The sequence below is a fragment of the Pempheris klunzingeri genome, chromosome 16 (genome assembly GCF_042242105.1).
Source record: "Pempheris klunzingeri isolate RE-2024b chromosome 16, fPemKlu1.hap1, whole genome shotgun sequence".
NCBI classification, from domain to species: Eukaryota; Metazoa; Chordata; class Actinopteri; order Acropomatiformes; family Pempheridae; genus Pempheris; species Pempheris klunzingeri.
Window position 1 is genome coordinate 17,953,442 of NC_092027.1, and position 72,089 is coordinate 18,025,530.

Sequence of the window (72,089 nt, forward strand, 5' to 3'; positions counted from 1 at the left end):
AACATTATTTTCAAACATATTGTGTATATCTTTGAATATGAAGTTATTGTAGGCTTTGATGTTTTGTAGACCATAAAGAGCTGAGAGTTTTAATAGGCTAACATAAAATAGGCTAAGTTATTTGTAATGCATGGTGCTTCACTGAATGCAGTGTTTTCTGTCTGTTATTCTGAACATTTTGCATAACCCTAACATTTGAATGCTACAATGTGCACTCAAGCACGTCAAAATCAACATAGTCTATGGTAATTCTTTTTGCCCTTTGAAACTAAGTTGCAAAGTAGTGGATATGTTTTTTTGGTTGCTCTGGTAAAAGAGCTGCTTTTACAATGGCTGCAGAAACTGGACTGGTCAGACAATACAGACGCTTTAATCAAAAGGGGAAACAGCAGACTGTTCCTACTCAGGAAGCTGAGGTCCTTTGGAGTGCAGGGCCCTCTCCTCAGGACCGTCTATGACTCTGTGGTGGCTTCTGCCATCTTTTATGGAATAGTCTGCTGGGCCAGCAGTGTCACATCCAGGGACAGAAAGAGACTGGATAGACTGGTGAGGAGGGCCAGCACTGTCCTAGGATGCCTGCTGGTTTATATCAATATCTTCTCCTCATTCAAGTCTGTGCAGTACTGTTTTTCTGACTGGTGCAATAATTCATCACTTCATCCATTCTATTACAGTGCAATCTCTTTGTTATATACACTGTTGCCCATAAAGTTGGAATAAAATGTTTTTTACCTCTTCTCATGAAATGATTGTGACAATGTGATTTATTCTTGATAAATAAAGTTTATATCTTCTCAACTTTACTCATCCAAACATATCACAGTGAAACGTAAACCACAATTAACCTTTGCAAACTGAGTATTCAGGCTATAACGAAAATGGGGGTGTTGAACAATTATTTTATGGACAACAGTGTATATTTGTATATACTGCATAGCTTTTTTATTCTATTCTATATTATATTCTACTGCTATAGGCACCTGTTGTTTAACTTATCTTTGCACTGTTGTTCGTGTTCTTTGCTGCTGCAAATTTGCAAATTTCCCCAATGTGGGACAAGTAAAGGTTTATCTTATCTTATCTTATCTTATCTTATTTACATAAGACATGAGAATTGGTAACTGCTGGCACTTTCTGTATTTTGTTGTCAGCATTAACCTCTCAGTAAATTGGCAAGCCATGACAGCGACAATCTATGATAACATGATGAATAGAATATTAATTTTGTATTTAGGCTGTTTCATGTTGTCTATATTCTAGGCTAGATGAATTTCAATTTCATAGTTAAAATCCAAATGAATTCTGATTCAGTTTTTCTGCTTGAGCTTGAGCCACTGAACTTCATAAACACAAAACAGAAATACGCAAAGCATGATTTCACTGAATAAAAGGGAGAAGAGGACAACATAAAACACAATTAAAATATATGAACTCCTTGAAGATAAGTTCAACCAAGCCTAATATTTCACAAATTATATACCCTTAAATGCACATATAAACATACTCATGTTGTCGTATACACCCAGTATGCACCCACAATACTATACTAATAGCTCCTCAGGTGAGGCTTCAGGTGAGCTTAGACAAACACATAGAGAAGGTTGAATTATGCAAACTTACATTTTAGTAGCACTAAATAACAATATATTTTATTGTATGTGAAAAGTAATGAGAAATGTTTCTTAAATAGCCAGTGTATGGTGCTATCTGATCCAACTCCTGCCCAGTCATGATTTTCACCACATTCCAAAAAAAAATGCATCTTTATCCCCTCTGAGTTTATACATTAAGTACAAAGACTTGGTTCTTTTGACATCTGGACTTTGGTGTAATGTATAGCAGATGTAATATCTTGTATTACATCTTCTAAGTTTTGTATTGTGTTATAATGTATGGAAACTAATGTCTGAAAACGAACTGAGAACAATGGTTTGAAATGTGATCAGTAATGTAAATGCAGTTAGCCACCACATGCGGATTACACTGATGTGTTAGAGTGGTGCAGGAGTGCCCTCTGCTGGCGTAATGCTGCAGCATCACATGTGTTATTGACCCAAAAACTTGATGCAGCCAATGTAACCCGCTGGAGGTTAAATCCAGTCAAAGGACAAAGAAGCCAATACTCAAACATGTTCTCTTTAGAATGACACTATGAGTGGAAGCAGAATCTTCTTTCTTTCACTTTTTCCACTTTTTTTTCTTTCTTTATTGAACAGGGACAAATGCATTATACATTTCATACAAAACAGATGTCATGCATACAAGTTTCTAGCCAAGGTTAATTTGCAACCCCTGTCCCATTCTAATATCCTAGACTGCATTACTTGTGAGGAGACACGCCCACATCCACTACCGACATGCACACACTAATACTGACTTAAACACACTTAATCATATCTATTGTCATATCTATAACACACAATTATTTTGAACTACAAATACACCAGCAGCAGTATTGTTACCTGGAAAAGAATCGTATCAATCTACTGGAGGTCATATGAAGAGAAGACCTGAAGGCTTGTGGTTCCGGAGCACAGCTGTCCAACATGCTGAAGGATCACTTTGCCTGGTCTCCGTCTATCTGATTAACTATTCAACTGGATCTATGTGTTTTTTTAATCGCTTACATATGCTCAGTCCATCCACTCCAGTGAAATCAGACAACAGCACAGCAGATCATGACTTTTTCCACACCCAAATCTCATGTCCACGTTACACATTAAGGTCACTCACTTCATCTGTGATATGTCATCACAGATGAAGTGAGTGTGACTGCAGACATGCCAAGGCTGGATATGTCACACTAATCTTTGTAAGCAGAAATCTGCATAGAAATGCACTCTGCTTTCAGACCTCAGACAGGTCAGTGTTATAAAGCCACATGTGTTTCCTTTGTACATATAAAAAACTGTGTAGCTGCTCTAGATGGCATTACTCTGGCCTCCAGCTCCACTGTGAGGAATCTGGGAGTTATCTTTGATCAGGATTTGTCCTGTAACTCCCACATAAAACAGAATTCCAGAACTGCCTTTTTCCATCTACATAATATTACTAAAATCAGGCCTATCATATCCATAGATGATGCAGAAAAATTAGTCCATGCATTTATCACCTCCAGGTTGGATTATTTCTGTTCCTTATTATCAGGCTGCCCCAATAAGTCCTTAAAGACTCTCCAGCTGGTCCAGAACGATGCTGCTTGTGTTCTGATGAGAACTAAGAGAAGAGATCATATTTCTCCTGTACTGGCTTCTCTTCATTGGCTTTCAGTAAAATCTAGAATAGAGTTTAAAATCCTTCTCCTCACCTACAAGGTTCTTAATGGCCAGGCTCCATCATATCTTAAAGACCTCATAGTACCGTACTACCCCACTAGAGCACTGCGCTCCCAGACTGCAGGCCTACTGGTGGTTCCTAAAGTCCTCTAAAGTAGTGATGGAGCCAGAGCTTTCAGCTATCAGGCTCCTCTCCTGTGGAATCTCCTTCCAGTTTGGGTTCGGGGGGCAGACGCCCTCTCTACATTTAAGAGTAGACTAAAAACCTTCCTTTGTGATAAAGCCTATAGTTTAGGGCTGGCTCAGGCCTTAGACCAGCCCCTAGTTATGCTGCTATAGGCCTAGACTGCTGGGGGACTCCCATGATGCACTAGGCTCCTCTCTCCTCCTCTTCCTCTCCATCCTTCTGCTTCATGTCTCTTTAAAGTCTGTTACTAACTTGGTATCTTCCCCGGAGCCTTTCTGTGCTTTTCTCATCTCTCTGGTTCCTGTGGATCCTGGTCCTGGTTCTCCTGCTGTGGTTCTCTGGTTCCTGTGGATCCTGGTCCTGGTTCTCTGGCTTCATGAATCACTGCTCTCACACTCGTCATGTTTTTCAGTGCTACCATAGTGATAATTTATTAGTCACATTCCTATTGTCAGTGCCATAGTTGCTGTTAGTATGTTGGTTGCTGTGTATTTTTTCTCTCACTCTCTCTCCAACCTCCACCCAGCACGGACCCCGAGCCTGATTCTGTTCCAGGTGTTCTTCCTGCCACTGTTTCCTAATATAATATCTGATGCTGCTCATGTGGGGATTGTTGAATCCTTAATGTTGAATTCCTGAATCGTTGAGTCTCTCTCTTATTAAAGTTTGGTCTAGACCTGCTCTTTGTTACCTGCACTGTTGTGAATTGGTGCTATATAAATAAAAACTGATTGGTTGGTTGGTTGATTGATTGCATAGAACAGCAAATACTTACTTACTTACTGAAGGGTTACTGGTGTCCTACGGTGCTATGGGTGCACAGTGCTCCTGTGCTACTTTTCTAAGGCTTATTAACTGCATGGTCTCTGGTCTGTTTGGCTGTGCTGTCTATTTGGAAAGTGTTGACATCTTTAGTGACAAAAAGGAAGAAAATTTTGTTTGAGAAGTTGTTTGAGAAGTTCATGTTGGCTACAGTCTGTTTATCTACCAAAATGTGAAATTGCCAAACCAACCATTGTGGACTACCTTGTGGATCACTTTTTAATGCTTTCTAAACAGAGTCTAAACAGTTACCACATCTCACTCAAACCACCAAAACCCTATTTTGCAAATTTACTGTCAAAACTGTTAAACATCGCAAAACACAAACTAAAAGCAAAAATGCATTCTATTCATTAATTACTTTTATGAAAGACTTTTGCCAGGTAAAGAAAGGGGGCAGGTGAGTGGAAATCCAGAGGGTTTGTAATTGTATGGGATGGTGTGGTGTGTCACCACCTCTCCAACAGTAATAGACTGGTTAACAGCCAGTTTTCTTTCCTCTCCATTCCTCAGTCCCAAAAAGAAATTCTTTTCCTCGTGGAGGTAGAAGTTTATGAACACCGGCCACATGATTGAACAAGCCTCTTGGGCTCAATGAATGCTCGGTGTTTGGACATTACCAAGGCTGGATCAGACAAGCTGAAAGAGGTATGGTGCAAAAGAGGACATAAGGTGTGAACTTATGGCCAAACACAAAAGACAGGGTTGACAGGCACTGTTGTATTTCTTTATCTGTGGCTCTCTGATCAAATATTTTTAGTGAATATTTACAATGTTGTGCTGCATTACAGGAATGACCTCAATTGCACACTGAATTATTCTGTAAAGGTAACAAACAAAAACCCTAATGAAGCATGTTGCAACATTTCTGATTCATCTCTGGGACTTTTACTGCAGTACAGAACTAATCTTAGTTTTTGTTGTAATAGATTCTTGGACCGTCTTACAAAGACTACAAAGAATAGTGTCACTGATTGTAATAATACCTTTTTTTTTTTATCATCAACACGATGAAAGTGTTTCTGTTGGCAAGCAAACTTTGCCAGTTTTCTGATAGACAAGATGGTCTGAGATATTTATTACGCGCTTTGGCTGCATTAGTGAAGTCAGGATTTAAAATAAACTGTTGAACTCAGATCGAAGATGCTAAAGAGAACTATGTGAAGAGTCTGGGGAAAGTAAACTCCTGTAGAACAACCTGACCTAGCAATTGCAAAAAAAAAAACCCTGTAAACTCCTTATTGACACAATCAATGCTGAGCAGAACCTGCTACAGGAGTAGTTTCTTAGATTTTACTCCAAAATATTTGAGAACTATTCTGTGATTGAAACCGAGGCCAGTGCCTTCATTGGGCTCCTCCACAGTTTGAAGTGTATGTGAACACTAGCACTCAGTCTATACAGATCACAATCCTCTAACATTTTTACTTACCGAACCAGCTTTAGATGGACATCAGCCACGCACCGCTGTCTAGAAACTCGAGTCCTGCTGGCTCACGTGGCTCTTCAGCACAGCTGGGGAGAAAGTTGGACACAAAGGAAGCAGTATCAAACACCCCATCCCGGCTGAGCTGGTGCTAAACTAAGGCTAAGCCAGTGTAAAGTGCAACAGGTTCACCCCTTCCCAGGAACCACAGACGCTCCTCAACAATCAGTTTATTTCTCTCATAGGTTTCAAATGCAGCAGATGCGTCTTAATGGCGAGTTCACAATTCATCAGTGCTTCCCCTAAAAACAGTGACAGGGGTCTCCAGACAGTCCACTTCAACTCCCCCCTGAAACATCCAAACAATAATACTCAGTAATCCACCCCCCTTTACAGTCCGAAGTCCCCAATCTGTCCCCGTCCACTGCAGCCTCGGTGCCGCCGAGCAGTCCGCGTCCAGCCACCGTGCACTCCCCCCCGCCAGCTCGGCACTTCCTTATGACGCCACTTGCAGCGCGCCCCCCTCCCCTCTGTACACACTTACACTAGCAGGAGGAGGAAACACTATCCGGCTTTAATACACATCCAGCACCGTGGAGGATGTCCACTCTGTCTAAGTGTGACGAGCTGGCGGCACAAGCAGGTGAGTGCAGTCTGACGTGGCTGATGACAGCAAACATCCGGCTTCCGAGCGGCACGAGCCCACATAGACGACAAAAAGGGAGTGGGTGCTGATTTAGATTGAGAACAACAGACGGTAAAACCCTGGTCACATCATTGTAAACGAGAAGCTCTGCTGTCAGGATGCTGAACTGTTGGCTGTCGGTCTCAAATGTACTCTGTACCCAGGAAGTCCTCCCACATCGTCACCATTCTTGTTTACATTCAACCACGGGCCGGGCCTGGGGCCGCGTGTGACGTCATCCACAATGCTGTTGCTAGGATACAGACCCAGCACCCTGATACATTCATCGGTATCAGGAGAGTTTAATCATGTCAGCCTGACTTCCCATCTACCTGTTGGCAGATCAGATCACAACCTGGCATTTCTTAGGTCCTCTTCTTCTTAAGTCTTCCCTACTGAGGCAGCCTGCAATTACCTGCACATTCAGGAAGTGGACACCAGAGGCCAGAGAGCCTGCTCTGAGTGCACGGTTTGGGATGTACTGCTGGGATCACATGAAAATAAAAATAACTCAGACACTGACATTGACAGGATGGTTGACTGCACCACGATCTACATTAATTTCTGTGAGTTATACCAGCAAGGACTGTACAGTGTTTTCCAAATAATAAACCCTGGATGACCAGTGACACTAAAACACTCCTCAGCCAGAAAAAGGAGGCCTTTAGAGTTGGATCCTCTCTCCACTCAGCGTCTTGCCTGTGTCCTAGTGGTATCCTGATGGGGAGTCTGACTGCTGTTACCACACTTTGTGTTTACCTCTGTTATATCCTAAAGTGAAGTGACTATGATATCAATAATGAGAACAATTGTTGGTTGGACTACCAGAAAGTTACATTACATTACATTTATTTAGCAGATGTTTTAGTACAGCGTGAGTTACAATAAATGCATTCAAACCACATGGGAGCAAGAGCTTATCCCTAACAAATAACTAAAAACATGTTCAGTGCTACCGTACAAGTGTGTATAGATGTGGGTTTTTTTAAGAAACAAGACATGAGTGAACGCTCACAAAGATTGTTGAATTGTATTCTGAAAGGGGGAGAGGGCCAAGACAGCATAGTCACGACAGGATATGCAGTGACTGTGCTGTCTTGACATCAGTGGGGAGTTAATTCTACCACTATGCAGCCAGAACAGAGAACAGTCTAACTGAGATGAGTGACTACAGGCTTCACTGAGTGATGGGGCTGTTATTCATCCAAGCTGACAATGGCGAAGGACAGCTTTTGGTAAAGGGACCCTCTCCAATGGAGCAACTCAAGCTCAGTCTTGTCCAGGTTGAACTTTAGATTCAATTGATATCAATTTCAAGCAATCCACCTGAAGGTCAAATAGGGGAAATGACAAAAATAGCTGGGTATTATCTGCATAACAGTGGTGTGCAGGGTTGGATACTGAATATGGTACGTTTAAGGCTACTGACTGGTAAGTATTTTGGTAAGACAACAGTCAAGTGATCTGCCCCAGCGACTATCACGCGAACCAACAGAATAAAGTACGTCCATAACTAGTCATGGGTAACATCAAACCCTGTCTCCCTACCTTACTTGACCCCCTTCAGTTTGCATATCAGCCCAACAGGTCCACAGGTGATGCCATTTTTTCTGCCCTCCACCTGTCACACATAGATAACAAATACACCCACAAGGGGATACTGTTTATTGACCGTAGTTCACCATTCACAAAGTAATTTCTGAGAAATCAGGCACCTACCTTGGGCCCTTCTGTGTGGAGTTTGCATGTTCCCGTGCTTGTGTGGGTTTTCTCCAGGTACTTGTGCATCTTCCCACAGTCCAAAGACATGCAGCTTAATTGGTGGCTATACATTTCCCGTGAGCGTGGGTGGTTGTCTTAGTGTTGGTCCTATGATTGCCTGGCGACCAGTCCAGGGTGTCCTCTTCTCATCAATGGATCCTGTGTGATGCAAGTCTTTTGGTGTGCACATTACTAATGACTGTAGCTGACCATGCAACTGCACCTATCTGACCAAGAAGGTACGGTAGGTTCTTCACTACAAGAAGAGAGAGAGCCCTCCCACACCCATCGTGTCCACATTCTACACAAGAACTGCAGGGAGTGTCCTGACCAGCTGCATCACTGTTTAGTATGGGAACTGCAACAATTCAAACCACAAGTTTCTACAGACAACAGTGAAGCCAGCCGAGACCGTCATCAGGACCTCTCCCTTCCATCCACGATATTTTCACAAAATGCTGCACAGATAGGGCCTCCAGCATTATAAAAGACCCCTCCCAGCCCTCTAACAGACTCTTCACCTTGCTCCCGTCTGGAAAAAGGTACCAGAGCATCTGGACAAGATCCTCAGACTCAGCAACAGCTTCTTCCCCCAGGCAGGCAGGCTTCTCAACTCCTTGCTGTCCCCATGCTTAACATAATGAACAAAGACCTACAGACACCCCATCAGCTTTCTATACACACACACACACACACACACTGAAATAGTCACTTCATACCCTTTTCATACTTGCCTATCTATTTAGACATCTATTTAGATTATTTTTTACAGCTTTTGTACAGTTATCCTGTTAATAGTTGTCCTGTTAATACACCACTTGTTGGAACCTTGTTTTTGTATCTTGCACTCTTCACCTTATGTGGAGTGTGAATGTTTGGTTCACTACATTTAATATTGTACCATTCTTTTTTATTTTGCACAGTAAAAAAATTTAAAAGTTACTGTACAGGCAGGATATTAAGTGTATACTGTGGCTTACACAAGCACTGCACACTATAAATACACCGTACACAGAGACTATACTCAAGGATCACTTCAGTTCAGTTGATCAATAGCCTCCTTTAAAGGGTTTCTTCTGGGCAGATGGTAAATGGTCTGTATTTGTATAGCTCCTTTCTAGTTATTTCAGCTACTCAAAGCATCCTCACATCCTCATTCACCCATTCACACATCATTCATACAGAAGGAATCTAAGCTGGAGGAGACTATTCTTTCATACTCATTCACACACTGAAGCTGCTTCAGGAGCAAGTTGGGGTTCAGTGTCTTGCCCAAGGACACTTCGACATGTTGACCCATAGGAGCTGGGGATCGAACCCCTGACCTCTACCACTGAGCCACAGCCGCCCTGGGCCTGCATGTATAGTATCTATAGAAACATCAAGGCAATTGTAGGCAGTGTAGGCAGTAGTAACAGCAACATCACTAATATTATCACTATACCATATTCTATACAGTATGTTAGGAAGCTCTGTGTGGCCCTGCTGATGTGGTTCTCTGGTTCCTGTGGGTCCTGGTCCCAGTCCCGCTGATGTGGTTCTCTGGTTCCTGTGGATCCTGGTCCTGGTTCTGCTGATGTGGTTCCCTGGTTCCTATGGATCCTGGTCCTGGTCCTGCTGATGTGGTTCTCCATCAGCCAATGGATCTGCGTCTGTCCAAGGCTACAGCCTGTCCGTCCTTGGGAGCTGGATCTCTCCTTCACTGTGGTGCTCCCGGAGGTTTCTCTTTTCCCACTGGGTTTTTTGAGTTTTTCCTTCCCGAAGAAGGAGGGTCATAAAGGGCAGGTGATGCCTCGGACTGATCCACCGGACTGATCCATTGGCCTCATCGACTGCTGGACTCTTTATTAGATTGTTTGTTCGCTTACACTTGTTTATTTCAGTGAACTTTGTAAAGCACTGTGAGACACTCTGCAATAGAGGTTGACTGGGATTTCAGCTTTCAGCCAACCTGCCTCTGATGATGGTTTGACAGCAAAACCATAATCTTCAAGCAGCAAATATCCATGTGACCCTTTAAAAGATACCTTCAGACTAATTGGTTATACTGTTTGAAATGTCCCTGGAGAGGTCTACAGTGGAACGAACTCTGCAGGTTTTCAGATCTGATACTTGATCAACTGACTGTGTAGACAGTTAACGCTGTTTGGTATTATTTAGTTTTTCTTAACACTTTTGCCTCGGACTGTCATTATGGTAAAATAAAATAAGAACTAAATTGAAATTAACTTACTAGAAAATAGTACAGCATGGGTCAGAGGAAATCAATAAAGGTAACATAAAATGAACATTATAACAAAATACATGAACAATAGGCACACAATCATAGACCTTTCTTGCAAGTGAAGTTAAAAGCTGTGAAGCCACTAGAGGGCTCAGTCTAACAAACAGCTGGAAGCAGCAACATCTAACTTCATTCACAGTTTACTGTGTAACCTCCACTGTCCAGTGTGGATTAAAACTCAGCCTAGATGTGCCTCCACATGACAACGTCCATGTACAGAAATGATAAGAAATGATCAAATCATATCCACAGTCTCTCCTGTGTGTGGGGAGCTTGACTACCAACAGTTGGTGTCACAAAATGAGGAGTAAAAAATATCCTTTGTTAGATGATAAATAATTAAGTTTTTCAGAATGCAAAGTAGGTCAAGTCCTCCAGCACCGGACTTGTGCTGGCTCTTTATTGTCCCTTAACAGGAGGCAATACATGTGAAAACCGATCAGTCAGTTGTTACAGCCGGGTTGTTTACATCGTTCCGACCGTGTGCACTGAACACGACAGCCGAATCCGTGAGCTCCAGTGAAACCATGTTCCTCTGGACTGAGGCTGCAGGCGGAGCTTCCTTTGTCAGAGCAGCCGACAGAGGGAGGAACGCTTCCGGTCTGCCGTCCGTGACAGCTCCGTTTGTCCCGTTCTACATCTTTGTCACGCACATGCGCATAACAAATGTGGTTTCTTCAGGAGAAACGGAGCATCCAGGTGTTTCCTTTTCTCCAGCTGCAGTCAAGTGAAGCCGACAGTTAGAGGTTAAAGGTTCCGTGAAGAACGCATCACCGAGCCGGTCGTTTTAATGAATGTTAACGAACACATTGTTTGTGAAGACCCCTTAGAGTTAACATGGCTCTCCATCCAACAACAGACAACAACACTGCTGCTGACCAATCACATCTCTAACTATATCCGCCGCGGAAATCCAGAACCAATTGGCTGTCTGCGTGCTTCTAGGGATGAATGCCGGAGCACCAATCAGCTGTCTGTCTGGGTCTAGTGGGGAAAGGAACAGCCAATCAGCTGTCTGTCTGGGCTTCACGGAGAGGCTGCCTGACCAATGAACTGTCTCTGTGGCTGCATCGAGGATTGAGAGCGTGTCGAGGTCCAATCAGAGGCTCAGTGCTGTCTGCCGGTGCCGGGAACTGGTGGTGAGGAGCTGCTGCAACGCGTCAGCATCGGACTGTGAGCCCGGAGACGGAACACACCGAGGCGTCAGGAGACACAGGTGAGTCCGAGGATGGGCGCGAGGCCTGGCTCCGACGGGGGGGGTTTGAAATGGCAGCGGCGGGACTCGTGTCGCGGCTCGGCGGCCAGCCGCTGTCTGCTTTCCCTCCCGGTGGATGTGCTGATAGACAATAGAGCGGCTTTGCTTCGGTATATATTGATGCAGGCTGACATGTTGGCGACCAGCAGCCGTCGCCTCGAACTGTTCATTTCCATTTAAAGGTCTGGAGTCGCAGCAGTAACATGAACGGATCCGTGAATACTAACCGACTGCTTGTGTTGGGAGAAAAATCGAAGTGCTAACGGAGATGTTGTGATTTCATTGTGATGGAAACGTTGTGCGGAATGCCTGTAATCCGTCTCATTGTTTGGTCCAGGGTCTCTAGGGGTTAACTCAGACTGGAGGAAAAGCCTGGGCTCTCCAAGTACTTGTTAATGCTCATTTAAAGAGCAGCAGGCTGAGATGAAACGTTCGAACGCGTTTATTGGTGTCAAACTGGAAGAAGTGGCGGATTAAAAGCGCAAGGAGGAGCCCGGCGCTTCTGGTGCCTTCAGCAATTAGGAAGAAAAATTCGAAATGCATCAGCCATTTACGTCGAGACTCAGCTGGCTCCATATGCACCTAAATGGCTGCCTGGCGCCTGATAGCACAAGCAACATTGTATTGTAAGGGCAAGGCTTTATGCAGGCCGAGCCGCTGGCGGCGGATTAACGGAGGTAGCTGTCCAGATGACGTGAGACCAAACGGGGATCAATATTTAATGTGTGCTGCCTATTATTCTGCAGTGGACAGGAGCTCATTTCGTGTCCGCTGACCACAGTCGGTCTCCTCTCTGCTGCTGCACTGCTCCTCAACACTTCCATGAGTCACATGCAGATGGATTTCCATATGTCTGCTGTAGTTGTCTTTGTGGCTGTGCTGTGAGCTCCCTAATTAGATTCCAAGTCTTTTAGAGGGAGACTACGTGAATGGGATGAAGAGAGAAAACGTGTAGTCAAATGCTGTTAATGTTCTCATCCACCATTTCAAAAGATCACTAAACATTTGCACGGATCGGCTGCTTTAAGGTCCTGCTGAGAGAGATTCTAGTGTTGTCATTTTGACCACCTTTGGATAAGGAAACCTTCTCCAATAAAAACTCAAGTGTGTGCTGAAATGAGAAGCTGACAGAACGCAGGAAAGCAGTTGTCATTTCTTCGTCACTTTTCTCTACAAAACCTGCACCCCGTTCACTTTCCTAAGCAGTGTATCACTTTCAACTAGCTGTGTGTCCTGTATCCTCATCCTCACTTCACATTTTCATCTGACTGTGGAAGCTAAGCAGCTCCACTGCCTTTGGTTCTCAGATAGAAGTTGGCAGACCTTGATACATTCAGCCCTCTACTCACATAGTGATAGTGGGTCTGTATGAATGAATGGTCCCTCCTGTGGAGGAATGTGAATGAACTGTAGTATTCTCAATGATGGAGTTCTCCCTCTTCCTATTTCCAGCTCAGAGTCCCCAGGTAGCAGTAGCATACAGATGAAGACTACCATGCTGTTATGAGAGATTACAATACTTTATATAGTTAGTTATTATAGTGTACTTTATGATCAATATGTATGTAAACCATCATTTAGCTGGCCCTTATTAATGCAGATTATAATTAATTAGTGGAAGAACATCAGAATGGCTTATGATGGGATTTCAAGCTGTTTGCTCCTTGTAATTTCTACAAAGGCACATAAGATCCATCTATTGGAGAGAGATTAGGGAGGGAGTGGGATGCACCCAGGAGGAGGCTATGATGGCTGTCTTATCTTCCATCTTCCAATGTGGACATTCAGAAAACTTTTCACACATGTCTGAACTGCTAATTTTCAGATCCAGTGCTGACCTAAGTGGCTGCAGCCCAATAGACAGCCCTTATTGAGCCAACATCTCATTGGCTGGGCTGGTGTATGATGTTGTCTCAAAGTAAATGGTGGTGAATGAAAATGAGTCATAAAGTGCCTTTTTTTTAAAAAAACTATCGATATACAGGAAATGACTCAATGACAGCCACTCAGCTTGATCATCCTGTCTGAATTTATTTTGCCAATACCAATTGGCGGTTGCCTGGTAACCTTATCCCATATATAGCATACTATTAATTTACACAAACTTCTTGTGCTGGGTCCAAAAGCACATTCCGAAACAAAAGCTCAATGTCTTGTTTCCCCTGTGGCTCCTATAACCCCACAATGTATGTATACTGGCTCTCACAAACACTTTACATCCACTAGGTGTTCAATAGCTAACAGAGCTTTGCTCTAGTGTCTTTAGCTGCTCCATATCTTCACCACCTAGTCTCTAACAGTGTCTATCTATATATTTAATCAACATTGCGTCTGTTATGCTGCCATGTAAATATAAGGGGTAAAACTCAGCAGGGGTGTCCGTGACACACTCCAGCTATGCGGTGCGTCCCAGAAGCAGCTTGGCTTACTAAAGATACGCGCTAGTTCTATTCGCCAAGTAGCACAGAGCAGATGAGGCAGGCAGGAAGTCAGACAAAGAAACTGCAAAGAGTTTGAATCTGGTCAGTTTTCAAAATAAAAGATCACATGCAGATTTTCAATTGTATATTCCACCACCACCTCAATATTATTTTATAATCGGTGGCACCAGGCCAGACATTTACCGCTCAGAGGGTTTTTCAACACCATATTCGACAAGATTCGTCTTGAATGTGGAAAACTCACTTTAGCTGCTGTCTGTAGGCTACAGGCCAACAAAGCAGTAAATACACACAATAAACACATTAAAAACAAACAAAATATGAAACGTAGCTTGTTTGGATACGCTAGAAGCAGGAAAATGACCAAATCAACAAAATCTGAGCAAGTCAACTAATCAGCCAGGAAAAACGCTGGCTGATATGCTTCTGAAATGCTCCCGGTGGGTTTTACAACCACACAGAGGACGAAACAAAACCGGGCTGCTGCTGGAAGGCGACACAGACGTCCCTGATGGCTTTAAGGGGTAAGTATGTGAACAGTTTTACAGGATTCAGATCAGGATCAAGGCCTTTTTTTGTCTTTATGTCCATGACAGTGGTAATTTTCCAACAGTGGTGCTGAAGTGAGCAAGTTTTGTTTTGCACAGCTGGGAAGATATTGGTGTGAGGAACAGGTTGATCCCAACCCAGGGGTGGAGTGGGTCTGGGTCATCTTACAGGATAACATCATGGGTTTGGTCAGATGGCAAAAAAGTTGCAATGCAGTTGGTTACTAATATCTTAAAGGAACATTGCGTGCAGTTGTCCACCTTCCACCCTCTCTTTCCCTCTGTCTGTCACTCGCAGCAGTCGCAACACACACGCAGAACAGCTTTTTTTTCCTAAATGGTATCTTATATAATGGCAGGATAATGGATTTGTGGTCGCATTGGGTTCGGGTGGTTACTTAACATGTATTTTGTGGGTTGAGCTGTGCAGATTGGCTCTTGTAACAGGATAGGTCGTTGGTGGTATTTTAAAAAAGAAAAAAGCCCTGACCCGTGCAACACTAGCGTACACACGAAGGTATGAAGATCAATAGAGGATACGTTGCAAATTTCTATATAAATTGTAAAATCTGTATAACTTGATGTTAGATACTTAAAGTTACATTTTTTCTTGTTCTCTAGTAAGGTAATCCTCTGCCCTATTGGCACTCTGACTCAGTAGTGTACTGCTGTTGTGCTGTTTATTTCATTGTCATGACTTTACGGGTAGAGGACCATTCATCGTAGTTCAGTGGAGTGGATTACGCCAAAGTAATTGTGACTTCGCGACATTTTATAAAATTCTGAGGCATTGGCATTAATTTAGATAACGATGACACTGACATAGGTTGGCAGTTAATGCCTGGTGCACTAGATTTTCAAATTTTAATTGATTTTAAAAACATGGGAAACCACAGACATAATGACCGATTTAGCCAATTTTTAATGTTGTAATTGTAAGAACACACACACCAGATGACTCAGTCAAGACGCAGGACTGCATGCACTTGGCACTTGTACTGAATAATTTCACAGTGTCGATTCTAGGGACTTAGGAACTGTCAGAAATGGATAAAATGTCATCTCTAAAAGAGTAAACATGGAGGGGGACTGTTGTTGTCAGCTGGCTGCAGTAGTGTTTGTTTAAACTTACAGTTTTTGTAGCTTGTGTCTTTTGTTTTGCTTGTTGCAACATCCACTGGGTGATGGCTCCTGCTTAGCTTGCTGTCATCGACTATTGTGGGTTTCTGCTAAATATTCCATCGCTGTTCCTTTGACACTGCAGGATTTCAAGTCATTAATATTGAACATGTTTGATATTTTGGATTCTAAATCGGGGAGACTCTTACCCAGTCTGTAACATTAAGATTATGTCTTTAAACCCCTCACACTACAGGATCATTTGGGCAGATAACGTGTTCAGACCAGCTTCAAATTGAGAGCACCCCCACAATGGTCATGAGGGGTAAATTACCCTTTAGTGTTGGGCCAGCATTACACACTTTGCAATTGAATGTTTGTAATTGAATTTTGTCAGTTTCATTGACTAATTGCTGTCCTATATACAGTATATAGTATGTTCTATCTCTCTGACTATGCAGTTAGCTAAATACTAGACTTTCCATAAAAGCAAAGAGAGTACCTCCTTTGTGTATGCATGTGAGTATGCAAGTAAAAATTTCATACAGTCACAGTCATGCGAGTGGTTGATAGTCTGCCGACTCTTGGTGTCACCCAAACAGGGCTTGATGAACGTTGTGGTGAACAGCATGTGATGCAGGTGTGCATCATGGTGTAGAACTACAAAACAATCCATTTAACTGTTAACAGGTTCCAAAAACAAAGCATACAGCTGATTATTTTAAAAAGCAAAATGAGCAGAGAGACAATGAACATGTTGGGGAGGGAGAGACAATGACAGGATCAGACTCCGACACCACAGATGATGAGAGTGCCGGTGGGGAGTGACTGAGCCAGCGAAGAATTTATACATATTTTATATATATTACTTTACACACTGCCGGGTAGCTTGTGAATTTCCACCTGGGAGCCTTACTGATAGAACAAAATAATGGATTTATTCATTGTATTTTGTATAATAAGTAGAGCGGGTCATCAATCAATTGGAAAATCAGTGGTTTGATCTCAGGCTCTTCCAGTCCGCATGTCCTTGGACAAGACACTGAACCACAACTTGCTCCTGAAGCGAAGCTTTGTTTTGTGAATGTATGTAAAAGAAAAGTCACTTCCAACTTAGATTCCTCCTACTATATGAATAATGTGGATGCAGTGTAAAAAGCACTTTCAGTGGTCAAAGTGACTAGACTAGAAAACTGACAGACAAATGTAGTGGATTAAAAGAGACAATGTTTAGCCTCTGAGATTTAGTGTAAGTATAAGGTCACGGACCAGAAAATAGAAATACTCAAGTCAGGTACAAGTACCTCAAATTTTGTATTTAAGTACAGTACTTAAGGAAATGTACTTCTATCTCAGTGCCCGTGGTTGCTGTTAGGGATGGGCCATGATTTTTGAATATTTGTTCAATTCTAAAAAAAAATCATTTTTTTTGTTTTAAAAAGTAGATTTTCCTCTGTTTTTACTGGCTCCTGGTAATACACCTGTCAGGAGCAGTGGATCGATAAGAGGCTTTGAGATAAAGCCAGGTCTGTATAAAGATGTGGGCACAAATAGTCTCAGATTTTTTTGATGTTTGGGCAGCCTGAGCCCAATTTCATCCAGCTGTGTTAGCTTAGCTCTGATCCCGGCTCTCTCTCCTCTCCTCTAGGGGCGATCACCCTCTTGGTCTGGGTGGACGGAGGATGTTGTGGACAGTGATCGACTTAACGCCTGCTTTAATCCAAACTAATTCAAATGTGTGATTCTGCCACAAGTAATAAGTGTTTCGGCAATAAAGGTGAAAAAATTGGCTGATAGTTAAAACGTGTGTGTGTGTGTGTGTGTGTGTGTGTGTGTATGTGTGTGTGTGTGACTGCGACTATCGAAACAGTGTTTTTGCACATCCCTAGTTGCTGTTTTCTTTTGTAATTATTAAAAGATTTATGCTGGTCATTGCAGGGAAACTGTCTATTCAATCTTTGTGTCACTACAAAATTAAGTTATTAAAATGAGGAATTCATCAGCATGCACGGCCAATGCCAATGTATTGAAAGCGTGTGACCAAATCATGTGCTGTCCGTGCTACCAGTGGAAAGGCTAGCGTGGAGCCCTGGGTAGGTAGTGAGACTGGCAGCAGAGCCTTTGTTGCTTTTTGGACGACCACTAACCAATAACAGGCTGCTAAATGGTGGCAGTGTCCAGGGGTGTACTATTTATAGTCCTTGCTGAATGAAGTAAAGATGGCTAATTAATTGCAGTTGGGGAGATTTTTATATAGCAACTGTGCTAATCAGTTAGCAGTGGTGCTGTGCCACTGTTAAATGCATATTAGGGATGCGCTGCATTATGATAAATATATTGGGTGTTAAGATTCACAGATACAATTCGGAAATCGATTTTAACTATAAAGATACGACTAAATCGTTGGCAGATCGATGGCAGACCTCTGAATCCATGTAAACGTACCGTTAACCGGTCGATGCTGTACTGGTTCTAAAGTAACAAACCAGCTGACTTGGACTTTGCTACTAAATATGACCGCTCCAATCTCGCAAGACTACCATGTTGATGTTTACGAGACTAATGTAAGCGCCATGTCATTTCGGAGCTGGCAAAAACAACATAAAGTTTACAGTGCACCAGTCGTGTTTAAGTCATGAGTCCTGTTTTCATGTGGAACTAATCTGAAGACATGTCTTGTCACAATAAAGCTGGATTGGCTTTCCAGGAGCTCAGAAGAGTCTGTAGGCATCATTTTGTATTTCAGAATACAGAAATATGCATAGTCAGCTCATAGTTAGAAAAAAATCATTTTGGAGTGGACCCATATTGCCTGTAACTTGGTACTAATTGATTTGTGTAATTTTAATAAATGTGTGTAAAGCAAACTGTAATAAAATGAAAGGGGAGTTCAGAAATTACCCTTTCATCTGTCTCAGTGGTGAGACCTGGCTTAGCAGTCAGTGGTAGTGCAGCTGTGACTAATCCAGCCGCTGAATAAGCAGTGTGCAGATCATTGCTGCATTGCTGTGCTGCATTTAGCCAGGTGCTGTACAAGGTCATCCCAGTCAACTTGTCTGAATGCAGTCGAATGCTCCTGCTAGCTGGGTTGAAATACGGGCCGTTTCTGCAGTAGAATCTTTGCATATCATTTCCTGACCAAACATGGATTATCTATTTATGAAAAGTGTTCTGCACATTTTGATTAGTGTTTTAATAGCACAGGGCAGCACAGTGGTGCCGTGGTTCGCACTGTTGCCTCAAAACAAGAAGGTTCCAAGTTCGAATCTGCTAGCTGGCAAAAAAATGCAGTATGCACAAATGTTTGCACACTGAAAGAAGTTGTAGCACCAAGAGCTGAAAGATTCATCATTTTTGGAGCTTGAGTCATGGATAAAATACAGACTACAGCAAATTATATAGAAGTGTTTGCAACGCTGTTCTTATGCAATGACATGTTATTTTAGTCCTGTCCATGTGTGGTGTTAATGTGCTGTTTATACACATAAAAGTAAGGTGTTGTTGCTGTAGTAGCAGCAGTAGCTTTGAAATAGTTATAGATGTGTTTAGAACTACTTAAAAAATGGTGGACCCATTATGTGTCATCACAAAAGAAGAAATGAATAACTTGTGCATACCAATGAATTCATTCAATGACTGAGGATGCCTAAAGACACTGAATTCATTCCTTTGTATTCATATTGTTTTATTCATATTGTCACTTGTCATATTATTGCATTTGGAGTTACTAATTTTTGTACCAATTACGAATGCTGCATTGAAGATATATAGATTCTTATGAATGCCTTTTAAACAATGCTTACGTTACGATTTGCACTGGGTGATAAGCCTCATGCTTTAGTCACACTGGCCATAATGTTTCCATAGTACAAAGTAGTGAAAAACGAAGTGGCATCTATTGTCTGGTCAGACTCTTCATTTTGTTAACTTGTTCTTTTTAATTAAATGTTCTCATAAACATCCACAATTTTAGACAATTTTAGGACTGCACCTAGCAATTATTTTAAAAAGCAATAAATCTCCAGGTTGTTTCCTAGATTGGTTGTTTTGTCTGTGAAATGTCATATTCTAAAGAGACTGCAACCAGAGAGCATTTGTCTTGATTTAACTTAATGATTTAAAGTTCATTCTTGACCTTGGAAACAGAAGGTAACAAAATGATCTTAGCACAGCATCAGTTTAGAAGCCGTCCTGGAGTTTTCGATCATATTATCATATTGCTGCTCCTCAGCCGATGGAGTTGACCACATGTCTCATCTCAAGTTCTGTGATTGATTGATCGATCATTGAAGTTGTTGTCAATTTTCTGTCAGTGAACTCATCAATTAATGAATGAATTATTTCCACACTAACCTGCACTAATATTAAGACATTGCAGTTGTGATACGGCTCAGCCTGCTGCACGGGGGAGAACAGTATTTTTTGTATGTTAATAGTCCATCTGTTTTGTTTGTCCTGTTTGCTGCTTGTTGTTTTTATCGTCATGCCCTTTTTTTCACCCTCGGTGTGGTAGGAGGTGGGTATAGTACTCAAACTCTGTATTCAAGTAAAGGTACCGTCATTTTGACGACCACATTCAATTCTACTACTTGTTTTTACAAAGTAACTACTTCACTGAGAGTGGATAAGAATACACTGAGAAAAATTACTTGGCAACTAACAGGACAGCTTTGTTTTTTTCCACCGCGTTTAATTTAATGTGGACTGAGATAATTTCAACATTCACAATTATGTCAGAAAGTATAGTAAATAATACAACTTAGATAGATAGCACTGTTGCCTCACAGCAAGAAGGTTCCAGGTTTGAACCTGCTGGCCAGCAAAATGTGGTTTGCAGTTTGAACCTGGGGCCTTTCAGTGTGGAGTTTGCATGTTCTCCCTGTGCTTGCGTGGGTTCTCTCCGGGTGCTCTAGCTCCCTCCCACAGTCCAAAGACATGCAGGTTAGGTGAAGTGGTGACTGTAAATTCCCCTTAGGTTTGAATGTGAGTGGTTGTCTGTCTCTGTGGTGGCCCTGTGGTTGGCTGGTGACCCCGCCTCTTGCCCAGTGACAGTGGGGATTGGCTCCAGGCCCCCGGGACCCTTAAGGATAAGCTGTATAGATGATGGATGGATGGATGGATGGATGGATATTTACTTCTTCGCTTTTACCTGAGGAAGACATCTGTGGTTGAAATGTTTGAGTCACCTCCACAGAAAATTTTAAATTTCCTGAAAAAAGTTACTTAAGCACGTCATGTACTTAGTAAATGTAACCCATTAGTGGGCAGTAATGTCCATTTTATTGTTCAATTTTCATTTTTCTGTCACAAATCCTCTGCACTGCGGAGTTATGTACCTTAAAATGGCATCTGTAACATTTGCTCCATATGTGAACAAACAGCAGCAGCAGTAATGATGCGTTCGCTCCTGAAATACTCAGAATGCAGGGTGATGTGATGGTGGATTTGAGCCCTGCTCTGGCTTTGTTTAATTCACTTGTGTTGACTGTCAAGGATTAGTGTAGCTAATGTCATTCTGATAGTTGTTGTATGTCGCCATGCCATGTCTGTTCCTCTAATTTGGAAAGTGTAGTATTTCTCTAGCTGCTGTGTATTGAATCTCCTCCTGGCTGCGACATTCAGGCCCATTTAGGATGTCTGTCCTACCTCTATGTTCCCCTGCTTTGACTAAATGTCTCATGTTCCTGCTGCTTTTTTTTCTTTCTCCTTTTTCTCTCGTTTGGCTGGTGAGACAGTGTCGGCCCCACCCTGTGGTCTGAAGTTCTGCACTCAGTCTTTTCATGTCAAAGTGCCAGCTCTTAAAGGAAGAGATTTTCCTTTTTCTGCTCTGAAAACACGGGGATGCTCCTCCTCCTGCTCCTCCTCACCGCCCACCCTGGCTCTTTCTCTCTTTCTCTGACTTTCATACTGTGTGACGTCTTGACCACTAACAGCTACATATTAAGAGATAATTTCATAACCTGAGGTTCCAAACCAGCTCAAACTGGCTCAGTGCCTTTTGACTGCGCTGGCTTCCCTGGGCAAAAATAAATACATAAACAAAAAAACAGAAAATTACGTCTGTGCCCTTTTTAAAGGAACATGAGGCTAATTTGCAGGAGAGGTGCCACAGCAACAAGAAACGCACACCTCTGTTGTCTGACAATAAGGAGAAATTAGTGACATTTTTCTGTAAATAGATTGTCTGGTTGACCTCAAGGAACAAAGTAACACCATTTACACTTCCAATAGGTAGTTTTTCTATAACTGGCCTTTCACAAAGGGATCGCTCTAAAAGATTCTCTTATTAACACAAGGGACTGCTTTCTGATCAACAGTTCATGTTTTTTATGATTATTTTCTTTTTAAGCACAAATATCTATTGATTCCACAAGTGACCAAAGTATACATCACTCGTTTTTGCGTTAGCTGCCATTTTGTATATGTTGTAATGTCAGTTAGCAGTTTTTTAAGGTACGCAGACCAAAAACAAATGCAGTCAGCTGATCCATTTGTGGCAAATATCTCATTTCTATTTTTCTCGCAAATATTGTTATTCCAGGTAACGCTTGTGTTAGGGGTCTGCATTGTATTAAACAAGCTCAGGTTGTATCGAACATGATCAAATCCTTTCATTAAACCAGTCAGTCAGTTGGAAAATAAGTCAGCGACGAAGCCCTTCAGGAGCATACATCACCAGTGGCTTTGACAGCACTCCACATCTTCAAACATGATTATGGCATTCAACTGCTGTCTGAGCATCATGTGATACCATCGCCCTAGACTGTTTGTTTAGATGAGAGTCACAATATGTTTCTTTATGGTGTCTAAATGTAAATGGCATACACACATGCATGCAGAGAGCATATTAACAAGACAACAGCCAAGAGTTTCATGTTTAAAATTTTGGTAAAGATTTACCAAATAGAATCCATGTCTGTCCCTCTTTCTTAGCCTCCAACAGACACTCCCATTATGAACACTTGATCTTTTCTCTGTTACAACCATTAAACCAAAGTTTCCACTTGCACACGCGCTTGTAACGAACCTGTAATGTGTAAAGAAGATTTTTTTATCAGCTTTATTTTAGCCAACACTGGTCCTTTTTAGAAGATGCCTGTACTTTAAGAAAAAATTATGTACTTTAAGACTTTTATTTTTTGAGTACATTCTTTGTCTATAGAATATGAAAAATAAGACAAATGCCATAACAAGTTCTCTGACCTTGAAGTGATATATCATTGAGCTTGTTTAGTCTGACCAACAGTCCAAAATAATGAACAGTTATTATATACTAACTAAATAGTTCAAATAGATTAACCACTTATTGAAATGGTGACAAGAGATCCCTCTGTGGCTGAGTGATACCAGTGGTCCTTCCATGGAAGCACAGAGATGATCACAGTAGATGAAGAATTCAAAGATTCAAGCTTCAAGATTCCTTTTGTTGTCATAGCCTTATATATACATATTAAAGGTGTATATTCTCAACACTGTTTCTTTCTCTCACTTCTTTTGCTATGTTCTTTGTCTCCCACTGCACGCTCACCCCTCCTCCCCTCCCCTTTGCCCCCTGCCACTGCCCCCCCATCCCCACTCATCAGTACCCTCCACCCTCACATGCACATGCACACCCCCACCCCTCAGGCGACAGCAGAACAGGAATTGATTAGTGGCATGACTTAAAAATAGATGACTGGTTGTCATAGCAACACCCACAATGAGCTGTTGTCTAGTTTAATAAAGAGCAGCATTTTGTGTCTGAGTGCTAGGTGGATGGTGTGTGTATTGCCTTGCGTGCTGTATATCCACAGTCAGCAGATGAAAGTGTGTGTAATTATCTCACAGCGGTCCTGCTGAATGTGACTTCTGCAGAGTGCCAACACACCAATCAATTCAACCAACAACAAAACACCACCAGTGTCCATCTCTCAACTCCCATTGGCTCTAGGTCTGCATCCCACAACCATCAACTCCTGGGCTGATCCACACAACCAATTACAACTCTGTTGCTATGGGCTCCATTCTGATTGGTCTCATTCGTGTCAAAAACTGGTCATATGCAAATTTTGGTCATATTCCCAGCAGCCCTGTCATCAACATCCTTTACAGCCTGACTGCCACTATGTGATTGTGTGTGTCTGTGCGCACGTGTGTGTTGAGATGCTGCTCCAGTGTGTCAGCTGGACCAGTAAACTGAACTGTTGGCACGGGGGGGGGGGGGTTACTTGTTCCCGGACATCTCTCCATCTTTTCTAGCATTGGCTAAAGAAGCCAGATGGTAGCTGCCTCTGATAGTTTCCTGAAGGACTGTTGGTATGATTAGCCCCAAGGAGGTTCCACCGCATACAGCAACTTCTGTCAGACAGGCAGAGCACAGCTGTGGGCATTTCTGCTGTTCATAAAGGTGGAGCAACATCAGTGACACAGAAATACAAATGGAAGTGTCCATGTGCTTCAGTGAGTCATGTGTTGTACTTCTTTAAGAGTTATGTGACAAGTTCCCTGGATACCAAAAGTTAATAACCACATGGTTCTGAGTGAATTACTGGACAGCTTATAGTATGGATATTTACCCACGATTAAACCAGTTATAGTTGGGAGTAATCTTGACGTTGGTTCATTGTCTGAGTGCTGTTCTTATCCTCCACCTGTTGTCTATCGAACCAGCTGTTCTGTCTGGGTTATTTTCTCACCCGCACTGGTGCTTCACCAGTTGCAGTGGTTTGTATTTTTTCTCCTCACCAAGGGTGTGAGGTTTTTAGTCTTGCAAGTAAAAATTTTGGTGGGAATCTGTATACACATACTGAAGCAAGAATTTCCTAACATTACAAGATGGTGCATTCTTTTGCATTTCTCATGAACTACCGCATATAATCAAATAAAAAATGTGGTCCATGTATTGTATGGCTGTGACTGCACTCACTGCACCACATACATTTTACAGAGCAACATCACAACCTGTTAATTTGAGCTTGTTGTAGTAATTATTTTACATTTGACACTGTGCAGATTTAATTAGGAAGAGGTTTCTGTTTCAGAGTTTAATGTCAAGCTTCCAGTTACTTTTACTAATGACTGGAGATTTCTGATTCAGAGGTATCCAGTGGTGTACTGACCAATAGAAATCAAACACGTTTTTACCAGTCATCAGAGGTGTGTATGAGAGAGCATGCCATATGTGTGTTCCAGGACCTAATAACCCCCTCCACCAACTTTATGTCTATGGCATAGCTTATATAATACATCTAATGACAAGTCACCCATAGGTTTCTTCAAAGCAAAAGTTAAGCTCATGGGGCAGCTTCATGGACGTCGACATCTTGGCTGTGCCTATTTTTTGATTAGCTGGGAGGAGGCAAAGAGGTGGAGCTGAGGAGGGCCCAATTAAGTGTAAGGTTAAGAAGCAGGCGATGTGCTACTCTGTGTTGACACGCCTCGTTTCTGTCTGTCTCCTACAACTCATCGATGTATAAAGAGAACATATTACAGTATTGGAGGCGGAGTTCCATTCATTCCTATGAAAGTTGGTCAGTGGCTCATGAAGTTTGACTTCCTGGGTATAAAACTATCTTCCACATTGTTGGGCACGTGGAGCATGCGCACTAGCGTCTCAGGTCTGCCAAGCTGGCTAACTTCCTGTTAGCCCTCCTCTATAATGAATGGGAATAAAATGATTTAGCTCTGCAGCTCTTCTATATTTCCCAAATGTTATTAGATAGAATGGACCAAATTTTGATGGTAAAACAAGTTAATTTGTGGGTTTTGTGACTCAAAAATTTTATCCGCTGATTTACAAGCGACTCCTTCACAATGTAAGTCAATAGAAAAAAAGAATTTTTTGGCACAATGGCATCATGTGACAGATGGCACTGTTGTAATTACACGCTTTGGCCACTATGGGCCTTTCTCAGTCTGCTTTCTTCTGTGGTCCATTTGTCAAGATAGACCCTACTTGAATTCAATTTTTTTCTTTTTTAAATGTTAGTGTGGTTTTTAAATTGGAAACAAACGGGGCAGAGTTGTGTTTAATATTATATTTCGTTTTATTGTAAATGTATATTTTAATGATAATGATAACCGACGTAGATTCAAGAAAGGCCTCTAATGTAAAGTTGGCCTGACGCACTTCCTCAGGGCTTCTTCCGACTTCGGAAAATTCAATCCCCATAGATTCCCAAGCAAAAATGCTGACTTTACAGCAGAGATTAACATGGCTACAGCCTGGTACGAAAAAATGGGTTTGGTCTCTATAACAAATTTTTCCGTTCATGACAATTATACGTGGGTTGAATTTTTATATTACTCACCCATTTAAATTATATTAAGGCTTAAAGTTATGCATGAGTAAGGACCTGGCCACATTGAGTGATTGGTGCGTTCTTTGACGGGTGGTTAGTGGATAGTTGCTAGCCGTTTGCTAGGCTTCACATAGCGAGTTATTCCAAGCTAGACTGCCGGGGAAAAGGCAATAAATTAAAATAATAAACATTATTGAAATAATTCTATTGTAAATCATTCATGCATTATGCTCAGAGTAATCACAGTCCGCAGCTATTCTGCTCACAGCTCCTCTGCACTGTGAGCAGGCAGACAGCCGGTGTGGAGCTGCAGTCAGGAGCTGAGTGATATCTCAACTCCACATTACACTATTTAAAATCTGTTCATTGTCTAATACGGTTCACTGACACTGCTTACTGTTGCTGTAGTGTTACATCACATTAGACTTGATGATAAGTTTAATTTTACCCGATCTTGGTGTTAGCTAAGGGGCTAGCCCACAGCTTTGCTGTTAGCTCACACAAGTAACGCAGTGTACACCATTTAGCATTTTTCACCGCAGTTAACCCAATGTCAATGACCGGCCTTACGATGGTGTTTGTTGACTGCTCCGCTGCCGACAGCTGCTGTGGAGGCTGACCCTTAGCGGAGGGGTGAGATTGCAAGTGCGAAGAGTCTATGTGGCTGGTAGATGTGAAATGTGGATTTATTTGTCTGTAATCTGTGAAGTGTTCCCAATTTTGTGATGGACAGTTCTATAAAAATAAGTCTTGATGATTGACAGAAGTTAAAGCATTTTACAACATCTAAATAGCGAGCTTTAAATAAGAGCTATGCGTGTAGCTTGTTAAATGATTACATTTACATGATTACAACCCATTGTAATGCTGTCTACCCAAGTTGGGTTAACTGCGGTGAAAAAGATGGAACTGGTAGCCTAGGTAACGTTACAGTCTGGGCTAACAGCACAGCAGCAGGCTGCACCCATGGTGCTAAACGGTTCCACCACTACAAATAACCATCATAAACACTATAAACATGAATAGCAGGCAATAACGGGCACAACTGGCAGTGCTCGACTGCATATAACACATCTACAAAACATCCCTCTTCGACAAAACAGTCCGAAACATGAAGTCACAACTCGCTACAATATCTAGTCTATCTTAATCTGAGACTCATCAGGTTAAAGTTGGCACCAAGTACCAAACTGTACCTGCTCTATACCTGCTGCCTGCCTGCTCCATACCTGCTCCATACCTGCTGCCTGCCTGCTCCATACCTGCTCCATAGCAGGTATGGAGACGGGGCTTTCTGTCAGGGTCCGCGTCACTGTCACTCAAAGCAGCCACAAACTTAATTATACACAACTCTCACAACTCTAAAGTCTTAATATAATATAAACGGATAAGTTATGTGAAAATAAATGTTCCATTCCCAGAGGTTGCCACTTGGTCCATGGTCCATTTGCCAAACACTGAGGTCTCCTCCTTCATGCAAAATACGAAGATCAAGAAGATATAGAATGGTACTAATGCACAATAATGGCATGGTGGCTGCAGCGTGACCAGACGTGTACAGATGTGTGAGGGTCTTGATTATCGCCGTTTGCAGCTTTACACACACACACACGGCGTTTCAAATGATATATGATGGTGAGAAGTGGCCATATTTGCAAGCTGCACTTGTAGGTCTGTGTACCATTTCAAAGTTACCTACTGTGTAACGTCACACCAGAGCAATGCTCTATAATGTGGTGTTGTGGAACTGATTTAAAAGACACTCCAAGCTACAACAAACTGGATTTGGGATTATGATTATCTCAACTGCAAAATTATTTTTAGAAAACTACATAAACCAACCTTGACAACCAATCCATGTGGCATAGGTTGCTGTGGCCGCAAGTTTTACCACAGAATGAATCTCATGGCTACAAACTGTTTGGGCCTTTTGTCCTGATTCTCAGTTTCCTGTACAAAACACTGTGGACCACACTTAATGCTCCCAGCCATGGTTCTGGCTATGGGAGCCTCATTCATAGCCCTTCTCATGGCTGAGACGTGTGGGACTTGGGTCTACTCAGTCGTGTTCTTCTTACACTGGACCTATTCATAGACACAGCTGCCACAGGTTATTGTTAGCGTTAGTAATGTAGTTCATACTCTTCCTTTATAAACCAGAGGAATGCATTGAATTATAGCCAAGGATTATCATGTACTAGTAAAGTCTCAGCTCTTTTTGTTCGTACACACCCTTACAATGTGTCTTACTTGCCCATACACGCACCCTTTCTATTTCCCTCTTTCCCCTCTGTTTTCTCTCTAACTCTCTCTCTTATTGGGGAGTTGATCAAATTACATTTAATTGTAGCATCATTACATTCACTTCCACGTGGCTCTTGTGAAGTGGACTGTATGTCCACTCACACCACTGATGGCCAAAGTACAAAGTGCCTTTCCATTGTAGCCTGTGTGTGTGTGAATCTGTCTCTGTATCCATCCGTCCACCATATCCGTGACCAAAAAGTCTCACATGTGGCTCTCTTTCCCCCACTGCCATCTTTATGTGCCAGTTCTTTTTTTTTTAATGGTGTAGCTTGCATTGAAGCTTCTTAAGCATAGAAGCAAGTCAACATGTATACAAATAGTTGAGTTTATTGGCATTTAAGTTAGATTTGTTTCTAATAATACATACTATTTGTTTCTAACTTCATCTGCACACGTACACAGCGTATTCGCCGTAAGGGAGAGCGAGGGTCTCCTGCTCTCTGTGATCACCGTCACTGTGCTTTAATACAGCTGAATTCACCATATAGTTGTTCAATTGTCTGCACAACCATTCAGAAACATGTAAATGAGTACAAGAAGAAAATCTGATTGCAGCTCATAAATACTATGTTGACCAGTAGTTAATACCAAACTGTCAAATGAAGATTTCATCTGCAGCTCATCAATCACAACATCGACAGACAAATAAACAAAACGTAACATTTAAAGTAATACATTTTTTTAAAATTTAAGTATCATTTAAAATGACTGATGCAACAAAATGTTATCACAATCAACTCTGCACAAAAATGTAAATGATCTGCTGTATTTAGTCTGTAAAACATGAAAATGTCCCTGAATGGTAAATAAAATAAATGTGGCTGGTAAAGAACAGACATTTCCAGTGGACAGTGGAGTGCAGCCGCATGTTGTGTGTGTTCAGTGTGACAAAACTGAGTGCAGATTTTCAGCCTGTTCTCCCTGTGTGACCTCAGCACGAAGCCCGACCATACACACAGCCAGCACCACCACAGATACATCACCTATTTGCCAAAACTGCTGATAGCTGCCATCATATTACTCTACTTACTGAATGTTAAAGGTCCCATATTCTGCTAATTTTCAAGTCAGTGCTTGTATTTGGAGGTCCTACTAGAACAACATTACATGGTTTAATGTTCAGTAAATGCATTACTTTTCTCCTACCAGACGTGGCTGCTGCAGCTGTTTTCAGCCTGTGTCAGAACCCCCCGCTTTAGAAAAACAGAGCAATCTGCTGCTTCACTCCACATCCTTTTGTTACCAGGAGCAGGTATTAGTGAGGAAATGTGAGTCCTGTTTTCTTCAGCCTTTTTGTATGCTTTGTCCAAAGCATCTTGAACAGACATATCTGTCAGAATTCTCATCTGATGTTCACTCCAGGCCAATACGGCATTAAAATGACCTTCAGATCATTTCATAAAGTGCTCCTTCAAAGTGCTCAATGGCTCCTGCTGTGTAATAGTAACATCTGAACCTTGACCTCAGTGCATGTTTGAAGGCATGTATATATATATGACACATCTAGTGTACCTGACATAGTAATTACACTGCATCTTGACGATCTATGTTGCCATAAATTTCAGATATTTAAGTTAATTAGGTTTTGGTTTGGCAGTTCTTACAGTTTACATAGCTGGGTTGTAAAAAGATATGTCTATTTAATATATCAATTATCTAGTACAACTGGATTAGTAATAACTCTGCACGTAGATGATCTATGTTAAGAAAAATTACATTTGTTGGTTTATGTCCAATATTTAAGAAGCCACTTCCGCTTCAGACAACGGACCAACTTGCTTGTTTTTAGAATTGATGGGGAAATAATTCCAAGTAATGGCCTTAGGGTAGTCTGCCGTATTGTTGAGCTGTCAAGGACACTGTCATGTTTTTATGTAGGGAAATGTTTAACAGGAAGCGAGGACAGTGAGGAAAAGGGGAGCATCTTTGCCTCCATAGAGATGGTCGAGCAATTTTTCCACAATTTAAAAACTGACAAAAAACATTTTTCAGGATTGCAGAGAAATGTATTACAATGGATGGTCATAGCATTAATCGGTCATACTGTTGACTTATCAAGCACACATTTTTGACAGCGTGGATGGATAAAATCAAAAGAGGAAAAGAAAGGATAAAATCTTGTGCTTAAATGTTGAGTAATGTAGTGGTTACAGAGAAAAAACAAATATGAAATGAGAAAAACCAGCACAGCTTCTGGGCTCCCATTTCCTACAGAAGTCTGACTGACAGAAAAAAGATGTGATGCAGACACAAAAAGATAATCCCACAGAAATACATTAGTGAGAGAAATTTGTGTCATGGACACAAATTAAACATTACACACTACATTACATTTTGTGACTATTTCACAAACTTCTGTGAGACTGGGTTGACTATTCTCATGGGGCACAGAGCAAAGTTTTGGTGTGTGGCCATATAGAGAGCAGAGATGTTGGGTGTCAGATCCATGAGAAAAAGACATAAAGGATTTAAAATACACTCATTACTTGTGCTGCTGAGCCCTGTTGCTCAGCAGGCTGACATAATGCACCACCCAAAACATCTCTAAATGCACAGTAGGTCGTAGATTCTAGAACTTATTTTTATACTATTTCTGATTGTTAGTTCAAATCAGCTTCATATTGGCTTAGACAGAGGACAGTCAGTTGAGTTGGCAGTCCTTCAATATCTTACATTTGTATACACAGCGCTAAAAGAAGGTGGTCTTGTGAGGCCAAGACCACCTCCAATTGTGATCTGAGCAATCAGATCTAGACACGTCTCAAGTCGCATGTTAAAGGGGTGCCTTGAAGGGAATGCCCACATTCCCATCTTACATTCAAACTTTAAATCACATTTGATTGATGGGTGTGTTGTTAAAGGTATTGATTTAGATTTTTACCAGTGAAACAGAACTGGGTATGGCAGAGTGGGCTAGAAATGCAGCATGTATGTTTTCTTCCTTCTTTTTCTTTGAACAAGTAATATATGAATGTTGTATCACAGTTTCATACAGTACTATAATATATACAGTACACTGACTAGTCATGAAATGCACCATGGCACAAGGACTGATCTGTGCCAAGATGATACCAGGGTTTCGGCACCAATACCCTACATAACAAACTAAAGTTGTATAGCTTAATCAGGGCCTACAGAAAATACTTCTCTAAAATACAGCAGTATATACGAGCTGCATTAACCATTTTATCTCATCCTGTCTGCCACTGTTTCTGTCATTGGCAGCGTTTTTGCTCTCAACCCTGTTCCTTTTTCTATATTCTTCATAACAGTGGCTAACTACTAGGTGTACACATATACCAGTTCTGCTGAAACACCCACAGCTCTCCTCCTTAGCGACTTTCTCGCTAATTACGTACTTGTTTACACGCTATTCAGCAGTTTCTCTCTCTTGCTCTCTCTCTCTCTGTGTTTCTTATGTTTAGCTATTCCTCTGCCTCCTTTAAATGAAACTGACTCATACTAAACGTAGTGTATTTGCTGTGTTGGAGGCAGAGCTCCTTGGATTGCCCAGCAGTAAGTAACATCCTGGTAAACTTGGAAGAGCGTGTATTAATACTTACACCGTACAGTGTTTAGCTTCTTGTGCTTATCACATAACATTAACTGTTGTTAGCTGTTAGTACTGTAGTTATGTTAACATAAATGTTACACACACACACAATGTTATTAACTGTAATGGGAGAAATGTCATTTACTGTTGATGTCCAGGATGATGACGGAGACACTTGAGGCTGTTGAGGCTGTTTATTTTGCACAGCGGCCAGTTCAAAACGGGGCATGCCAAACTGGCTGTGTGGGTAGTTAAATGTTGAAGGGCGTCGCGGCCACACTGTGGGGCATCCACTGCACAGGCTCTTTGGCCGTGGTAAAATTGTAAATTTCCCCGTCGTGAGATGAATAAAGGAATATCTTATCTTCCTGCCCTGTGGGAATATGCTGCACTAAAGCACCTGATCCTGAGGTCCTTCCTTGAAAAGGGTCCATGTGTTAAAATCTGTTTTTTAGACTATGGAATCATGGTGCTTATTTGTGTTCACTTAAGTAACCTCACTGTAAAGTGGTGGCCATTTCAACACAGGAACACTTTACACAATCCACAAAAGGGGGATAAAAGGGGCCCAGTAGTGGCTAATTTTTGCCTCAGGACCCTTGCAGGAAATGTTGCAATGCTGATACCAAAAACAACAAGTTATTGACATGAACTTGGGACATACAGTAAAATCTAAAATATAAAACACATCCTGGTTTAACACTTTAATGTTTACTACATGATTCCATATTTGTTCATTCATAGTTTTGATGTCTTCAATATTATTCTACAATGTAGAAAATAATGAAAAGAAAAACCAATGAACGTTGCTTTGTGAAAAATGTAGTGATTTTGGAGCTTTGGGTCTAAAGTCAAGACATTTTAGCATGTGCCTTTAAATCTGTGTCTGCCAAAGTCCCCCAGCTTGAAAATGCAATACTAAATACTTGGAGTTCCATTTTAAATGTTGTCTGAACACAACCTTTTATAATAACAGTAATGATTAAAGCTGCAAGCAGCATTGAAGGGCCCTCGCAAATGTGCGCGCGTCGGGGCGTGTCTGCAGCTGCAGACGTGGCCACGCGATTTGGCTGAGGCTGCGTGAATTTTCTTATGTCCGTTAATCCTAAACTCTTATCCAGCATTTGATGTGTGGAAGAATTAGTCAGTCAGTAAGAATGTACACAACACGTATAATTCCAAGAACCTGTGTGTTCATGTGATCAGATATTATAAGGTGATCCCTTATTAGTGTTGCAGTAGATGCAGCTTTCTGTTTCATTTTTCATATACACTGAAAACACATTTTTGACTTCTGCCAAAGAGGTTTACATCCATTAGAAAGCCAGTATTGCCCTGTGGTGGCAGATGAAGTAAGTGCAGAATAAATGTTGGTATTTCTAGTGATTTTTGAGCCAATATTGTTTTTTACCATGCATGTAGTTACACTGAAAGAAGAAAGATTGTCAAAGAAGCATCTTGGAGGATTTAAAAGGTTAAAATGACCACAATTCAGGTCGTTGTAGTTTGTCTGCTTGGACGGGCATGGAGCCTCTTTTTAGACACATAATTAAAAAAAATAATAATAATTTTTCTGTTGGTTTTAGGACATGGCCCCAAGAGACTTTTTTTTAGGTCTTGGCATTGGCCATATATACAGTGAATTTGAAACATCTAGGTGAAACACTGTGCGGGGGCTGCTTCGTTAAAATTTTGAAGAATAGTATACTCAAAAACAACCTTTACTTGTATAGCGTCACAGGTTTTTAGTTATTTTTGATTGATTGTCAGTCTCAAGGGGGCAAGCGCTGCATATCATAAGTGGGCCTTAGGTCAGCTACCCAGGGGAGAAAGGGTGAGGAGAGAGATAGAGATATGGAGGCTTTAGAGTGGCGTACTGCACATGAGTATACAGAGCATCTCTGTGAGGCTGTGATGCACACTGATGATGATCCTCATCCCTGAAGCGCTGTGGTTTAGTTTTGTCTACGTCTACGTTTGTTAACTAAAATGAACTAAAGCCAGCATCAAGCTTGTGCACAGTTGGACGTGGAGAAATGGCAAAGTGAGTTAATTATTTGGGTTTCAGATAAGATTTCCTTTTCTTTATGATTAAGAAGCAAAGGTAACTCTGGTATGTTAAGCCAAGACCTGAGCCTTGCGTGGCAAAAAGACGCATTTGTCTCATCATTTTAAAAGTTTAACTTTTGCTGCAGCACAACGCAACATCATCTGCATTGGGTAAACGCATCCATGCAAGAGCCCATTCCTGGTAGATTGCCTTGTAATGTGAAAGGTGCATTTCTACAGATTATCTTGCAGTATGTTGATACTGTGATAACTATCCAGAGTTGTAAAAACCTGTTTAGAGTTTCCCCTAGGATGGAGTTGTACAGGTGAGGTAAAGGGTGCGTGTGGGAGATTAAAAAATGGTGTACTCCCGAAGCGTGTTCAACAGGGAGATTTCTATGTGTTTACTGGCACCAGAAGGATTCTTACATCTGTGTACAGTAATGAACAGGGGAAATCTGTAGAAATTGATAGAAAAAATTATATGCATGTATGTGGGATCGACTCAAAATAAACTACAGTGTCCATGTTTATCATAATGAAGAAATGTGTCACCCATGCAACAGTGTGGTTCATTTGTGTTTTTAAGATTTTGGATTGCAGTGGAGCACTATGGACCAGAACAATAAGATTTTTCAGGCTTTAGCTCCACAGGCAATGCTGTACTTAGTTTGATCAGTTCATTGTTAGTGCTGGTCTATTGGTGGGATTTGTTGACTAAAAGGAACATATGTGCCTATCACCGGCCTTAGCCCTCAAACTGACATTCAGACATTATCAAAGTCTGGTGAAAATGATGTAATTCTTGAATTTCTCTCTGATAAACTGAAAAGGGAGGGAGCTGTACACAAGACAAAACAGCTCACCTGGTCTTTTGGACCACCTCGGACCTTGGACCAGTCAAAGCTACTTTATTTTGACTTACCAAAAAATATGAATGAATGTCACACACACACCCACAAATCCAAAATAAACTTTTCTTCATCAGCTTAAAAGGTGACTAGTTTGCATGTCTTGTTATAATATTATGCATCTAAGTGAATTGATTAGCGTTACTTACTATTATTTTCGGGAATGTAACATAGCAGCCAAGAAATGGTAAGTATGCCGTTCAAGAAAGAGCTGCTGCAACACTTCCACTAACATTGTATTCAATAAAACACCTGTTAGGCTAACAGGCCATTGTCAGAAGCACGCAGGAGATATTTGCTAGGGCTCACCCCTTCACTTTTCCAGTGGTTGGGAAACAACAGACAAGACTTCTCTTGGTCAGCGGCAGCATTTACAAACTGGTACACTGCGGCCTATACTGTACATTTACTGCCAGACTGACAACTTACCGATTGCCTTTTCCTCTGCTACAGTCATATTCACCAATACTTTTCGGGTGCTCACTCTCACTTATCTACTCACTTGCTACACTGCATCAGGTGAGGAGCTGTGCACTGCTACTACAAGAACATAGGGGTTAAACTGTTGTCTGTGAGTGTCACAAACCCTTGTGCATTGTTTTGGTGTGGGATAAGCTTTCAATGCCTTTAACAACACACCCATCAACACAGCTCCCTGCTGGTTTTAGGCAGGGTTGTTTTCAGTTGAATCACAGCTTGTACCGGCTACGTACACCCATAAGGCTAAGCAGTAATTAATTCCCCTAGGCCTAAAATCATTTTACCAGTACTACCTGTGCCGTGCCAACAGTACTTTTGCCATGAGTAACTGATGGCTGTCCAAGGAAAAGAAGAAAAATCCATTGTAAAATCATAAAACGTATGATTTAAATCCAAAACTGATCAGAGAATAGGTCTAGAGGTAGCATTTCATGATATTTATTTGGGTCCTGCCAGTTTTGTGCCACAGCCGCCATTTTGCACCCATCACCACCATTTTGACGTTAGGATTAATGGCACAAATGGAGGCGGTTGGTGGTTCGTAGCATCAATCAGTAGTTGCACTTCTTTTTTTTTTTCTTTTTTTGTCTGAGGATATAGATTGGAAGTCAGGGATGACTCATCTGGCTCCTGCACCTCAACGATAAGCCTGACATCCACCAATGAATCAAACTGTTAAAAATGAAACAGAAAGCTTCCCTGGTTATGTGTAAAAGGCAGAGTTCAGGAAGGAGAAGGTGGAGGTTATGGAAAGACAGAAGGCGGACAGGGAGGAGTGGAGTTGCATCAGCCAAATGAATTGTCATGATGCAGATCATGCGTGAAATGAGCAGCAGATTCCACAGTGCAGTTGCAAATGGCCTTATTACCATTACATTCAGTCAGCTGACAATTGACCTGTTTGACAATGATGTTCACCTGGTATTGAGCAACACAGGACACGGTAGGACAGGAGTTACAGACTAGCCTGCCATGGACTTACAGGATGAGTGTGTGTGATGAAAGGCTTCTGGTTTAATTCAGAGGACGACATTTTAGCAGCAGCCATTTGAACGACAGCTCTGTGCCTAAAGAACAGTGTGTGTGTATGTGTGTGTGTGTTGGGGGATGGGAGGAGAGCATTAAGAGTTGGCATTATGTCAGAGGAGAGCTGCCATCTTGCCCCCCCCTCCACAGCCTACACACAAAGACTTGTGCGAGGAAAGTGCAAGATGAATAAAAAATTCCTCCATTCTCAGTGTATCTAGACTGTGTCACTCCTTTATTACCCCCCATACACGCACACATGCACACATGCCTACACAGATTCCATATCCACTCCTGATTGGCTGGTGTAATATGAACAAATGAAGCCCTCAGCTCTGGCTACATTTAAGGGGCCCCTGAAAGTAAGCATGTGTTTATTTTTACAGTGAAGGGTGGGGGGTGGAAAAGATGGCGAGTTTGAGGAATTGGGGGAGGGTAGAGGAGCAGGGAGAGGTTTCTTTGTGGTACTGTACAGCTGGAGCAGGAAATGGGGTTACAAAATCCTGCCTTCTGTTGGAATGCTGTGCTGTACATGGATGTCTGGATTCCGTCTATCTGCTGTTTTAAGACGAACGCCCACTTCTTTGGCACTCCACACTTTGTCAGGACAGTTACCAGAGACCAGAGTCTTTGGTCAGATTGGTTATAGATGTCTACCTCTCCAACTCTGGGTTGGTGTTGGGTTTAAGAAAAGAGTGGCTTTGGCTCTAGGTGAACCTACATTCACCCTCTATCAATCCACACCCTTTTTCTTTCTGCCTCTCTCTCGCCATGTCTCTTTTTCTTTTCTTTTTCCTTTATTGCATTGGCCTGGCAGAGTGCCCAAAGCAAGATGGGTGGGGAGGCTGGGTTGGAGGGATTATGGGAGGTGGGGGGTGAGCAGAGGTGGGGGTAGGGGGGCGGCGAGTGTGGCTTGTGTAGCAGCTGACTGAAACAGTCATTATATTATGTAAAGGCAGTCAACAGCGGCAGTGGCTGGGAGAAGGGGGAGGGGATGGGTGTGGGGTGCCAGTTACTGACGTGCAGCACAAGGCCGAGCCTGATAGGCTCATCAGCGCCATTCTCAGTGGTCCTCTCTGGCTCATTAAAGGTGTAGGCACGGCCGAGAGGTTGCAGAAGCTGCTTGTGTGTTTTCTCTCAGCAAATGGAGGCGACGAGTGGGCTCTGCAGCTGCATCACAAATTAATTAGAGAAGAAGAAATAATGGCGGGGAGGGCTGTTTTGTGCAATCATTAAGACTCCTCCCTGTATTAAAGAGGCTGCTGTATTGAGGAGGATAACTGAGATGTTAGAAGAGTACAGAATGAACAGATTATAGTGGTGGCAGCCACAGCCCCATGATACGATAGATGAGGAGAAACAACAGAACGGCACCAGCAGGAATAATCTGCTAATAGGAAGCTGATTAAGTGATAACAGGGCCAATTAAATCTCTTTCAGAATTACAGTCACTGATGTCCTGGCGTACACGGCATTTTTTTTCCAAATTCAGTGTTCAGTGGGCCTGATGTTGTTAATAACATGGTATTTGCTGAATATGAAAGCATCCATTTGCTTGTTGTTTGGTCAAACACATGATGTACTGTCTGTTATGATGTAGGAAACGCCTGTAGTTATTAACACCTAGAAAAATGACACTGGCTTTGGCCACTTGTACCAAGCAGTCCATGTAACACGGAGGAGAGGATTTGTTTTAACTCCATAACCACAAATCATCTCTCTTTCTCAAAAGACAGACAGACTCACCTCTGATAGTGTGCTCATCCTTCCGTGCAGCTGTGGTTGTCATTTATTAGTAGTGTTCAATCCAACCAACAGCTGTTTAAGTATTCTATATTGAATTCTGAAAATACATTTCAACTGCCTCATTTATTAACACAAGTCTCCTTGCTTGCCATAGACAGCAAAGGTTTTTGGAAATACCATGGGGAAATAAAGCACTGAGCCCGTCAGACATAGATTGGTGGCCTTTTCAGATTTTCACCTCAGGTGGAACTCACTGACAGTTTACAGTTACTCAGCTAGCTAGTGAAGCTGGTTATCTTAGCTGCCTGTAATGAGTAGGTATGGCTCAGGATGTAGAGCAGTTTGTTCACTAATCAGAAAATCAGCAGTTAGATCATATTTGTTAGATCAGTTCAGTCCCCTGGCTAGGGATGGTGAGATACTGAACCCCAAATTGCTTTGAAGGATTCTGAAGGCTGTGCCATCAGTGAATGAATGTGTGTGTGAATGGGTGAATGTTGACTTGTTCTGTAAAATGCTCTGAGTGGTCAGAAGAACTATATAAATGTGGTCCATTTACCATCAACACACTTGCCAGTCTGACATTTAGGTTAGATGCTAGTATACTGTTAGATTTATTTTCTTTAGATGGTCACTTATTGAGCCACCCTCTAAAGTTGTTAACTCTTTACAATGTATTCTACCTCCTACTCTACCCAGTAGTCTTTTAGTCATGCCAGAGCAATATGCCAGTGTATATACCAGTGTTGTATTCTGGCATGTCAGTGTACTGACTATCAGATCACTGGGGTTATATTGGTAATGTGTTCCATACATGAGAAGACTAAAGTCTGACACCCTCTCACATCTAAAGACAATGTGTCACATGTCAAACTTTGTAGTCAGTATAAAGCATACAGTATATAGCACATAGTAGCACAGTTGTAACTGTAAACTGTCCAAATGTTCTCATTGAGATAAAGGGTCTCTGGTACACTGATGTGTCAGGTCATGATGGAGCTCTCTGGATGCCATGACACTGCTGGCTGCTGTGCTGTCTTCAAGTTATTGCATGACAGACACACACACCAGTGCAGCAATAACTTCCTCCTCTGATGCGTGAGTGGGGGGAGTGGGGGGGGGGTCCAAGGATCACCGGAGCTTCATCAGGTCACTCAGATGAAATGATCAAAAGCACAACTACTGAAGGCTGCAAGAGCTCACTGTAGCTCAGAGTAGTCCTGATGTATCAGGCTACAAAGCTGCACCTCTGATGTGAGGCTGAAGACACACTGTTGAGTCCAGAAATGGAGAGAAGGAGCAGTGCAGCCAGATTTATATGGATAAAAGCTAGAAATCTTCATCTGAAATGTACAGTTATCTTGTAGGCTAATTGCAAACAGAAGCTAATGTGAGCTTGCAAGTAAGGTCCTGTTACAGTACGTTACTATGGACAGTAGTTAGCTAGCCAGCTGTATAGCTTAACGTTATAGCATACTCACTGGCAATATTGAGGGCTGCAGCAATTTGCAAAAATGTTTGATTTTATTGGAACGTCAAGATGGCAAAAGAGTGTGTCAGACTGAGTTTTCTGACCACCATACACTAAAGGATCAAGATAACTGGAGCGTGCTCCAACTCTACCAAAACTCTCATGATTTTATTTTGACATTGGAAATTTGTCTGCAACTTGACTTGACTCAGCTGACGTTTGATACGGAAAGTTTACAGCCTAGCTGGGGGCACTTAATTTTTTCTTGTTTTTTTTAAAGAGGAGCTCAATGGCTCTGTCATAGAGAAACTCACCCAGAGGCAGCTGTTGGTCCCCCTGAAGCCTGTTTCTCAGGTCTAATGCAACCAGTAAGAACAATATTGTTGTAGCCACTGCTAACATTACACATTTTAGAACTAGGAGGCATTTTTTTCCCATCAAAACTTAGGTGACGTTACTTTAGCGAGGGAGGTTCATGGTTCTTAGTTACTACCCTGTCTTCTGTCAACATCAAGTATCTTCTTGGAGAAATGTTTGAACAAATTCATCTGAAAATCCAGTCAAGGATATTTTAATACACAGCTTGTATAAACATTGTTGGCAGTTATTTTACCAATGTTTATTGAAGTTATGTTACCTGAACCTGATCAACACATCCCTATTCCCTATCAACACAGCCCTGAGACACTGAAGGCTTTGGGCATTGTTTGGCTGTTGTGATTGACTGGATTGGCAGACCAGGGTGGTAACCCCCATTTTGGGCTGGGACTAGGTGTGTTCCAATTATCAAGGTATCGCACTGCTCAGCCTCCTTGGGAAAGTCTACTCCAGGATGCTGGAAAGGAGGCTCCGCCCGATTGTCGAATCTCAGATGCAAGAACACTGCAGATTCTGTCCTGGTCGTGGAACAGTGGACCAGCTCTTTACCTTTGTGGGGTTGTTGGAGGGGTCATGGGAGTTTGCCTATCCACCCTACTTTGTGGGCTGTACTTTGTGGACTTGGAGAAGGCCTATGACCGTGTCCCTTGGTAACTTCTGTGGGGGGTACTGTGGGAGCATGGGGTAATGGATTTGTTGCTACAAGCCATCCGATCTCTGTATAACCAAACTGAGAGCTGTATCTGCATTCTCTGCATGTTCTCAGTGTGTGTTGGACTCCGCCAGGGCTGTCCCTTATCACCAATCCTGTTTGTGATTTTCATGGACAGGATCACAAGGCGCAACCGAGGTTTGGAGACCTCAGAATTGCATCTCTGCTTTTTGCAGACGATGTGGTTCTGTTGGCTTCCTCAGATTGGGATCGTGGTTTGCAGCTGAGTGTAAAGCGGTTGGGTTGAGATTCAGCACCTCTGTCTGAGGCCTTGGTTCTCTGCAGGAGAGTTTAAGTAATAGAAAATGAAGTTATTTACCAGTTGTTCTACATTCAACCCTCACCTATGGTAATGAGCTCTGGGAAGTAACCGAAATTGTGGATTCTTGGGGCCAAAATGAGTTTCCTCCGAAGGGTGTCTGAGCTCAGCCTTAGACATAGGGTGAGGAGCTCTGAGTAGAGCCGCTGCTCCTTCACATTGAAAGGAGCCAGTTGAGGCGGTTCGGGCATCTGGTCAGGATGCCTCCTGGGCAATTCCCTTTGGAGGTTTACCCGGCACGCCCACCAGGAGGAGACCCTGGAGCAGACGCAGAAATTGCTGAAGGGATTATATAATCTCATCTGGCCTGGGAACGCCTCATGATCCCCCTGGAGGAGCTGGAAAGCGCTGCTTGGGAGGACATCTGGAGTGCCCTGCTTGACCTGTTGCCACTGCCACCCGACCCCGGATAAGCGGAAGATAATGAATGGATGGATAGTTTGCCATAAACACATTTACTGTTCTGTAAAACCTAACCTTTTTTTCATAATCCTATCCTCAGCCCTATTTGTCATTCTGTTTTAGGACAAAATGCTGTACTCGCCCTGTTGTTTATTTGGCTGCCATGACTTTGTGACTAATTGAAGTTCTGGGGCTGTTTTTGTTGCTCATCCTCAAAGTAGAGAGAGTGTGAATGACCATTCATTAATATCGAACGACATATATTTAGTATTGTTACTGGTATGTTTTTTTTCTGTAAAATGACTGAGCATAGCAGAGGAAAAGGTTCACAGCATGTTGTCAGCCTGGCAGTCATTGTACAGCATAGGCTACAGTGTGACAGTCAATAAATGCTGCCACTTCTCGAGACCAAGAAAAGTCTCTTCTGTTCTTTACTACTTACTTGTCCAGTATTAAGGACAGATGCAAACTAGTCATCTTTTAAGCTAATGAGAAGTTTCTTTAGGATTTGAAAGACAAGGTGAGCAATCTCCCTTTTCATAGTTTATCAAATTTAAATTAAAAAATGTACAATACTATAATCTTCACCAGAATATTAAAATCTCTGAATGTCAGTTGAAAGGATAAGGCTGATGATATTCTATATTTTTTGTATAGTTAACACAGAGTATAAAAAAAATCAAAAATAAAGACTTAACTGGACTAAGTACAGTATTGCCTGTGGAGTTTACGCCTGATAGATCTTATTCTTGTGTTCCACAGAGCACCATTAACCAAAATTTTAAAAACACACGAGCACAAAAATACTTTTAGTGCTTTACCTCAGATGCCACTACTTAATCCAAGGAGATAGAATAGCCCCTTTTCCACCGACATTTCCAGGAACTTTTATTACCAGGAATTTATTTATTTAAGAATTCCTGGTAATCTGTGTGGTTTGCGTTAATCTCAATCTATGTTTTATTGATGGTAGCAGTGATTGATAAAGGCCTCCAAGTCTGAAAGTTCCACTACTGTGGGGGTAATCCGTTCTACATAAGATAGTTAAAAAATGTAGTGTGTGGTTTTTGTTTTTATTGCCTACAAATAGAACAGAGACGCAACTATGTTCAATCTCATCTCCATTGTCTGGTTGTCAAACTACTCCCACACCTATTCGTTTTGAAAGCGCAATAGCCAGTTGGGGAACTCCCATACTCTTTTTGACCAATGGTGTAACTTCTGAAGTCATTCAACCATTCATCACACATTTCTGATGAAGTATACTGGTGCCTTAACATATATGGAAAAGTGTATTTACCTAAATCCAATTTGGGGTTTAAGATTCTGATATTTGATATGGCTTTGCTAACCCTTCTGTCCACTTCTCTCTTACAGGATGGAGCGGATGTCCGAGGAGGCGCTTAGGCTCAATCTGCTGAAGCGAGGCTTAGAGTCACCCAGTGAGCGAGAGGAAGCGCTGTCTAAGCGCCTCAAAATGGAGGGCCATGAGGCCATGGAGCGCCTCAAGATGTTGGCACTACTTAAACGCAAGGACCTAGCTGACCTGGCAGCCCTGGATGTCGCTGGGCCCCTGGGAGATGGGAAGGGCCCTGGAGCCAGCACCCTCCACCACCAGAGCCTAATGGGTGCTGCTTATGAAGAAAAGCTGAATGGAAGTCTGAGGTTGGGAGGCCACGGTGGCCATGTTGGACCCAGTAAGAATGGAAAGGAGAACATCCTGGATGAGCCGGTGGATATGAGTGCTGGGAGAAGATGGTGAGAATAAAGTATTTACACTTAAGAACTACAGTGAATTGGGGGTCTACAAAAAGGGGTACAGAGAGGAAAGAATTCATCTTTGGGACTAGTTAAAAATGTATTAACTGAATATGAAAGGGGGCAGCATGGTGGTGCTGTGGTTAGCACTGTTGCCTCACAGCAAGAAGGTCCAGGGTTCAAATCCCGGTTTGAACCCAGGGTCTTTCTGTGTGGAGTTTGCATGTCCATCTCCCCATGCTAGCATGGGTTCTCTCCGGGTACTCCGGCTTCCTCCCACAATGCACATGCATTGTGAATGGTTGTCTGTCTCTGTATGTGGCCCTGCGATTGGCTGGCGACCAGTCCAGGGTGTACCCCGCCTCTCGCCCAATGTCAGCTGGGATAGGCTCCAGCTCCCCTGCGACCCTGACGGATAAGCGGTATAGAAAATGAGATGAGATGAATATGAAAGGTAATTGGTCATGTGTTATCAGATGACAAAATGTATACATGTGTTACTTCAGAAATGTTATTGCAATACCATTGTGAAGCCATTTAATTGACTAAATTTACATCATTTACACCAGACATTTGGACTTGTCAAAGTAGGAAAATCACAGGTGTGACTATAAACATTATTAATGGCTCTCCTCTATGTAAGTGTCCCAGTCAACTATGACAGTATGACACTGAAGTAGCATAAACAAGGCATGACCCTAAAAGTGAATTCTTTCATTACATTTTCACCTTTCCTGCTTTTCTGACTGTCAACATGTGTTCTGTGCCTCAGCAACTCATTCACAGAGTTTCCCTCTAACTTAAAGAGTATTGACCAGTGGGTCGAGCCTTTGATCAGCATGAGATCAAAGGCTCTAATGGCACATGGTTGTCATAGAAAACACTTGACCCTATTTGTGTGGCTATTCTACAACCAGCGAAACAACGCTGTTTCACAGTTTGATATTTTCCTGACAAAAAAAGTCCAGCTCTATATTGTATACAGTTGCCTCAGAAAGTATTCACTTTTGCACACTTGATTGTGTTTATAACCAGATTTGATGGATGAGGGTATAAAACCATGTGTGAAGCATTGCCTGTTCCCAGGAGCACAGTGGGCTCCATCATTATGAAATGAAAGAAGCATAGAACAACCTCAAGAACCACTTAAGTCTACCATGGTGGATTTTTTAGCTTATTTGCATAATGTGGAAAACGGTAATATAATATCCACGTTATGGATTTACCCAATTTGGTATACAGCACTGCAAGACTAAGATACACAATTCAAAATAGTTTTCATAACAGGCGGGGCCTAGCACAAAATTAGCCAGAACTCATTCAGCTATTTCTCCAGTCTAAATGAAACTCTAAAGATATCTTCAGAAGGTGTTTGAGAATGGGCCAACCAAGTCATTTTAAGCCCAACCCATCGGGGATCCACAAATGCCATGAATGTGCAACTCAAAATCCCGTGGACTGAATTTCACCAATTTTGTAGTTCTTGCTGTAGGGGCAAATATTAACCAACACCTGATGTGCCATATTTATTAGCACAAGTGGGCATGGTCAATCACATATTTACTCATAACTCAAGTTTCCTTTTAGCAATCATGCTGACACTCAGTGGAGACATCCTGTACTATGTCCTGACTATACACAGCTAGGAGACAAAGCTCAATTATTGAGATGCTGCAGACTTTTTGTTGAAGAACTTGATTGGTCTCTCTACCCTTTTAAATAGAATTAAACTACCTGAAGCAATTTTGCTCCTCATTGCCTCTCACAAGTTTAATTGTGGCCAATTGAACTGCTTCCTCCTTTTGAGTGGAAGAGGTTTGACTCTGCACATATCCACTTGCGGCTCTGTTGTTTTAGTTGACACTGTACTGATGGCAGATGTAAGACCTTGTGGGTAATCAGTTCATCTGGTTGCCTTTTCCATTCCTCTATTTGTATGCTTTTGTACATTACAGTTATAGACAGACGCTCTGCGCTCATATTTTGAGTGTAATTAATTTCCCAAAAAAGAAACTGATTTCTCAATAAATAAAGTAAATATGAATTTGACTTATTAGTATTATTTAAAATTTTCTATAAATGTCATCATGATAGCGTTATTGTGAATTCTTTTGGCCATGATAATCGTGTGGTGAAAATCTTAATATTGTGACAGCCCTAGCTGCACCATTCCATCAAATGGAAATATTCCAGATATCATTCATGCATTTCCCTGAAATTCAGTCTGACTGGTCTGAGGCCTGTTCATAAAACAATGTATAGAATCCCAACCAAAGGTTTATGTGGGTACAAAGACAAAAATGGGATAAACCAAAATTAGATTCGTAAAACTGTGGCACTCATATTTGCACTCAAATTTCCCTTTATAAATCACAATTTGACAAAGTGCTTTCATGGACTTGTCCCAACACACCACAATTAAAAACAAAGTCTGCAACATTGGAGTCACCAGCAAGAGTAGCTGATTTTGAAAGTATCCAGCTGAAAATATCCCACCCCCTCCCTGCAGGCTGTCCACCAAAGCCACTGCCCCACAACACATGAACACACCTCCTGACTAATGTAGCTGCTGGAGGATGAGAAAACTGGCCGCTACAGCCTTGTTTGCTCTGTACACTAGCTGACAGCTTCTCTTAGCTTTTCAATCTGACAAATAAACAGCTCTGTTAAATCCCATAGTCATATAAGGACAAGCAAAACAGCCATCACTTTAGCTCATAGCTACGGCTCATTAGACTCGGAGGCTGTCTTTTGTGCCATTCAGTGTTGCCAGGTGGGAAATGTAGAATTATCGCTAAACCAATTACGATTGGTTGGAAATGTCACATGATAAGAGATGCCTTCAGAGTTCACTATATGGCAGATTTGAGCAAGGCTGATTGGAACCACACGTTCACGGAAACTGTCAAATGATTGTACTTTTGGCCTTTTTTTGGATTATTTACCGTACAGAGGGCAAAATTATTGTTCAAATACGATAATTATCATACACCTGGCAACACTGGTGCCGCTAGCTCACTAATGACAAGTCTATCGCCATCATCAGCGTCTCTCTTGTGTTCTTTTGCTCAGTGGGTATGTTCTTCCTGGGTATGTCATGACTGTCCATACTCGAGCAGTGGTTTAAATTTTAGCTGAACTTTCTCCGCCATACTTGTGCAACTGTCTCGCTAGCTTTAGCCTTGTGGAAGACTTGGGTCATGTGCAATGAATGCACTTGTAGCATGTGCGCAGATAGGCAGTTACATAGGTAGACAGGCAGGTCAGCCGTCTAGTCATTTCACTCGGTCTGAATGAAATGATTGGATGGGTTAATTACTGTCCTGTGAAAGCCAGACACCAGAATCTTTTCTTTTTTTTATGTCAGACTATTTCATTTATTGATTGCTGTCAGGTTGTTAGGAGAATTTCAACCAGTATAAGTGCACCTAAAGTAACTTACAAACCTTGCCTTTAACCAAATGTCAATGCAAAAGTCTTTAGGAATCTTGTTATACATGCTGTTGCTGTGGAGAGCGGCAGCACTGTTACAAACAAAACAAGTCTGACACACTGATGGCCACCGCAGCTGTTAAAGCAGTCAGTTCAACAAAAACAGGACAATCCCTGCAATTTAAGAAAGTGGTTAGACATGGAAGTGAATGCTGCATTATGAACTGGTGGAAGCACAGGGACACTGCTTGGTAAGTGTGTGTAGGCTACATATCTAATGAAATCATACACTCATATTTAAAAAAAACAAATCAGACATATAGATGTCTCTCATGTTCATAGTTGGTGTGTGCATGCAGGTGGTGAAGAGTTGTCAGGTAAGGTGGCACAGCGATGTGTTCACTGAATCCATTTTGCACAAATACTATTGTAAAATATATTCAAATTGTTGTAAGTAAAATTGTATGTATTTTAAATCTACCTGTGCTCTGTTCTCTAATTCTGTAAAGAAATCGGATGCACGATTTCTATAACTAATAATGATAATTCCATTATGAAGGTAAGATCAAAGTCTTTATTGTCATTATACTGCTGCAACAACAATACAACGAAATTGAGATGACGTTCCCGGAGATTTAAAAAAAATAAAATAAATATATATATATATATATATATATATATATATATATAACTATACAGATATAAGCAAATATTAGAAAACTTATAAAATAAATAGAATAGAATAGAACACAGTGAAGACTATATACACACAATGTGGTAGTGCAAATGATCAGTAGCTGCAAATGAGTCAATTGAGTGGGGGGGCAATCAGGATGAGTTGAGGAGTTTAATAGCTTTGGGGAAGTCTTGTGGTGTGTGCACGAATTGTCCTGTATCTCCTGCCTGACGGGAGGGGTGTGAAGGTGTGTTGGGTCACGGGTGATGTTTGTGGCCCTGCTGAGACATCGGGCCAAGTAAGTGTCCTCAAGGCCAGGGAGTTGAGTCCCTATGCTGCGTTGGGCCGTCTTAATGACCAAACACAGTCCACCGCCCCTCTTTTTGCAAGCTGGTTGAACAGCGGCATCAGGAATCCCACGGTTCAACCATGTCTCCGTAAAAACCAGGACGCAACAGGCTGAGGTGAAAAGAAATCAGAATTTTTAGGGTTAATGGTTAAAGGTGAGCCAGGCTTTCCCACCACCTGCCAAATGTCACACCCTGGCATCATTGGTCCGATTTCATCAGCACTATGATGTACACACTCTGAGGTGTGATGTTGATTTGTGTCGACCTGTAGGCCCTTAAAATGGACAAGCGCTTATAGAACTGAAATGAAATGAATAGTAAAGGGTCATATTAACATTTGGGTCCGAGCCACTGCTTCACCTTCTTTCCAAAATATTTATAGGCATGGTTCAGACTTTCAAGTCTGCTTCAAAGCTTCACGACCAGATCAAGTTTTTAAAAACTGGCAAATGTGATGACAAGCGTGCACTTCAGATGTTCCAAGTTGTTGTTTTTTTTTCTTGTTTCCCATGAAGTGATGCGGACCATGACAGACGAACTCCGTCTCCAGACGTCATCATCCTATCAGACAATGAGGCGTCCAGTCCCAGAACGACTCCTCGCCCTGAGGAGCGCCTGCAGCAGGCCAACCTGGACATGTTCAAGGTAAAACTATCAACAGCAGTCACTTCACCTCTGTGCAGAGGACACAATACACTGAAACTGAACTGTTTTCTGTTTTCAAGCTGAGTAACATGTGAGTCAAATGAACACCTCTGTAGTCCTGTATTAATCAACACAATTAATGCATAAGTAAGACATTAAAGCACAAGAGTATGCACAGCAGCACTTCCCTGTGTGAGCAACCTTTCACATGGAAAATCATAAATGAGGGAAACATATCAGCTAGAAAATACAATAGAATTAAAATAGCTTGTAGGGACACACTAACAGAGGTAGAACTGCACATCGGGCATGTTAAGAGAAACAAAAAATATCTCAACTCATAGAATGCATCAAACATCAGAATGTTAGAGAATCCAAATCTAACATTACCTTTCAGTATACAGACTTAACTTCCTTTAAAATTAATTTAAAGGTGTATTTAGGAGTGGTATTTAGCTCAAAGGTGCCTAAAACTTGTCTGTGTGTGTGTGTGTGTTTTCCAGGGGAAAACAGGAGAGGAGAGGCAGCAGATGATCAAAGCTCTGAGAGAGGAGCTGCGTCTGGAGGAGGCTCGTCTGGTGTTGCTCAAGAAGCTCAGACAGAGTCAGATGCAGAAGGAGAATGTGGTGCAGAAGGTCAGTGCTGCTGCTGATACCATACGCTACAGGGTTCGTACAAAGTCTTAACTCAACTATTGCGTTTTCAAGGTTTGGAATATGCTTGAATCTGAATACCTTCTGTATATTTTCTATAAAATCTGGTGTTTCATATACAAAATCAGTCATGTAAACCATCTTATGTTAATATTTGAGATGAAACATTCCCGTTGTCATTTCTGTTTGTCATTCATGATCAAAATAATGAATAATGAACAGCTGTTAAAATGACCAAAATGACAATATACATTGATTGCTGTAGATATATGCAAAAAAAATTCTATAAACTTACATTTTCTCAATTACATTCATGCTAACAATTTAGATGTGATGGTAAAGGCTTTGAGAGGTAAAGGTTTTTGGTTTGGGTGCCAAGAATGCATGTGAATTTTATTCTTAAAAAGCTTTATAATACACTGCTGCACCAGTTAAGTCATGTTTCTGCAGTACTCAGAGATGGAATGTAACTAAGTGTATTAACTCCAGTGAGTAAACTGATCTTAGTGATGTCAGTCATTTGCACCTTACCCACTGCCTATATACATCACACAAGTTTTGAAAGAGCAAGCTCTGAATGGCTGGGCTCCAACAGGGTTCAATATCTTATATTTAAGCCGTGGCATGAATATGATTACCTACTCTGTCTCAGTGGCCATCTCTATAGTAAAAATATAGACTGCTCCCAGCACAAGTGGTGTGATACCATATTGAAACAAATTGCAATGTTTTTAGCAAATGTAATGCCAATCAGACATTTGTTCCAAATACTGTCAACAATTTTTAAACATGTAAAGTCATTGATATTCTCTTTACGGGTTGGCTGTTATTATGGTAAAGCTGTACTGTAATATGATCAAAGATTTGATGTTTTGTGAAGTAAAACCTCATTTGTAAAACAATAGAGGTTGCCAATGTTAATATAACAGAAATCTTAGCTGTTGGTTACATTGCACTGTTAATGCTGCGTTGATGGTTGCATGCAGGTCCCGGTTGTCCAGAACGCTGCATCCTCTGTGCAGCCTCCTCCCATCCACAGCTCCGCTGGCCTGGGAAAGCTGCCGGTGAGGCCAGGCCTGCTTAACCCTGAGCCCCAGAACCTCCGCACCGCACAGGTCTGTGGTTATGTTTGTGTGTTCTTATACATGGGAGTAACCATTTCGCTTTTTCTGTCTTATATACACTGAACTGAAGTGCAGAACTCCAGATTATTATGTTATCTCAAATGTTTTCCCCCCGTGTGTTGATTTTTCACTTTTCACTTATTTTGTTCTTGAATACAAATTAGTTTTTTGTATTTATAGTCGTTTATGGTAGCTGATGTGACAGAATGCTCACCTGGTGTTATAGTGTATTACCACAATGTGTTCTCAAGTACAACTTCATCACTTTAATGGCATTATTAGTCCTGAGTGAACCTAGTGGAGAAAACATAACTTGCTCTCAGATTAAAGGATCACTGCACCAATTTGAATAGAATAGCCTTTTATTGTCATTGCGGTACAATGAAATTAGGGGCGCTGCTCCACTTTGGTGCAAGAAAATGTTTTACAAAAATAAAATAAGAATAGAATACAATAAAAATATAATAAAAGGAATATCACAATATACACAGTATATATAAATATATGTACAAACATTCTACATGTCTGTAGAAAGGCTTCGCGTGATGATGTACTGTATGTCACATATATATTGCACTGAGTGAGACATTGTATGAGTTTGAAAGACATAAATGTTTACAGAAGGAAAGATGCTGTCCCATTGCATTGTGGAAAATACAGAATCCAGTGTTTTTGGAGCGTGACCCATACAAGGGACTGAAAGTAAGGATTTCTCAGCCTGTGCAGATGTGAGCCTAACTCTTAACTTCACTGAAAGTCTAATCACCAGAGGATTCCTTGTTTAGGCTTGGTTTTGTGAGGGGACCATTTCATCATTTTCAAACCTGACTTTTCATTTGGAGAAAACAAAGACTAGATGCCTTTTTCAGAGGTGAATGTCATCAGTCTCTAGCCTCACGTCTTGTCCAGACCTGGCATTAACGTGCGTCTTGGGTGATCCGATCACAAGTGGACAGCCTTAAATATACCAGTTTACACTTTGCATGTCTTCCTTTATGGAAATGAATATGTGCATCATACATTTGTACCAGCACTAATAAAGGAGAGTGATCATTTTATTTAAAATGTTGAAATATTTCAAATATCTATTAAATAGCAATGTCTCCTCTATACAAACAACGTTTCCCTTGTGAGTCCGTATTTCTGTGCTTGGTGCAACAATATCACTGCATCATGTTCAGGTTAACATTATTGTCTTTAATATCACAGTTCAAATCAAATCCATAACATTAACTACTCTGAGTACAAAGCAAAGTTTCAGTGAGCAGGCAGATGATGTACGCAGATCCATGGATCCATGGAAAAGAGACATTAAGGATTTAAGAGTCACTTGCCACTTGTGCTGATAAACATGGCTCAGCAGGCGGACATAATGGTCCACTAGAAACATTTCTAAATGCACAGTAGGTTGCAGGTTCTAAAGATTATATTTAACATCTTTTGGTTCTGACAGGTTAAAATCACCTTAAAATATTGGTGTACCTTCTGCTTAGGCAGTGGCATGTCAGCTGAGTGGGCGGTCCTTCGGTGTGGCTCAGGGGATATACACGTACACACTGCTAAAAGAACATGATCATGTGTGGCCCAGACCACTTCTGAATATTGTCTGAGCAATCGGGTCTCAATGCATCCTCAGTGCATCTTGGGTGCTTTCACACCTTTACCTAGAGCTGACTGGATCACTGACGAGGCATGTTAATGCCAGGTCTGTACAGGGCCTCAGCTTCTCCAAAGGTTTCGTCATCGCAGTTTTTCAAAGGATTTTTTCAGTCCGGAGTCTGCTATGTGAGATCAGAGCCAAGGATCAGGTTAAATTAGGCTTAAAATATTGGTATAGACTCGGTTTGGTTTATAGAATGAGTGGATTAGTAAAAGGTTCCCCTGTGATTATGAGACAGCCTCCCACTGGAAGCCTTTGTTCTTGCATGACGTAGACCTGCTCCTCCATTACATGTTGAGATGGTATTAAATATTCAGCAGATCTCTGTGGTTATGGATGGCTCTGTGTTTGTGTGTGCCTGCCTGTGTGTGTGTGTGTGTGCCTGTGTGCCTGTGTGCCTGTGTGTGTGTGTGTGTGCCTGTGTGTGCCTGTGTGTGCCTGTGTGTGCCTGTGTGTGTGTGTGTGTGCGTGTGTGTGTGTGTGTGTGTGTGTGTGTGTGTGTGTGTGCTGGATTGTTTCAGATTGTTTTGTATGGATGGTGATGTTTTGCCTGGTTTGAAGGGGGTTTAATCAGCTAGCAGCTGCTGCCCTCTACTGTCCACACTGTAGAATTCAGCAGCTTTCTGTCAGTTTGGAGGGCTGCGTGTGTCTTTGTGTGTTGCATTGTCTGTTTGTTTTTGATGGCGCACTGTGGGGAAGGAGATTTATAAAATATTACACACTCACTTCTATTTTAGTTTTTACTCTATTGAAGGTTCTGATAAATCATGTTTAGCAATCCTGCATCCCATAGCTTCACCCTGAAAATCACATGAGCAGCAGGCAACATGAAATGCTGATTCAGTGCCCCAGACAGTTTAAAAAAAAAAAAAAAAAAAAAGGTATAGGCTGCTTAATTAATTATTGACCAGCTACTTGATCCAAATTCTGGAAGTCCTCATTCAGAACTGTTTAGAAGATATGTCAAGGCGTCCTGGACTCTGTTCTTAGCTAGGTTTGATTGTTGATGATTTGACACAGTCTGGATTTTTCCCTTCTTTAAAGCTGGCTGAAAATGTATCTGCTGCTGTTTAGGGAGCAAATTTCCATTCATGAACTCTATTAAAATTACTCCAAAATTAAAGCAAATTAGGTTTATAAACTAGTATTTGATTTAGACCACAGTCTTGACATGCGATCACATCTATTTAACCATGCACACCATCACTTGTGGTCGAACTGCATTTCCCAGTTAATACAAACTCAGTATTTCATTCATTTTTCGTGTGAATCAGTATAGTGTGCATTTCTAAAGCAGTAATTCCATCCATCCATCCATCCATCCATTCATTATCTTCCGCTTATCTGGGGTCGGGTCGCAGTGGCAACAGGTCAAACAGGGTACACCCAGATGAGATTCTATAATCCCTCCAGTGAGTTCTTGGTCTCCTTCCGGTGGGACGTGCCCAGTAAACCTCCAAAGGGAGGCGCCCAGGTGCCTGACCAGATGCCCGAACCACCTCAACTGGCTCCTTTCGATGTGAAGGAGCAGCAGCTCTACTCCGAGCTCCTCACCCTACTCTAAGGCTGAGCCCAGAAACCCTACGGAGGAAACTAATTTCAGCCGCTTGCATCCGCAATCTCGTTCCTTCGGTTATTACCCAGAGCTCATGACCATAGGTGAGGGTCCACTTCACCACAGTGGACCGGTACAGCGCCCGCATTACTGCTGAGCTATGTTGTTAAGCCACGTCTGAAGATCAGAACCTTGGACTCATCACTCATCGCAAGTCCACTCTCTGGGAGCGTTGTTACCATTTAGTGTTTATTTTTTTCACTATCTTTGGCCAATGACAGACATGAACATGCCAAAAGCTTATTAATATGGAAGCCCCCAAAGTCCTGAGAAATCTTTTAGAACTTCAGGGGCTCCGTTCAGCAACCAGCCAAGTTTCATTTTGGCCTGTTATCAAGGCACTTACCAAATGACTGTTATTACCTACAGCTGATTGGATCTCATCTGACTGAAATAATATACATACAGTGGTAGCAATTCTGCTTGCAGATTGCTCACCTCCACCGACTCATTTCCCCTCAGACCTGCCATGTGGTCGCTGATGATTGGATTCAGCATAACATCCAAATTTAGTGTGCTGTTTTTAAGTTGAACACATACATTAGATTACAAGGTTGATTTGCTTATTGTTATTGGAGAGGACCTCTGTAGTGCATGTTTGAAAAGCCCTTTTCCTTTCATTAAACCCTTCTTTGTTTTTCACTTTCTGTAGGGTCATACAGTCATTAGGTCAGCAGCCAATGCCAACCTGCCACCTATGATGATGTCGCAGCGAGTGATAGCCCCCAACCCTACCCAGCTGCAGGGCCAGAGGGTCTCCTCCAAGCCTGGGATGTCTCGCTCCAGCACCATGGCCAATCCCGTCAGCTACCAACAGGTATGGATTCATACCAAGCCCAGCGAACTGCTGCGAGCTCTGCGCCACTTTCAGTAACGTCATGCATTGTGTTGATAGAGGTATGAGCTCTTCGGTCTCTATTTGAGCAATACCAACAGACTTGTTTAGAGGTTTTGTTTAAATGTAAAGTAACAGATACTAGTAACAGTTCAGTGAGTGGGAGAGAGCTGCACATCCAGTAAAGTTTACAGCCATACTGAAATACTGGGTATCACAACAAAAATGATTAAGATTGCGACCCAAATATAGAGAAAATACTGACACTTGTCCTGCTCCACAGAACTGACCAGGTCTGCTTGGATCCACTCAGGTATTAGACATATTGGCACACTGATCTGAGACCAGTGGCAATACAACAGGGCCTGCCCTGACATAGTTCCCAAATCAGATTTCACTTACCAGGAAATGGACGCACTAGAAATGAAAAATTGCCCAGTGCTCAGACCCGCCAACCACCTATACCACATCAACCTTTTTCAATGTCCCGCCCCATCTAGGTGCGTCCCGCCAACTTGTGAAAAGTTCAACATGTTTCAACAAAAACCCCAGTGGAGCTCAGTGGCCAGTTATCCAAAGCCAGACGTTGCTTATCTCACCCTCTTTCTCACTGCTTCAGCTGTACTCTGTTTGCTTAACAGTTGAAATGGTATGGCTGGGCTCAGTGGGCAGCGCTGTCTGCTGTCTGCTGCCTTCAGGCTAGCTCGTCTCAGATGATCGACAGTAAACGCCGCTAACTGAATGATTTGTTATTGTAAAACATTTGGCTACATCAGCCTCTTCTCTCTCAGCTTTTCAGCTCCACCTTTTCATTTTTTTCTCTTTTTGTCCATCCTACTCTACTCGATTATTTATGCAAAAGTTGGAATGGACTGCACTAAAAGCAATTGGCTGGGAGAGAGAGGCTGACGTATGTAATACCCAACCCCAGCTTAAAAACTTTAAATACTTTGCTAAGCAGTTGAGGATGTGTGTCTCCCTGCAGGCCAGCCAACAGGTGGCAGCTTCCCAGCGTTCAGGCTCCAGTGCTATGTATATGAACCTGGCCCACATGCAAGCAGCAGCAGCAGCAGCAGCAGCGGGGGCCGGCGGGGTGACAGGTGGCCTGGGCAGCGCCTCAGCCGTCAGCCCGTCCACCATGTCCAGCTCAGCCAGTGGAGGGGTGAGCTCCATGGCAGACCAGGCCAGCAGCCAGGCGGCGGCCAAGCTGGCCCTGAGGAAGCAGCTGGAGAAAACCCTCCTGGAAATCCCTCCACCCAAACCCCCTGCCCCACTCCTCCATTTCCTCCCCTCTGCCGCCAACAGCGAGTTCATCTACATGGTGGGTCTGGAGGAGGTGGTGCAGAGTGTGCTCGACAGTCAAGGTAAGCCGCTGACACTCAGAAGGGAAAACTGCATTCTTTTTCAGGTCATTCCTTTATAGTCTGAATTTAAACCTGTGAGAGATCAAAAGTAAAGCATCCAAATGAAACTATAAAAACCTACCTGTTTTTATCAGTGTACCAAAATTTAAAACTAAACTTCATTGACTGTGTAAGCACATCCCAAAGAGGGATTCCAGAATTCTCCGTTCATCACTTGTAGGTACAAGTCAGCTGGAAAACGGCCACAACAAACTCCAAACATGACACTTGGGCTTCACATCGTCATTGTAGCTGTGAGCTATGACTACTTTTGGCTGAAGCAGATTCTTCTCTATAGGTAAACTCAGAGGGACGCTGGCCCGCATGGAGCCTTTCTTCTGCGCCCAGTGTAGAACCGATTTCACCCCCCACTGGAAGCAAGAGAAGAGTGGGCGAATCCTCTGTGAGCAGTGCATGACATCCAATCAGAAGAAGGCTCTGAAGGCAGAGCACACCAACAGGCTGAAGAATGCCTTTGTGAAGGCCCTACAGCAGGAGCAGGTCAGCAACACTGAAATGCTTCTGATTCATATCAACATAAAGTTTTATCACAACATTCTAAATGTCATTTTACCACCCTTGTTTAGTGATAAGTTTTATTATCTGGTATAGGGTTTCTTTTACTGCTCTTTATGTAAAGCGTCTTGAGATGACGCTGTTATGAATTGGCGCTCTATAAATAAAGATTGATTGATAATGTATTCTGTGAACATTTGTGCCATTTCAAGAATCATGAAAGTGCAAACTGAGTCATTTAAAGTTTCAAAGGTATCAGGACATGCTGGTCTGCAGTCACTTAAGAGTACGTATTCAGTAAACAGATGCACACAGAGAAGCACTATGCTCACAGAGCACAGTGTGCTACATGCCCATTAGCATACTTAGCACATTAGCACCTTGTGCTTTGTTATACTGCCAAAACCTTTCAAACTTGGCTGATAGCTATGTTTTCAGTACAGTTGTTGCTTTCAAAACACTAATGGCCTCAAGTAATAGAGTAACAGATGAATCTATGTATGTGAATGCACTAATCCATATGAACTCCTAAATGTGAATGTGCCTCCCATGTCAGGAGATTGAACAGAGGCTGCAGCAACAGGCAGCCCTCTCTCCCAGCTCGGCCCCTACAGGCCCCAACGCCTCCAAGACTGACACCATGATTCGACATCATGCCCTCCGCCAGGTACATATGCATTCACTTGTGTTATAATTGCATTGCATTTGTCAGCCTGTAGGTTGGGGGAGATCAGGGAGACTCATGTTTGCAACACAGAACAGAACACAACACTCTGTTCTGTATTGACCCTCAACAATTATATTCAATCAGTGCTGACTATTTTTCAATTGAACTGATTATTGAGTTGTCTATAAACATCACTGCTCCTAACAGGTTACTAGATTCCCACAAGGATTGATAGCCGAAAACCCCAATTTCATAATGGCATGAATCAAAGAAATGCATCCTCAATAAGTGTGTTTTAAGCTGTGCCAGCAAATCTGTAGTATTAGTACTTTGGGATTAGGTGATTAAGTAATGCATTGCATCTGCTAACAGCCACTGTGTAATTTGTGTGATGTGTGGCAGTGATGGTTAAGTTAATGGGGTGTTTGTACTGTCCTCAGGCTCCCCAGCCTCAGGCCTCCCTGCAGCGAGGTTTGACCAACTCGGCGCGAGGCGTCCTGTCCAACTTCGCCCAGGCCTCCCAGCTGTCAGTGGCCAGCAGCCTCATGGGAATGACTAGTGCCAAGCATTGTGGCAGTGGTGGAGGCAGCAGCAGTAGCAGCAATAGGCTGCAGCATGACAGCCGTCGCCAGATCTACAACATCCCAGGTGTGTTTGTGTTCCTGATTCATCTGATGTATACCAGTGATGTCCCAGTCAGGTTTTTTGCCCCAATCCCAATCTGAGTCCTCTAATATTGTGTATCTGCCAATACTGAGTCCAATCTGACACTTATATTTAGACTAGATAGACTTATATTAGACTCGTCTTGTATTCCTACTGTATTTTACAAACGTGCATTTTTTTAAATTGCCCTAAACAAGACTGACTACACTTTTAACCATGCCAGCATAATGATTTAGGGATGGCAGTATCCAAATTTTCCGTTAGTGCCACCATAGAGTTGACATTGGTGGTTTGCTAGACACACGTAAACTCCCTCAGATTGAATTGTAATCACTTTGGTTATTGTCTGACTTTTTATCTGGCAGCACCATCAGGTCAGGTTGTGGAATTATTGCTGTGGAGATGGACATTATTCTAAGGTTATCAAGACAATGGAGACTTCTTATTAAGATATGAAAAATATACTTAGTAAAAACAAATGATATTATGACTAACGTCCTCTAATAGAAACCTGTTTCAAATGAATAAATGGTTAATGGAGTCCATGGGAACTTCAAAGCCTCAAGTGTAAGTAAGCCGCTGCACCTTACAGTATACTCATGACGGGTCTGTCTTGCTCCCACAGGGTTAAATATTGCCTATCTGAACCCAGCAGCAGTTGGAGCCCATAAGAGCTCCAGCTTAGCAGATCGGCAGAGAGAGTACCTGTTGGACATGATCCCACCTCGATCCATATCGCAGTCCATCACCGGACAGAAATGAGCCCACCCAGCCCTGCAGCCCCTCTGAAGCCACTCCCCATCCTGCCCTCCCTCCTACCCCATACTGAAGCACTCCCAGATCCACCAACATCCCCACCCCCCATCGCATGCAGTGCCTGTCCGTGTGCCTACCTTAAACCAACCCATGAAAACCCACCAAGTCAGACAAAGACACTAAACTGTCAGTGCATCTCAAATGTTCTTATTGTAGTAAAAACCTTATTTGTCAGCATTGTTTAACAATTATAATTCTCATTATTATTGCTGTTGGTAGCACTATTATTATACCCGCAACTACCATTTTTGCTTCACATATTATTACTCATTATGCTGTTTTTTTCTTTTATTTAAGTGTTTGGCCCAGTTTTTGTTTCTATGCTGTCTCTCCTTTATTTTGGGGAGTGACGTTGGATCATTGTAGGGCCACTTTAGGCCACAATCTTGTAGGTTTTTTTCCCCATGCAGTTATAAAGCATAGATGTGACTATTGCTAGTAACAGAAGGTCAACAGGGTGCATTGTGGTTGCTATGCAACATAGTTTAAAACTTTGAAGCTTTGTAAAAAAAAAATACTGATAGGAACAAAAACAGATGATATTAAGTTAGCAAGCACTCCACTTGCTCTTGAAAAGCTTGTTCTGAAAATCGGGGACAGAATTGAGAGCAGAGCACCCACATTGGTATTATGTCATCGGAAAGGGCTGGTTTCAAGAGCTGTTTTCACACTCATACATAGCTTAAGTTCCAACATGATCACCCTGACAACATTCCCAAATTTTGAGGAGACCCCCTGCTTCCATCAGAGCTATTTAACTGGAAATGACTGACAAAAGGTGAAAAATGTGTACAAAAGAGAATCCTATGTGATGAGAGTTTGGAAAACTTTTTCCTTTGCTAGTTGGCTCCCTCCATTCCCCATCAAAAGGTCATCATCAATTTCTTCATTTCAGATGTCAGCCTCTCCTGTTACAGACTTAAATAGCTATCAGACGTATGTGCGCAGGACATATTGTAGTTGTACTGATCAGGACTGATGCAGCAACATCCCAATTCAACTTCAGTGGACCAACAGCTGATACAAAGTCGACCAAGGAGGGAGCTGACGGGCGAGAGGATGTCATCTACAAACTCACCCAGTATTCACAGAAGGATGATGGTCTCCACTCAGAGAGAAGCAAGTTGATTTTTCCTCTTGGTTCCATCTCATCCCACTACCTGCCACTGACCCTTCCACGCCCACCCTCAATTACCTTTGGCCAACCAGTATGCACAGACTGAAACCTTTTTACCCAGCAGCTCCACTTGGTATCACATGTTCTTTAAGAAAGTGGAAAGAACTCAAATCTGAAGGTGGAAACACATTTTGTGTCCAAACCACAGATCATGTACCTAGAAACCTAGAAATCTGGGTTCTTTTTCTTGTTATATTTGGGTTTTTAGATTGTTGCCCTACCCCCATCTCCCCTTCTCTTTTTTTCTTGGTTTGTTTCTTTCTTTGTTTTTTTGCGGCGTCTCCAATTGAAATGGTGGCGTACCTGAGAGGTATTAGCCCCTGGAGACGATAATAATCAACATAGCTAAAAACAGAAACTAAATATCTGTATGTTTATGTATAGATACCTAGCTTCAGAGAAAAAAAAGGATGTGGATTATATCTTTTATGGGAGAGACATGGATCAATCATTGTGTGCACGCTCTGCACACAAGTTGCCTCACTCCAGAGAAGCACTTTCCTTATTTCCAATTGGAAAAATGTTTTTTTTTAAAAGAGGAAAAGAATGTTACATTTGAGAGTGGCTAAGGTCTGGGTACTGGCTGATGGCCAACCAGAGAGTCAAGGAGATTGATTGGAGTATTGTAGATTGCGTCAAGGTGTTTTTTTAATGGATGATGAATGGTTTAATCCCAGCTCAGTGTACTGGGGTCAGACCCAGCCTGCAAAGATGTTGTGGCTGTCCTGGGTCGATGTACCAGCATCACTACTGGGTCCCTTTGACTCACTCTCTGGAAAACCCAGCAATAACTGAAAATTCATTTGTAGTCAGTGTAAGTAAAGTTATTCTCCTTCTCAAGTGTCACCAAAGCAATCCCACCTCATATTACGAGAGACGAGCAGTTCAGGCCACTGGGACTAATACAGAAATACACCTTGAATACAATCAAAAGAATTTCATTGGAATAATTGTAATGAGCGTGCTGTCGCACAACCCTGATGAGAAGGAAGTGTTCAGGTTAGGTCTAAGTATGTTGTTTTTCTAGTGGATGTCAATCACTGACATTGGTATAACCCTAATGTAAAGTGTACTTACAACACTTCACTGGTTTCCTCAGGAGTGATGGAATTTGCAGTAGCTCAGGCATTTCAAGCAGTGTTCTGTCAATGTGCAGTATTATTCATGGAACATGGTGACACCTTACAGAAGGATACAAGAGGCTGTGATGTCACTTTGGGTTTGAGATGGGAGACACAGGCAGTTCGCACAGGCTTCGAGCTGACCATCCAGTACATTTCAGTCTGATTAGTCAAGTAACTGATGACGAGGGGAAAGCCCCAGCTTAAAAAGAAGTCTCAAATTGTCACTGTCACAACTTACCTTACAAAGTCTTATGTCTTATTTGGAAACATTTAAAATATCATGCAGACTGTTCCAGACAGGTATTTTAGGATGACACCTATCAAAAGTCCAATCCATGACAAACTCTTCCAGGCAGGTGCACATAAACCAGATTGTGGCATGGCTATAAACTAGCAAACTATTCCTAGAAGCTTGAGTCAAACAATATCAACAAATAACACAATTCCATCATTGACATGAAGCTGATGCTGCTGCAGAGGGTTGCAGGTGACCTAACGCACCTTCTGGCAGCTATATTGGATTTCATCAGGTGGACCACAAGTGATGTGTTTCAAACAAAATGTTTATCTGTCAGTGTCTGTGCTGTTGATGTGTGAATGGAATAGTCACTAATCACTTTTGTGCTGGATGATATCTAACCATAAGTTAAGTTAGTTCCCTCTGGGCTCACACTCTTTAACTTTTAATCCTCTGTACAACTTTGTGCAGATACTCCTGTTCCAAAATGTCACTTTGTCAGGTATTTTGGTTTATGACCAAATTCCTGCAAAGCTAATGACGTTCAGCTTCACTTGTACTGTGTGGTCAGTGTGGTCAGTGTTAATTGGCAAATAGCATGCTAACATGCAAAGCTCAGATGGTGAACACGTTTAATATACAGTACCAGTCAAACGTTTGGACACACTCTCATTCAGTGGCTGTCTTTACTTTTATTATTTTCTACATTGTAGATTAATATTGGAGGAACACGTATGGAATTATGTAGTAAACAAAGTATTTTAAATTCTTCAAAGTGGCCACCTTTCACTTTGATAACAGCTTTGCCCACTCTCTGCGTTCTCTCAGTCAGCTTCATGAGGTCACCTGGATGGTTTTCCTTCACTCTGTGGTCCAACTCCTCCCAAACCATCTCAGCTGGGTTTAGGTCAGGTGATTGTGGAGGCCAGGTCATGTGACGCAGCCCTCCATCACTCTCCTTCTTGGTCAAACAGCCCTCACACAGCCTGGAGGAGTGTTTGGGCTCATTGTCCAGTTGAGAAACAAATGATGGTCCCACTAAGCTCAGACCAGATGGGATGGCATATCACTGCAGAATGCTGTGGTAGCCATGCTGGGTCAGTGTGCCTTTAATTTAAAATAAATCACCACCAGTGTGACCAGCAGAGCCCCCCCACACCATCACACCCCCTCCTCCATGCTTCATGGTGGGAACCACACATGTAGAAACCATCTTCTCACCTTTTCTGTGTCTCACAAAGACATGGGGGGGTGGAACCAAACATGTCACATTTGGACTGACCAGACCAAAGTACAGACTCCCACTGGTCTAAAGTCCTCTTTGTGTTTCTGGGCCCGTGAAATTCTCTTCTTCTTCTTGTTCTTCCTCAGTAGTTTCTTCTTTGCAGCAGCTCCACCATGAAGGCCTGTTTCACACAGTCTCCTCTGAACAGCTGATGTTCAGGTGTGTCTGCTACTTGAACTCTGAAGCATTTATGTGGCTCTAATCTGAGGTGCTGTTGATTTGCGGTATCTTAGGCTGGTAACACTAATGAACTCTGCAGCAGAGTACTGTTACTTTTTGAGTGTTTCCTCATGTGCAGTCAGGAAAACCATCAAAGTTCTTGACATTTTCAGGATCGACTGACCCTCAGTCTTAAAGTAATGATGGACTGTTGTCTCTCTTTACTCTTTACTTACTGAGTGGTTCTTACCATAATATGGATTAGAAGAGTAGTGGAATAAGACTGTTCACTGTATAGAACTGTGCACCAACCCTACCTCTGCACAACACAACTGATGGTCTCAAACACATTAAGAAGGCAAGAAACTCCACAAATTAACTCCTGAGAAGGCACACGTGTTAGCTGAGAACCATCCAGGTGACGACCTCATGGAGCTGATAGAGAGAATGCAGAGAGTGTGGAAAGCTGCCAGCAAAGCAAAAGGTGTCTATTGTGAAGAATCTGAAATATCAAACATGTTCTGGTTTGTTTAACACGTTTTACTACATAATTCCATATGAGTTCCTTAATCGCTTTGATGTCTTCAATATGAATCTACAATGTAGAAAAAACCTAATGAGAAGCTGTGTGCACACCTTTGACCGGTGCTGTACCTGCTACTTACTTTGTTGACATTGTCATTGTGAGCATGCTGGCATTCTGACACTGGCATTTTGTTGAATGCACTCTGCTATAGATGGTGTGGCTGTTGAGTCTTATTCTCTTAATCTTAGTATTGATTCTGAAGTTATCAATCAAAAAACAGCTAATAAGTTTTTGTTGCTCGCTAAGAATAAAATGGGGAAAGAAACTCTCCCATGAGCTCCTTCTCACGCCAAGACAGTACCACAGTAATATGTAAAATATCAAACAATTCACTTTTCCTAAAATGGTGTTAGATTGATACCAAGGTACACTGTCTCTGTATCTAGTAATTAACAGACAGGTTTCTGATGGATGGCCTTTGCACATCTCCTGTTGTACTTCTTTGAGTCTGTGCCACAGTACATCATTGCAGCTGCACTGTCCATGTGTGCACAGTCTGTAAGATGGACGTGTTCTGGTTCATGACGTTATGATGCAAGGAAAATCTGTGTGAGGAGTCCAGACCAGCCCGTCACCGCATCAAACAGCCCGGCCTTGGGCCAAGACCATGAAACTACCTAGGATTAGATTGACTGATGTAAACTGAAGTTTACACTTGGAAAACATCATTTTTGTTTATTAAAAAAAAAATCCGGATCAATTTTCCCTTTGATGGAACAGTTAAAAATGGATGTAGAAATATATTTTAATGTGTTTTTAATGTCTGAGGCAAATTTTTACAGCCATTACCGAAATTGATTTTAGCAATGTTTTTGTCAAGCATATCCTTTTGCTGCCAAGCTGAAGTTTAAGAAAAAAAAGGTCCTGTCTCTCTTGCTCTTTTGCAGATGCATCCACACATCTTTGTATTTGGACTGCAGATTCTTTTCAAATTTCAATTTTTAGATTTCAGAAGTCATTCTCTTTCTGATGTCTCAATCTGAGTTTTGTTTTCTTTCTATTGCAGTTAAAAAAAAAATAAACAAATGTATTGACTAAGAAATAAATGACACGATATTTGCTAGGTTTGAAGTAATAATGACTTATTGTACATAAGCATTTTTCCTCCCTTGTACTGAAAAAAAGAAATTAAATGGTTGTATATTGTGTAGAAAAGCAAACAAAAAGCCATGAATATTGTGAAGCTTGTCATTTCGTTTTGTGATCACTGTGTATTATTGTGTAACAAATGTGCAAAATGTTTGGGATTCTTTTTTCCCCTCCTCTGCTTCTTGAAGCTGCCCCCCGGGATGCATACGCTTTGGTTGTGGACTAGTTACAATTCGCAGAAAAGTGCTCATTGGTTCAGACAGATGAGGTCTGCTGTTTGCTTCAAATATTCATCTGAACATTTCTTTTGTTTCTCTTGGGGAATTGAAACTTGAAAAAACGTTGTTTTGAATGGTTTCCTGAACTTGCTCTAGATAAAAGCACTTTGAATGTTTCGCTGTGTGTGTTGGATCATATGAACGGTATCTGTGGACCCTTCTGAACTAATGCTTGGTCCATCTCACCAAAGGACCTCACTGGTGGTTTTCCATGTCACTACAAATCATGTCTATCATACATTAGTGCATGTGCATATATTCAGGCAGCCACTGGCTTTGAACTATTGACACTCTAAATTCAATGTGACAGCGGGAGCTGACTCATTTGAGCTGCCCACAGTTAGTGAAAGGTGACATTTAAAAAGAACAATAACATCTCTTTCCAAAATCCATGGTTTCCCTGTTGCTCTGAAGAATCCCTAGAATACAGAGACGGTAACGGTTTCCATTGAAAGGAGTTGTTCACAGTGACAAAGGATCGTTGGACATTGATTCTGGAATGAGACGTTGATGTTGCTCTCATCTTTCAATACTGTGAGCAGCACAGATGTCTGAAAACCTAGAAAAATAAAAGCAAAACCATATTCTCTGCATGCCTGTATACTAGTAGTTGTGAGAAAACTTTGGTGAACCAACCTTTAAATGCTAATGTCCTAATGAAATGACTGGAGTTTAGGCTAAAACACAAAAATGAACAAAATATCAAGGAGGAGGTCATTTATTTATGGTATGTAGCATATGGGCTTAAACACACAAAAGCACTGATCTGCTCCTAATATATGGTTTACATGCTCTTTCTAAGGCCATTTTACTAATATAATATTTCTAATATTATATTTCTGCAGGTATCTATCTCCATTGGGATTCTTGGCATAGAAATAGTAAGTTTTGTAGGAAAATCTTTGCCATAAAAAATGTATCTATTCATCTATTCATATATCATTTCTTCCATCAGTGAAACTCTAATAAGATGTTTTTGTTGGCCACAGCTGCTGCTTGACCCAAGAAGAGCTGACCCTGAATCAGTGATCACTTTTCCTCCCAACAGCATACAACTTTTATAGTCCTCAACTATTTGGCTTTACCTTCTATTAGTTGTTGTTGCTATTACAGGGAAACATTTAATTGCAAAATCAGTTTTTATCAATTTTCAATTTACCTGTACATGCATTTCTTTTGCATAATGTTGGTAATGTTAAAATAAACATCTCGGTAAGAAGATGATGAAATTGACTGGAGACGAATTGAAGTCCATTTTGTTTTGCTTACATCAATCCTGACCTTTTGCACATACTTGATATTAACGGTCTTCAAAAAGTAAAAGAAAATAATGCTGTTTGAATACTGCCAGTTGATTGACAATTATGCATTGATTGAAAAAAAATAAGCTAATTTTGGAGGAAATAACTTTGTAATATTTATCTCTTGCAAGCTATGTTTAATAAAGGTTGAAACAATTTGCTTCCAAGTGTGACTTCATTAACCTTTTTGTGACATGAACTCTGGTTTCAAAGGTTTCAAACTGATTAATTAACCCTAAAGTTCATGATGTCACTTATTTAACACAACTACATATCTTCCAAAAGGACCAGCTCTGTTTCACTCTGCTTTAGTCTACTACTCTACTTTTGAATCAGGTAAACTACTCAGAGACACCTCTCATCTCCAGAATGACTCGACCTTACTTTAGAGCCTTCACGAAGAAATGACTGGACTGATGGATTAGACTGCGTTAGCTAAAGCTAAGTGAACCTAAAGCATTTCCCTGTATGCTTTTTTCTTTTTAACTTTCAGTGGAGCTTCCTCCAAACAGAATCAGAATCAGAATCAGAATGCCTTTAATAATCCCCAGGGGGAAACTGCTTTTTGTTACACACAGCTCCAAAAGAATAAGAATAAACTTCAAACACAAAGTAAAATATAAATATATAAAAGTATGAATAAAAAAAGATGTATTAAAAATTATTATTACAAATTATTACACAGAGGTAAATTATTGCACCAGGTGAGTCCAGAGTCTTATAATAATAATGATAATAACAATAATACCACTACTAATAAAAATAGATTAGCGGAGGAGAGAAACCAGAAGGAGACAACGGAGGCGTATGGAGGAAAAGAAATAGAAACCCTGTCTCCCCATCGTTACTATGGGCAACGTGAGATCGCTGGTAAACAAGATGGAGGAGCTAACAGCATTAGCCAGGAGTCAGATGGAGCACCGGGAGTGTAGTCTGGTGTGCTTTTTGGAGACATGGCTGCATCAGGACATTCCCGACGACAATGTTTCCATCGGTGGCTTCCAAACTGTTCTGGCCGACAGGGACTGCACCAGGAGCGGTAAGCAGAAAGGAGGGGGGCTTGTTGTTCTGGTCAACAACAGGTGGTGCAGTCCTGGCTGCTCATATTACTATCAAGGAGCGCATCTGCAGCCCGGACATTGAACTGTTTGCTGTTGGTCTTCGTCCATATTATCTGCCACGGGAGTTTTCACATGTTGTCATGGTGACTGTTTACATTCCTCCTTCTGCCAGCCCGACTTCGGCGTGTGACGTCATTCACTCCGCCATAGCCCGGGTACAGACTCTACACCAGAGTGCACTCATTGCTGTCCCGGGTGACTTCAACCATGTCACCATGTCAAAAGCACTGCCCAACTTCACACAGTACGTGAACTGTTTCACCAGAGAAGAGAGGATCCTGGACTTAATGTATGCTAACGTGAAGGATGCATACAGCTCCTCTCCCCTCCCCCCTCTGGGCAGGTCTGACCACAGTCTCATACACCTCAGTCCCACTTATTTGCCTCTGGTAAAAAGACAGCCTGTGACCATAAAGACAGTGAGGAGATGGTCGGAAGAGGTGTATGTGGAACTGCAGGGATGTTTTGAGGTCACAGACTGGCAGGCACTCTGTGAGCCAAATGGAGAAGACATTGACGGGCTCACAGAGTGCATCACGGACTACATCAACTTCTGTGTAGACTCCACTGTTCCAGTAGAGACTGTTCACTGTTACCCAAACAACAAACCGTGGGTAACAAAGGACATTAAGGCCCTCCTGAATGATAAGAAGAGGGATTTCAGGGCTGGCAACAAGGAGGAGATGAAAATCACACAGAGACACCTGAAGTACAAGATCAGAGAGGCTAAGGAGGAATACAGGAAGAAGATGGAGCAGAAACTCCAGCATAATAACAACAGAGAGGTCTGTAGAGGGATGAGAACAATCACTGGTTTTAAGTCAGCTGGCAACAGTGGAGTTGAAGGCAGTGTGGAATGGGCCAATGAACTTAATCTGTTCTTCAACAGATTTGATGTCCAGGCCCCTGCACTCCCTATAGACACTAACATCAACACCTCGATTGTTCTGCCCCCAACAACACCTACTCCACGCTCTCCCCCTCACCCTCCTTACAGCCTCTCATCTTCAGGGGAAGGCCACTCTCTCACCTCTATCCCCACCCCCTCACCCCCATCTTCAGTGACTATCACAGCTGAAGATGTTAGAAGACAGCTGGGGAAACTTCACTCTGGCAAGGCTGCAGGCCCTGATGGTGTCAGCCCCAGGGTGCTCAAAACCTGTGCCATCCAGCTCTGTGGAGTTCTTCAGCATGTCTTCAACATGAGTTTGAGTCTGCGGAGGGTCATGTGGAAGACATCCTGCCTAGTTCCTGTGCCGAAGAAGCCGCGCCCCGGTGACTCTAAGGACTACAGACCTGTGGCGCTGACCTCCCACATCATGAAGACCCTGGAGAGACTCATCTTGGAGCAGCTCTGGCCCGTGGTCAAATCATTTTTGGACTCCCTACAGTTCGCCTACCAGCCCCAACTTGGAGTGGAGGATGCCATTATCTACCTGCTTGACCGCGTCTACACTCACCTGGACAAGACAGCGAGCACTGTGAGAGTCATGTTTTTTGACTTCTCCAGTGCTTTCAACACCATCAGCCCAGGTCTACTGGGTGAAAAGATGTCAGCGATGCAGGTGGACCCCGCCACCGTGTCCTGGGTTGTGGACTATCTGACTGGCAGACCACAGTATGTGCGCCTGAAACGCTGTGTGTCAGACAGAGTGGTCAGCAACACCGGGGCCCCACAGGGGACTGTCCTCTCTCCTTTCCTCTTCACCCTCTACACCACGGACTTCAACTACTGCACAGAGACCTGTCATCTCCAGAAGTTTTCTGATGACTCAGCAGTGGTTGGATGTATCAGCAAGGGTGATGAGGTTGAGTACAGGGCTGTTGTGGACAACTTTGTCACATGGTGTGAGCAGAACCATCTACAGCTCAATGTGACAAAGACAAAGGAACTGGTGGTGGATCTGAGGAGGACCAAGGTGCCGGTGTCCCCTGTTTTCATTCAGGGGGTCAGTGTGGACATTGTTGAGTATTATAAGTACTTGGGGGTACACATTGATAACAAACTGGACTGGGGGAGGAACACTGATGCCCTTTATAGGAAGGGCCAGAGCCGCCTCTATTTTCCGAGGCGGTTGAGGTCCTTCAACGTCTGCAGGACTATGCTCAGGATGTTCTATGAGTCTGTGGTAGCCAGTGTTATCTTCTATGCTGTGGTATGCTGGGGCAGCAGGCTGTCAGGATGTCAACAGACTGAACAGACTGATACGTAGGGCCAGTGACGTTGTAGGAGTGAAGCTCGACTCTCTGACGGTGGTGTCAGAGAGGAGAATGCTTCACAAAGTGGGAGCTATTTTGGACAATGTGTCCAACCCACTCCATGAAGTGCTGGTTAGATATAGGAGTTCTTTCAGTGCCAGACTAATTGTACCACGATGCACTACAGAGTGCCACAGGAAATCATTCCTGCCTGTGGCCATTAATCTATACAACTCCTCACTCTGAGTGTACATGTTGTTGTATGTTATTACTATTATTATTATTATCATTATTATTATTATATGATTCAGCTCCTCACTCTGTGTGAACATGTTGTTGTATATATTGTATTATTATTATTATTATCATCATTATTATTATTATCATTATTATTATAATTTATATAATACATCTCCTCATTCTGAGTGTACATGTTGTTATATATTATTGTTGGTAGTAGTAGTAGTAGTAGTATTAGTATTATATAACACATCTCCTCACTCTGAAGGTACACGTTGTTATATATTATTATTATTATTGGTAGTGGTAGTAGTGGTAGTATTATTAGTATTATATAATACATCTTCTCACTCTGAGTGTACATGTTGTTATATATTATTGTTGGTAGTAGTAGTAGTGTTAGTAGTATTATTGGTATTATATAGTACAGCGCCTTACTATGATTGTGCATGTTGTTATATATTTTTATTAGTAGTGGTATTATTATTATTATTATTGTTGTTGTTATGGGACTCTGGACTCACCTGGTGCAGTAATTTACCTCTGTGTAATAATTTGTAGTAATAATTTTTAATACATCTTTTTTTTAATTCATACTTTTATATATTTGTATTTTACTTGTGTTTGAAGTGTATTCTTATTCTTATTCTTTTGGAGCTGTGTGTAACAAAAATCAATTTCCCCCTGGGGATTATTAAAGGAATTCTGATTCTGATTCTGATTCTGATATAACAACATGCACAATCATAGTAAGGCGCTGTACTATATAATACCAATAATACTACTACCACTACTACTACTACCAACAATAATATATAACAACATGTACACTCAGAGTGAGAAGATATATTATATAATACTAATAATACTACCACTACTACTACTACTACTACTACCAACAATAACATACAACAACATGTACACTCAGGAGGTTGGATATGAAAGAACTGGGAGGCTGTGGGTTCTAAGGAAAGATGCTATTAGTTGCACTGTGGGATCTAATGTTTTTGGAGCCTGACCCATACCAGCGTATGCTACACAGGTTTAAAGTAGAACATTCTTTTGTCCCTCAGTCTTATGAAAGTGCAATACTAAATCACTGGAGTACATTCTTCAGCTGTAGATATTAAAAAAACAATCAGACTCAGATTCCACATTTATTTTCATTGTGCTAAAGATGAACTGTGTTTGTGCAGCGTTTTAAAGTTTAAAACTTCAACATCATTTTGAAAGTTGAATTTCAAAGTTCACTCTTGAGCTTGGAACAAGGGCTCGCTTTAAAGTGAGCAGGTCCTATATTAACCACCAGGTGGCAGTCTTAAGCAATGCTACATTTACATATTGGTGGACAGGTCTGTCTGCCATAACATGAAGTTGCTCGACATCTTCCTGAATCCATATTCTTTACATATGCTGACAGTGTATCTAGAATTGTTTCATCCTGATTTTCCACACTGTAATTTTACTATGTTGATTTCCTCTGTAAATATGTTGTGGATCCCTCCTCTGTTGCTTTTCCTCAGGTTTTTGGGGAGTGTGCATGCTGTATGTGTGTGTGTGTGTGTGTGAATCCCATTCTGGCAAATTTGTCTTTCGTTATATTGGGCAATATGAATAAAACTGACTCAATGATTCCACAAGTCAGCTTTTCACTGTATGTGTCGTGACAGTTACGTAATCCCACTCTGACAATGAGGAACGAGTCAAAAATCTTTGACACTTTTAATGCTCAGAGCATGGTGCACAACACAAACGTCTGGTCTATGCACAGTGATGGGAAGCTGCTCTCTCTCTTCATACACTGGCTCAGTCCTCTCCCTTCATATCTTGCATGTCTCATAAGACCAAGGTCAGGATCTTCTAATGACACCCAGGTGGGTAACAATAGTTTGGACAATCAGGCTACAGTTACATTGTGCAGTGCTCTAATGTAAGTGATGTTGCAGTATCATACAGTCTTCATGAGTGGATTGCTGAGAGCATACACAGAGCATACACTACTCCCAACAAAAGATTCCAGGAAAGTTTCTTCTGTCTTCAGACCTCTTTACAATTATTTGTACTTTCTGTTTCTATTCTATTTACTTTTGTTGATTGATCTCCTGTTAGATGTTCTATAGAAGTATATTATACAAGTTCTCAGACTGGTCTTTAACAATAAATGTCTTTTTATTACCCTGCACATTTAGAACAAACTGTTGGACTATTTCAAACAATATATAGTGTACAGATCAAACCAATGTCAAACATGCATACAGATACAAGGATATTTCCAGGAATTCATGTTGGGATGGCCATGAAATAGGCTGACAATGAAATCAACTTTTGTTCTTCATCCTGCTTGTTTTGCACTTTGCTAATGCATTTCTGTCCTAATGGTGAGGTGAACGTGACAATTCTTTGTCTGTGTTTCCAGTTGCTGAAGTCTTTTAGACACTTCGTAGGCATGCAGAAACAGTAGAAGCTGCACCTCTGTGTCTCTGTGTGAGCAGAAGGAAAACACATTGCACAACACAAATGCTGTCATGTGACCTGTGAAGTGTGGCTGTACGCAGCATGCCTGAGGAAGGCATGGTACAATATGTGACAGTGGAGCTGTGCTCTGTTGAATATGTGAACCGTGAGGTCCTGTTTACCCACAGATGCCCCTCAAGGACAAACCCACAGCAGCTGGAAGGTGTCACACATTCAGAAAGGTGCAAAATAAAAAGGAAAAAAAATGACATTGATGCTGCTGATGACGACAGACTGCAGCAGATTCATCTGCTGAAAAGCTTCATACTCGTGGGACATGGGACAAAAGTATGGTCCAATGTGACTTTCCAAAGTATTTTAAGAGACACAACTTAAGAGAAATTAAGTTTACACAGCAGTATCGTGTAAATGAGACTGCAGATAACCTTCTTGTCTCAATTTGCTCTGTTGGTTTTACAACTTAGACTGTATGTACTCAGTGATAGTTCTCAGTGATGCCCCCCCACCCCCTCACTGTGTCAGATGCTGTGGCAGTCTCCCCCAGTTTCTATCTCCTCTCCTCAC

At 41.9% G+C, this 72,089-nt stretch overlaps 1 protein-coding gene and 1 long non-coding RNA gene across 2 annotated transcripts; both read left to right on the forward strand.

The window, feature by feature from the left end:
- Positions 1–11,573: 11,573 nt before the first annotated feature.
- On the forward strand, positions 11,574–58,824 carry gatad2b (GATA zinc finger domain containing 2B). The gene is made up of 11 exons (XM_070846512.1): positions 11,574–11,656; positions 42,815–43,195; positions 48,169–48,298; positions 48,802–48,933; positions 49,938–50,066; positions 54,003–54,167; positions 55,171–55,549; positions 55,887–56,089; positions 56,661–56,771; positions 57,212–57,419; positions 58,063–58,824. Exons 2-11 carry the CDS (start codon positions 42,816–42,818, stop codon positions 58,197–58,199), a joined length of 1,974 nt encoding a protein of 657 aa, XP_070702613.1. The 5' UTR covers positions 11,574–11,656; position 42,815; the 3' UTR covers positions 58,200–58,824.
- Positions 58,825–62,450: 3,626 nt separating this feature from the next.
- LOC139216070 (uncharacterized) lies at positions 62,451–65,650 on the forward strand. Its single transcript, XR_011585540.1, has 2 exons — positions 62,451–65,070; positions 65,179–65,650. It is a non-coding gene; the product is annotated as an uncharacterized lncRNA (long non-coding RNA).
- The last annotated feature ends 6,439 nt before the right edge of the window (positions 65,651–72,089 follow it).

What these genes read in the sequence shown, in the direction of transcription:
- gatad2b (XM_070846512.1), top strand. Translation starts at nt 42,816, where the DNA reads ATGGAGCGGATGTCCGAGGAGGCGCTTAGGCTCAATCTGCTGAAGCGA. An exon ending in AGGAGAATGTGGTGCAGAAG is followed by an intron (nt 48,934 to 49,937) that starts GTCAGTGCTGCT and finishes GGTTGCATGCAG; the next exon opens with GTCCCGGTTGTCCAGAACGC. An exon ending in AGAACCTCCGCACCGCACAG is followed by an intron (nt 50,067 to 54,002) that starts GTCTGTGGTTAT and finishes CACTTTCTGTAG; the next exon opens with GGTCATACAGTCATTAGGTC.